Source organism: Ammodytes marinus (assembly GCF_949987685.1).
Source record: "Ammodytes marinus genome assembly, chromosome: 23".
Classification (NCBI taxonomy): Eukaryota; Metazoa; Chordata; class Actinopteri; order Uranoscopiformes; family Ammodytidae; genus Ammodytes; species Ammodytes marinus.
In genome coordinates this window covers 8,434,929-8,506,012 of record NC_137227.1, presented here as the reverse complement: position 1 = coordinate 8,506,012, position 71,084 = coordinate 8,434,929, and the positions used below count along the sequence as shown (strand labels likewise).

Genomic DNA, 71,084 nt, shown 5'->3' with positions numbered 1-71,084 from the left:
TTTGTTTTTTATGTGAAAATGATCTATCAAGATGAGTTGATTGACAGCGGCGGCCATAATCGGAAAAAAAGGAGTTTGTTGGACTTTTTCTCTTTGCCGGTTAATGGAGGACTATATTGTCGCAGGGGCCGTCAAGTGCCAAAACACAACGGCGGAAAAAAGAAGAAAGAAAAGAAAAAAAGACTTAAGCTGCGACAGCACCTCAGAAGCAAACCTTCGGTGTCCCACGTCTGGACATTTTGCTTTGTTTTTGTTTTGAAATGTAAAACCCCAGCCTCCCATTGTTTTCTTTTGCAGGTTCTTTTGGACTGTGACATATCTCGCCTCCTAACAGTCTGCTTGTGTGTGACTCTTGGAGATTAAGGTCATTTCGAAAAGACTTGCGTAGGCTTGAACCTTGAAATTCCCCCCCCCACCACTTTGATCCAGAACGAGGGGGGAAAAACATCAACAAACGCCTAATGTCTGCCACACATGTGCGTCAACGTAGCAGCTCCAGATTGTGCTCATGTGTTTGTCTGCCTGCCTGCCCCTGAGAAAGTTCACACACTCTCTATGTTCTGGTCACGTGACTTTCGGGAGGCCTAGCCTAGAGTGTAACAATTGCAGCTTAATTATGAGCAGATTGAGGATCTGTGGTTGGAGTAGCAGCTACTAATGCAGAAGTGGGGGAGGGAAAAAAAGCAAAACAATTGGAATTCAAACCAGATTCAACACATTAAATCCAATGCAGACTTGCAGGCAAACTCATGATGAGTCGAAAAATGTATGTTGGGGGTAAACACAAATGCTTACAGGTACTTATGGTTTTAGACCAGAACATGCACAAACACAGACTGGCTTGTTATCACTCTGCCATTCTGAGCATCTTGGTGAGTTTGATTGAATTTTTTTTATTTTTCTGGAAAATCTCCCGTCTTGATTGCCCGTGGCATGTCCGCTCCATGGTCCACAGCCCAAGCTTAATAAATTTAGCTCATGGGGGTTCAAGAGTTTAAAGTGGCTGTATGATTTAATCCACTGCGTTTGTTAAAGCGAGTTTTAGGGGATGTTCATAAAATGTGCAAGAGAGCACTGCTGCCTGTTCAAAAAATGTTTTATCTCTCGTTCCGTTCTGAATGGGAGTGTATTGTCAGATTCTTGCCATTGATGTAGACGGTTTTACTTCTGTTGCTATTGAAAAAAAAAATCAAACGACAAAATGGCTTATGGTTTCTTTTGTTTGAGTGTTTATTTTTATTTTTATTAGTTTTGAGTTTTGTTAGTTGGGAATGATTGTAAAAGGATCTTTAAAACATTTCTGAAACAGTCTCACTTTTCCTCTGATGATCATAAATGTGTTTTAAATAGCATAATGTATAATCACTTGAAAAAAAATTAAATCTTTTATTTTCCTTAGAAAGAGATTTTCATATCTAGGCTACATAAGAGCGGGGCTTGCCAACATGGAGGCCACCATTTTGCACTGCCACAATTCTACAGTAGCACAGAATGGACAAACGTGCTGGCCATATGCATTTTTAAAGTGGGTGTACTGGGGAAATGCACCTGTTGGAAGACGAAGAAGAAGTACTATAGAATAAATAACTATATTCATCTTTACTTCATCACTTGATATGATATTGTGGAGAGACTTGAGGCAGTGGTGGATGATGCCACCTAGTAACTATAGCTTCTTGTCCTTGAAGGCCACTGTACTGTAGCTTCTGTAATTATTCGAAAGGGAGGGATTATCCAGGCAGCGGTTGCATTCTAGAACTTTCCTCACTAGATGCCACTAAATATTCAGATATTACACACTGCACCTTTAACAGAAACTGTGTAGGAATACTACTAGTTCCTGGGAGCACCTTTTAACGAGTGACGGGCTTAAGGGAAAAAATACAGCCGCTACGACGCCACGATTTACGGGCTGAGGCAAGTGTGAGCATCTGTGTGGGAGGCCGCAGAGGCAGGCGGATTCTTGCTCCTCACAGACATACACACTCAAACACACACATACACACTCAAACACACACACACACACACACACACACACACAGATGTCACACCAACACGGAAAAGAAAACAAGCCCGATTGTGAGTCACACAGTCACCACTCCCATTGATAATATCATTTTCCCCTCACAATGTTGACGTGTTGCCAGCTGGGTTGATTCCTGGATTTTGCTAGTGCTTTGGAGCGACGTGGTGTTTGCCGGCAAACCTCAAAGATCTCCCTCTCTTCTCACCTGTCAACACTTTGTTTAATTAAACAAGTTTTCAGTTTTTTTGTCCAGGGGCTCAATCAGTGCTTCTTTCTCTTCTTATTGTTAACATGTATATGGGATCTTGTATCGCCCCCATGCACAGATGGCCAAGTAACTCAACCCAGACGATGGCACCAAAGGAATGGATAGAAATGAGCACACACACACACACACACACACACACACACACACACACAGATCGGGCTTGCACCTGCATCACCTCCCACTCCCCTCTCCGAAATGAATGAAAATGAGGTTGTGCAGACAAAAAATAAAAGCTGAGTGGCACCTGTATGAAACCAGAAGAAGCCCTAACACCCACACCTGAAACTCACACTCTCCGTACGAATCATGTTCCCTTCTCAGCCTGTGCTCACTTAACATCTTTAACAGTGTAATTCCCGAGGGGATTTGGAGCCCTACTTCAGATTGTGTCAACAGGGATGATATTCCCCCTCCTCCCATAATGCACTTGCTCAAGCTGTGCTTCGACTTCAGTGCAAAGTTTTGTGAATGAATGAACTGAAAAAAGCCAAATAACAGTTAAGCTTTTAAGGTGGAGTCTGGAGAACGCTTGTCAAAATCGGTGAAACTCTCCTCACAATCTGCCACCTGCTGTAGGCTACTGTGTGTGGGCTGAACAAAAAAGTCTAGTGTTAAATGAATACACAGTGTAGGCTCTGTAAACCGCTATGTACACAAAGTGTATATAAACATAGGGGGCACAATGCAGCTAGCAATGCACATTTACAGAGCCTAGGCTTTGTATTTTTTTCAGCACACAAACAGTAGACTACAGACAGGTAGCAGATCTCTAGATATTCATTGATTCTAACTAAAAGTGATTTGGACAACAAGCATTCTCCAGAAATTGCTGACTCCACCTTTAAGTCTATAGTGAGACACATTCAAATCTCCAGTGATGACTTTTACAGGAGCAAAGGCACAGCTGCCAGCGTGTTGTCTTGGTGACAGGCTGCAATGTGATGGCCGCCTCGCTGTCGTGGTGGTGGCAACATCATCAGTCAAGAAGAGTGAGAGAAAAGGAGAGAGGGAGGAGGAGGTGGAGAGAGGCTGGATAGGAGCCAAGGCAAAGAGGACAGCGAGTTCAATAGAAGAGAGGTGCCCTGGATAGAGGCCAACAGGTGGAGCGCTTGTGTCTGAGTGTGGGCGGTGTGTATCATCTCCTCATTGTGTGTGTGTGTGTGTGTGTGTGTGTGTGTGTGTGTGATACTGTATCTATTCCAGCCTCAGCGTAAACACACCTATACGCACCTACTGGCAGCAATAGACTCAATACCCTTAAAAATTGTTTGCACACTGACTGCACGGACGATCATTGGGAAATATCTCCGTGACCTAATCCAATACATGAAAACCACCAGGGTCTGTTTAGTGTAGCTGGAACTTTTAATCATATCACGAGATCTTCATCTGCAGATGGGAGTTTGTCCGGTTTGCATGTGAAGTTCTTAAATTGGCCAGAAAGAAAGAAAATCTGCTGATGAAGATATGTGATGTGGTGGAAAGCTCCAGGACAGCTATTAGGAGAAATACGCTTTGAACCTCAGCTAGACTTTAATAAGACAGCAGTGTTTCCCGGCAAGAAATAATGATGAATGGATGAAAGATAAAAAACAAGTTCTGTTACGCAATACAGGCCTTATGTTTGTTTATTGTACTTGACTTTTCTTAAAGGTGCACTATACAGTTTCGGGGGGGAGGGTATAATTTGCACAGTCTGCAGTAAGTTTCCAAAACATATTTTCTCTAGATAAAAACTCTCAGTATAGAATAATTCTAGCATAATTTCTTTTATCAAAACCAAATTATTTTGCCGTAAATCACAACAGTGAAACAGTAACTCTTCAGGTAACTTTCTAACTTCAAACAGTGTTACAGGGCTCACATTTTCCTGTGATGAAAGTTGGTTTTATTCAGTTATTCAGAATATACCTTAGAAAATGTTCAATTCTCTGACACACCCAAAGTTATACAGGTTTTAAAATATCCCTTTTCTGTCATAAAATACCGCTCTTAAAGTAGTAGAGGGAGAATGAACTTGTTGAACTGCTGAACACTCTGTTGCAGGCATACACATTATTTCCCCCAGGATACTGTTATTGCTGAGTTGGTAAGCCTCGTAACGAATAGACGATGAGCTCAGCAACAGTCACACTCGTAAAATGATCAAGTTTTTTAAACATCTTAGGGACTGTATGAAAATGATTGGGTTGCTGTTAAGTTGTCTTTTCCGCGCAGCTATTAATCTAAGCTTTAAACTATATTGCACAGGAAGGCTGAAATCAAGCAAAAATGTATGGAACAAATAAAAACTATTTACGACCCTACTACTTTTTTTTTTATTTTTTTTTTGGAAACCCTGTCCACTTTAAAAAAAATGTCTACAGTCCCTATGTGGAAGGTTGATTTTAAAGGTTAAAGGCAATGCAAGTTTATTTATATAACACAATTCAGACACAAGGCAATTCAAAGTGCTTGACAGGGGCGTAAAATACATCACAATTGGAAATTAGAAATTGCATTGAATAAAAAGTCAAAACAAAGAAATAGTAAAAAAAAAAATGTAGGAATCATTAGACAGCAGTTCAATATTATGAAAGTATTGCCTGAACTTTAAGGCCTCATACTTCAGCAGCATTTGAGATGACCTGCACAAAGGCAACTGTAAAAGTGACAACATAGATAACATGGACAATTACATAGATAACACTTATCTGTGTCAAGCAGTGTCAAGCTGTGTTTCTTTATTTTAGAGGGAGATCATTAACAGGGACCAATTCCAACATGTATCCAACCTGTGAAGGGATATCGGCCAAAGAAGTGTCCAGTTAAAAGTAGGCCTATACTGTATGTACAATATGTATGCCCTGGCTTCTTTGATATGATCTAAGAGTGCTATTTCATTCCGTTCACATCACTGGTCCCCTGGCCTTAGGGAGCATGTGTACACTATTCCATTGCATGTTGGCGACAATACAGGAAGTCTTCCTCTTTATGACTTCCTTTCGGGAAGTTCACTGGATGCAGGACACGGAAATGGCTACTTGATCCAATGGCAAAATGTGGGAATGTTAATGTAGGCGCTGGTCCATGCTCCATGCTAAATTGCTTCCTTCCCATCATTCACACAAGTAGCATATATAGTCTGGGGCTTGGCAGTTGAGTTAGGCTACGGAAAGTATGTTACAGTGAACGTGATATAGGAGCATATTTTTTCGTCTGAGGGGTTTTCCCTTTGGCTTCTTTCCATAATACACTATACACAAGTAATGCTACAGGTGTTCCAGCTTAGGTCCTACCTGCTGTATGTTGACAGAGGCAATAAAGCCCTGGATTACAGTCCGTACACTACAAGCTGCCTCAGTAAATCCTAACAACTCTCCCTATTTATCCCCCTCCTTCCAACACACAGACACACACACACAGACACACACACACACACACACACACACACACACACACACACACACACACACACACACACACACACACACACACACACACACACACACACACACACACACACACACACACACACACACACACACACACACACACACACACACACACACACACACACACACACACACACACCTCCCCAGTCCTTTCATCATATAGGTTTTAGGTCAAAGTTAAACCCTGTAGACTCCATACAGTTAGTTTAAACACACGGTCAAGCCATGTGTATCGGATGGCTGGGCGCTTGGCATGTGAGGTAATCTGATCCGTAACTGCCACCACGGCCGACGCAAACATTTTCTAATGTATTTCCAGCTCTCCCTTTTTTCCTCACCGCCCCCTCTTTCACAGTGTACTTAGCCAAACAAAAAGCCTTTCTCTGTCCTTTCCCCTCCCTCCTTCTACCCCTCCTCACCCTTTCTCTCGTTCTCTCTCTCTCTCTCACCTCTTAGGAGAATGTTTTTGCCATGATCATTATGGATTTGTCTCCATTCTAACAGGCTGCTTGCATGCGATATTAGCTCTGTCACTCCTGTAGCTGTTGGCTGCTATGAGAATATAGTTAAAACTGTAAGACAAAATTGCCCCATGGAGTGAGTGAGGGAAAAAGGGAGGTGGGGAAAAGGAGGAGGGTGATGAGGGGCGTTTTGGGGGAGCGGAGGAGGGAGTGTGGGGGGGACTGTGAGGCCTCTGTACTTTATTTTCCTTGAAAGCTCACTGAAAACCGCCGACACATGGTACAGAATTCCCCTTCACAGTAGGTGGGGGGGAGGGCCCCTATTCTGCAAGAGAACACCACACTGTCTGTTATAAACACACACACACACACACACACACACACACACACACACACACACACACACATACACACACACAGGGAGGACTATTATGGGTGAGTACACACACTTGGGAAAAAGGAGGGGAGTGTGTGAACCAGACGCCCGAGACACTGCTTCACAAAAAGGCATTGCATTGCACAGAGAGAGAGAGAGAGATTGAGAGAACTTTGAAGGAGCCGACAGGGGCCAACGCCTTGACATGCCAGCAGCAACACGGGAAAAAAAAACTTCAGAACATCTGATCACCTAAATACCTCTCAGCTCTATGGGAAAGTGGATGGGCCCACTTTCCACGGGTGTTGGTATGGTGGTGGAACTTTGATTGGCAGGTCCCTTAAACACCCCACACACACACACCCTCTCCTCACTGTGGGGCCCCTTTGAGCTGGTTGGGGCAAGGACAAGAGCGTGGAGCTGGTATTTAGGTGGAGCTGGCTGACTGGGGAAACTAGCGAATGGGTCATGTGGTGTGAATGGACCCATTGGAAGCCCTTAAACATGGGCTCATAGCAGCGTGGACCCAATGCCCCTGAAACTTTGAGCTTGGTTGGCTGATTGATTGATGAGGGTGCAGGCTAGAACATCTATTTGGCTCTTGAATTGTACGTTTTTTTCATATTTTTACCAACATCTCCAGAGAACATTCTGCATCCTATATTTAGTCACTTTTAACTTGTTTTTTTTTGTTGTTGTAAAATCTCCAACAGGGTACAAAAGCATGAGAACTACTACAACAGACAGCGCATGAGGTCACCAGTGTGTTAATAAGATGGATGAGTAACGCCATCTAGTGGAACGAGCGTGCTTCTGCTCTGGCTGTAAATACAGACTAGGCCACTATAGGTGTAATCCATTGCCTGTTCAATTGCCCACTAACAATATTAGATGAGATCATAGCATCATCATTTGTGTGATTGCAACAAACAAACAAGTCCCATTATAGTCTGCACTTCATGTATGGCTTTTAAATCATGGAACAAACCACTAAATGACTTGTTTTCTTCAATTACGCTCAGTGTACTTATTAATGGCTTGGCAAACTCATAGAAAGACCTTACAAAAAGGGGAAGAACAAGTTTTTCCATCTCGTAGAGTGTGAACCCAGAGACCAGTGAGCTAGAAGGAGGAGATGGAAAAATCTGTGTCAGCACGCTCAATAACCGCTGCCTGCCTGGTGGAAAATGAGGACACAAGAGATGGGAATACAATCAATTTATAAAAAGCCTCAAATATGACCTTACTTAGCCCCCCCTCCCCCCTCCTCTTCATACTTGGCATTGCATTATGCAAATTATTTGTCAAATGAGGCAAAAGTTATGCTCAGCAATTCTCATTTGACCCGTATTGATTTTCGGATTTTCCACTCACTATGAGGTTTTTTTGTTTCTCCCACGATATGAGAGTACTAGAGGTCAAAGTTGGAGGATGCAGTTATTTAAAGACAAAAAAAAGGCTGAGTTACCAGAAACCATTATCAGTACTGAGTATTTTGAAACTATTCCCAGCATTTCTTGTAATCTGTTTGGCATGGCGGATGAGTGGTTTTTACCTCAATTAATGAAACAATGGCAATGCCAGAAAGCCAAAGCAATCACAGAAAACTCTTTCAAAAGCCAATTTATTTATACAAATCGGTAGTGTGCCTTGAGCTGGTCCATAATGAATTTGAAGGAAAGTAAATGGCTGCAACTATAAATTAATATGCTGGTAAGTTTCTTTCTTTATAATAAAATAAGTGTCCATTATAGTTTCTCATAGTGCATTGTTATGTCTTACATGTCTTGTTTTGTCCAACGAAACCTATTCCTGTGAATTAATTACAACCAAGTCTACAAAATGTAGCATAATGTTTTTGACAGAATTGTGTTCTAAGCATCTGTTAGAAAATGCCAAATAGTCAAACTTCTATAAAAAAATATCCATTTATTAAGTAATTTGGCTAAAGAGCTATTGTTTGCCCATGCAAGAATAAAATATAACAATTACTTTTCCAACTTTTATTGCAAAAGTTCCAAACACATAGGCACATTTCTCTCAATTTTCAAGTGTGGGACCGTTTCATTGACTTGAAAGAGACGTTCCCAGTTGATATTCGTAGATAATCTAGTTCTAACAAATCCTCTGTGAGTCCCTGACTGTTTGTGGTATCAGTTGACAAAACATCAGACACATCAAAATCCCCGCTTCCACTGCCTTCGTTGCCCAGGAAAAAATCTAACGTTTCAGCGTTTTCATTTCGAACACCCAACAAATTCTCCTCAACAACAATGAAATCTTCTCCCTGGTCTTGAGAAGTTCTGATCGCATCGTCTATGCTGTTCACAGCACCCTCTTCTTTTTGCTTGGTCGCAGCTGTGGCGTTTGAGGTAAAAACCTTATCAGCCCGTGTGTGGGGTGTCTGTGTCCTACCTCTGACACTGCTGAACGAAGCACTTCCAAGAATTTTAGCATTCTGAAGTCTAGTAGGCCACTTGGGCAGCCGGACTATAGCTGTATTCCCAGTCGCCTTGATCAGAGAGGTGGATTCACTTAGCAGTTTTCCATGAGTCTGTTTTCCTTTCACACGTCGGCCTCTCACTTTGCTGCTGAAGATGGGTATCTTGATCAGGTTCGCCTTCTCTGAAACAGTTTTGGTGTTGTTGGGCGTTCTTGCTTCGGATTTTGGGATCGATTTGACTCTGAGGTCTGCCGCTGACCTGAGGAAATCTGAGGAGATTCTGTGACTCGATGATGTAGTTGTAGTTGCTGTAGTTGGCTTTTGTTCTTTGTATGTCACATGTGTTTTGTTCAAATTGTTTCCAGTAGTTCTGCTTTGGAAAGGAGGATATCCCCGAGGATTGTAGATTTTGTGGCTCTTTTTGTACTTGCCAGGTGTAAAAATGGTGTCTGAATTAGTGCTCCCTGGCGCTGCCTTTAAAAGTGGTTTAATGTCTCCTTCACTGCTCTGCTCATTCGGACTCATTGTGGATGAGACATGGTGGCTGCTAACCGGCTCGTTAAGGCCTGTTTTATTGTAGCCCTTAATCCCACTGCTGCTTTTGGGTTGCCAGATTTGCGAACCTCCAAGTCTTAAAGCCTCAAAATCCAACTGCTGGATTCTGGCTGGCTTGTCTGATTCACTAACTAAAGTTTTGGCTCCCTCAGGTGGTGGAGTGCCAGATCCTTTGAGAGCATGTTGTCTTCTGTAGATGCTGAACCGTGTGCGGTGCTGGCTGCTGTCCACACCGGCATCATCCCTTTCCGGCAGCAGAGGTCGCACGGCACTAAAGCCTGATGTCAATGACTTTGGGCTAGTCACTTCTTTGATATCCATAGCTCCAGGAGTGGGTGTTCCCTCAAGTTTTCCTGGTGCAGTAGTGGAAGTAGATAATCCTCTCCGGCCAAAGCTATACTTGGGTGTCAAAAAGGGGTGTCTATATGGCATTCTAAACTTTCCTTTGTCGAAGCTGTATCTTCGGGAGTTGGTCCTTTCATTAGACCCACTGGAGGGGGGAATAGATGGCTCCTGAATTGCTCTCAACATTTGCGGATTTTCTAATCCTCCGAAGCCATAGATGCTTGTTCTGTTTTGTCCAGGTTTGTTAGTCTCCATTGATCCACTAATGGCATTTCCCAGGTGGCTTACTACAGATTTATCGCCGCCTGTCATGTAACTGCTGAAATGTGCATTAAGTCCAGGGGCAAAACTTTCCATGGTGTCAGCCGTCCCTGGAGCAGGATGTACAGAATTCTGAGCGAGTGTGGCTGCTGTGGTGTGTTGATATCGGGCTACAATAGCATTATGATGCAGGGGGTTTGCTTTATCTGACAGACGTTGCACTGTCTGAGTCTGGTCTCTCCTCTGCAACTGTTGAAATTGTTTGAAATGTGAAGAAACCCTGCCATAAACTTGAGCACCAGAGGGCCTTTGCTGATAAGGGTGTCTGTCAAAAGCATGGTCTCCCTCAACAGTGACCTTATCACCGGTCTCATGTCCGACAACAGAGGTCTGAGAGTCCTTGATCGGATACGACTGGACCTGTGTGTGTTTCGGTGTCTTACTAGTACTACTTCTCACCGATTGCCACCCCTGGGAGGAATCTGTGAAGGGTGATGTCAGCTTTTCTGGGCTGGGGTCACTTTTCATAGAAGAGGCGTCTAAGCTATTGCTGATGGATGGTGCACGAGGGGTAGGTTGAGTTGCAAGGACGAGAAATTTGCTTGATTGAATCCCGCTAGATGTCCTCCTCACCCAGGGTGCTGCAAGTTCATTTCTCTCTTTATAGCCACTGTGTTGATGACCTCTTGGAGGTCGCAGTGAAGTGCTCAAATATCTACCGTTCTGGGGTGAAAAAGGAGAGGAGTCAGCTACCATTGGTGAGTCATTTGATTTCTGAGCATCTGTGGGAAGACTAGCTGATTTCCTAATAATCGTTGCAGGGTATGAATCATATGAATTCCCAGGTCTTGGGTGGTAATTTACTCTGGATTGGATTGTCTCAAAGCTGGTTCCTCCGCGCCGAGTGTGGCTGGTGAAAATGGGGGTTGCGGGCCTCACCTCACTCTTCGCTCCAGTCATTCCAGCTAGGGACTGTCTGTTATCTGGACTGTTTTGATTGTAACCAAAGCTACGGCTTGTAAACCGCAGAGGGTTTGATTGACGGTCAATGATTGACGAGGCTTCCCTGTAACTCCCGCTCGTCTCAGTTTCACCATTAGTTCCAGTTGGGAATCCAGTTTTGGTTGACAGCAGACCACTATTGAGGGGGCGGTGTTGACCAAATGGAGTATACGGTCGTCTCACAACGATGTACTTCACTCCATTGTCCACTTTGGTTTTAATGGGACTGGCTAAAAGTAGAAAACAAATGGGGACATTAGGAAAACAACATTCTAATGCTGTTATACAGGCAAATAATTTACATTACATTTTAAAGATACCAGAAGGAAAATGGTTTAAATTATTATTCTATCTTCATAATAGTGTTAATTTGTTAAAGGTGGATTCAGCGATTCTGTAGAACACTGCACAGCCTAGGCTCTGTAAACTGGTATGTAAACAAAGGGTATATAAACAAAGGCTGCCACCATAGCTGACAACATACCAGTTTACAGAACCTAGGCTTAGGAATGACAGTTGTTTGAGCGCACACACAAGTATAGACAGGTAGCGGATCGTGAGGACATATTCCCGGTAAAGGGTTTTTACTGGGAGTTTTTTTCTCAGCCGAGCTAAGGGTATCATATATCATATTGTATGAAATGTAAAGCCCACTGAGACAAATGTATTTGTGATTTTGGGCTATACAAATAAAACTGATTTGATTCACTGATTTTGACAAAACGAGCATTTTCCAGGATTGCTGACTCCACCTTTGAGGGTCTTACATTTATTACATTACTTTCATGTTGTATGCTCATTGTATACCCTCATTTCACTTGAAATATGTCTTTAAAAAAATCGTCATCCTCAAGAATAAATACATTTCCAAAATGTGTTTACATCTAGTTGCTATAAATCACACTGCCTTTTCTTTACAGTGCCAAGTTCAATCATGCCAGATAAATGACCTGCTCTGCTATTGTTAAAACAATCCACTGCAGCTTTAAGGATACAAATATGTCACTCTCATTCTAAACCAATCAGTGTGCCTCATGACAATGTTTTCCAGAGAGCTGTTAAGAAAACCAGTAGCTCAGTGAAAGTGCCTACGTTGCAGTATTGGTGTGGCAGATACTAGTGTGATGAAGTGATAGTGCGCTCACCTCTTGTGGCATGTAAACAAATGATAAGCGACATGACAGAAAAGGCACATTGGAGTCTGAAAAAGGAAGAGAGAAAAAAACAGTAGGCTTGTAGTAATTTCTGGGAATCACAAAGCCTGGATGCCTTTTGATATGGTCTGAAAAAGCCTGTAACATGTGATATTTACCTTGAGTTAACAGTAGACCTGTCTAACATGATGAACAGCTTCTTCCCAAGTTTGTGTTTGACCAAAACAAATGGCTTAGAATAAGTTGCAGTAGTGTTGTCAATCCAAGGGTTTAACTTGTCAAACATACCAGGCATTGAGCATTGACACTCATGTTGCTGCTGGTGAGTCTTGATTGGTGGCAATGCTGTTCACCTGGCATCAAGGACACCACTTCCTGGAGCCATTTTTGTTGTGCCAATTTCAGGTAGAATACTGATCCATGTATTTTACCACAGTTTTGAGTTACTTTTACTTTTAGTAAACGATTCTAGAGAGTCCTTGTCAAAATCACTTTTTTTCTAAATCAGTGATGAATATCATCTTATTCCACTACCTGACCGTACTGTGTGTGCTGAAACAAATCCAGTGTTAATACACAGCCTTTAGGCTCTGTAAATGGAGACGTTGCCAGTAGCTATGTTGCCCCCCCCCCCCCCAGTGTTTATATACCATGTACAGAATCTAGGCTGTATATAAAATGTTGTATAAACTTTTTCTTTCAGCACACACAAAGTACAGACAGGTAGTGGATTGTTAAGACAAAAGGTGATTTTGTCAACAAGCGTGTTTTCTAGAATAGCTGGCATCCACATGTATATGTACATATTTGTGCACACGCAAGGCCAAAACTTTGTTTTCATTTTATTTTATGCAATGTAAGCACACTGACTCAAACATAATGCAGCCACAGAATGCTTCAAAGTGAGTTGAAACCAAAGCTCATTTATTTTTCTTTAAATAATATGTAACAAATATATAAAAATAAAAACATTAATTTGAAATAAATATCTTCTTTAAAAAGAACCCCAAAAAAAAGTAATAAAAAAGAAAAAGAATAAATATCACATACATTAGTGCATTCATAGGCCTTACAGGCCTTACACATTCACAAGTTTTCTATTTTCTCCCCATCATTTGAGCGCAACAGTCATAGTGGGTCATCATTTATCAGTCAGTAAGCCGCAAAGCTAACTTTAATTATGGTGAACTGTGTCTTGCCAGCAGGGTTTCATCATCATCATCAAGTCCATGTTGTGTATCACATTATCCAGGGTATCTGAAGCTGCAGACTCATTAAAACATGTAGCAGGACATCAGGGCGAAGTCCCTCAAGTCATCATTGGTCATACAGTCTGTTAAAGGAAAAAAGGACAAGTTACAACAGCTGATTCATCCAATTGGGCCTATTAGTAAAATAACGCTTTATGTCAAATGTTAGGTAAGCTACTTATTTTGAATACTAAAAATATAAGACAAAGACTTGTTCTATGCCTATTCCACTCTAGACTAGGCCTACTTCCATAATGATTATGAGATGTGGCACAAAAAGCTGATAACACAAAGCTGTATGGACTTGTATGGCAACAAAAGACAAGAACTGTCTTCACCACTACCAAACAATATTCTAAAATATGTTTATTTTAAGACATCCCTATGGTGTAATTTAAAGTTACTTTCAACCAACAACATGAAAACTAGGCCTATACTACTTCTCGTGAGCACCAATCCGCCGTCTAGGCTACTTACTTTCTCTGCGCCTCTGCCTCGAGCTCTTGCCGTTAATCATCCGCCAGAGTTTCGACCACTTTCCGCCTCTGCTGCCCGCGGAGGAGTGTCTCTCCTCGGCCGGAGTCCCGGGGAGCGTCGCCTCCTCGGTTTCGCCTTGAACGTGACTCTCTTCCTCCTCTTCTTCTCGGTCGAGGACTCCCACAGTTATCAGCCGCTCCAGGACGAACTCGTCCACCCTGAGCTCGGCTCTCATGTTGCCCTCTCCGGTGATAGAGGTGGTCTGTCGGCACAGCGGGCAGTCGATTACTCTCTCGTCTCCCGGGCATGCCTCACCGTCTTCGGGTCTCAGCCGTGGTCGCAAGAGGGCCAACAGGCAGCTCTCACAGAAGCTGTGTTTACAATGGAGCTCGCGAGGACACCGCCGACCTGCGTTGTAGCTCCAGTAACAAATTCCGCACTCGAGCTCTGAACACATCTGGATTTGTGGTGCGTGTGCTGTGTCTGGGTGAGTGAAGAAAAAGTTTGAATAAATGAAATCGTGACATGCCAGGACTTATAGCTCCTGGAGGACGTGCGTAGGATAAGTAGGAGGGACAGACAAGGTTGATTTGAGCCAAATAAATGAGTCACCAAAATTCTGAACTCAAAATAATCCCATTAATGTGATGTCACCAACAATGACACACGACACGCCCCCTCATCTGTACACAGTCACGTCTGGTGCGGGCAAGTTCAAGCAGAACAACAACAACGTAGCCTAGGTTACTCAATTGATTAATCATTAACTATTGGATTTCATCAGAAAATGTATTTTTAAAATGCCCCTTTAAGCTATATAGGCTAATCTATCTGGACTTTGTATGAAGTCCTACCCCACTGACACAAGTGTGCAAGCAGACTTGAGTTTTTTTTTTGTGTGTGTGTGTGTGTGTGTGTGTGTGTGTGTGTGTGTGTGTGTGTGTGTGTGTGTGTGTGTGTGTGTGTGTGTGTGTGTGTTATGGTTGTGATGTGACGTCAGCTCTTCTTCCCCATGGTAATCCCCAAACAACCCTCCTCCCCGTCAGTTGTTTCAGGCAGAAGTCCTTTCATGGTGATTTCCGCTGGGACCTTAGCCAAGAATCACAAACTCTTTCTTTCTTTCTCTCTCTCTCTCTCTCTCTCTCTCTCTCTCTCTCTCTCTCTCTCTCTCTCTCTCTCTCTCTCTCTCTCTCTCTCTAGTTGTACAGGCTTTTGTTGTTGTTTTATGTCGGCCTTCCCGCTTTTGCCTCCAGCATTGGCCTTACTGTAAGAGTGTTTGTTAAGGCAAAACATATCTTTTCATCCTGAATGACAGTAGAAGAAAACATTTTCCCGACAATAAGGACAATATTTTATAAAGGAAAATGTCTCCACTTCCAAGAAAACTATTTGACCCCCCTTGTTGACAAGGTCTGGTCTGATTGTGGGGTTTTCGGAATTATTATAAATGAGTTATATGTTCTTTTAGTCTCCTTGGTGTGAAGAGAAGGGATAGTAAAACAATGTGGGAATATGGTAGGCAATTTTTGGTCTATTTGCTGCCAGTCAAGTTATAAAGTCAATGTTATTTGATATAGCTCAGTATCACAAACAATTTGTTTCTGTGGGGTTTTACCATCTCTATCCATAGGCCGTACATTCGGATAAGGAAGGACTCCCCGCAATATCCTTTAATCGGGAAAAGGTGGAAAATAAATCTCAGGGAGAGAGACGGATGTGGGATCCTTCTTTGACAGACATGCACCAACAAGAAATCTTTGAAGAATGTTTTTGTGTCAACATGATACTGTGTAGATTGTGAAAGAAATTCAGACCCTGATATCTTGAGCGATAGAGGGTCTGGCCACGATCAATAGTAATTTCCAACTCAAGGGGCGGCTCCTACTCGTGCATTTCATATGCCACTGCACGCAGTTGGATAGTACTACAACCAATCAGAGCGATGCACAAGGTGACGTAATAAGCTGTTAAATTCAACTTTTGCCATGGTCGGTCGGCAAAACAGAACATTCCACTTACTTGCTAATGAAAGATTTGAGTGACGTCTTCCAAATCATAAAGGGTCGAGGCCAAAGCAGTCTCAAACTCAAACAACATATCCACAGACATCTTTGATGTTTCCTATCACGGCTTCGACGGCGCATGTACGTCACTGTCTGTCGTCATCCGGTTACGTCCTCCCCAGAGCACCATACAAAGGGCTCTGGCCTGCCCATATTAGATAGAACCAATTGAAACGTGAGTCCGGATTTCTGGACTTTTTGAAAAAGCTTCAATGGAGAGTGTCCAGACCAACAGGCGCAGCAAATTTAATTTGCCAGCGCCTAGTGGCAGGTTTGGAAATGCCAGGCTAGCTACGATGCACAATTAACCAAAAACACCTTCAGTGTTCATACTGACGTTTGACTATGCTTTTGAGGATCGACCCTTTAAATAGCTCTGTTTTGACTTTCAATCCTAAAGTGTTTAATTTCAAGACTACTGTAAATACAAGACTTAAGACCAGTTGATTGGGGACAGCTTGTGCAAATGAGACCAAAACTATGTCCCCATTGTAATGTTAATTTTGAGGTAAGGTTTAATTCCTGGTTTTGGTCATTGGTATAGAATACATCTCCACAAAATGAAAGTAATTCTACATAAAGTCCCCTAAAGAAACCTCAGTCCTTGTGTGTGTGCTAACTCCAAATCTCCCAAATGTAAGCATCTCAATATACTAACTAGCAACATTTAGAAAACGACTCAAACATTTAGTTAAATCTGATGCTTTATTAAACATTCTCCAAAAGAACATGTGAAGCCTTCATAACCCTTTTTTTTTTTACTTTTTACAAGTTGTGTACATGACTCAATTCAAGTCCTTTAAGGTCTGTAAACAAAATATTTACCCTCAAACACAAGTTGAGAGACTCCTATCATGTCATTTTCTGTTGTGTGTGTGTGTGTGTGTGTGTGTGTGTGTGTGTGTGTGTGTGTGTGTGTGTGTGTGTGTGTGTGTGTGTGTGTTTGTTTGTGTGTGTGTGTGTGTGTGTGTGTGTGTGTGTGTGTCCTGGTTGCCTTAACATCACCAAGGGGTTTAATTACTTCCACAGGGCAGCCTCACGGGACCAGACTGAGAGACGAGGACCAGAGCAATCAGGTGAGTTGGAGTGAGGGGTGAACAATTCAAACAGTACAGGTTGACAGAGGAGGATCTGCAACCGCATGAGGGGTGTGGATGGTGAGGAGAGGGGAAGTACCGGGGTCGGAGATTTGCAGCATCATAGTGTGCTCTGATCAAAGGGGCTGTGCGTTGGGTAAGTGGCTCTCTCTCTCTTATCTGCTTCTGTGTAATAATAGGTTGCTTGCCAGTTTCTCTCTGTGTAATCTCACTGAACCCTGCGGCCTTCCTCAACATAAGAGGGCTCATTTATTTGTACAGGGTCTTTCTCTGTCACAACAAACTGTATAGCCTACTGTGATTTTGGTAAATCAAAATGTTTATGTGGTCTATGAAAATAGCTCTTCAACCTCCTATTTTGTGCTCTAATTATCTTTATTTATTGTCTGCTTGTGAGGTTCTTAGGCTATGTGTTGCCATGCATCAGGCCCCATCTGCTTAGCAACAACTCCCGCCCCATGAGTGAACTCCGGTTGGCATGTTGTCCCATGTGAGCAAGCACACAGGGACAAATAAACAAGTGTCAGTAGAGCAAAGCAAACATGCTTTTATGCCTATAATTTGAACTTTTTTGGAAATACACTTATTTGCTGTGTGCAAACACGAAAGTGGTATCGATCTTGTCAACTAAACCTTGGCAAGAAATTCAGTAATTGTGGAACTATTCCTTCAACTGAACACATTTTTTATGGTTGCAAAAGGGTCACTTGTTTTTAGCCGAGATGTTCAATTTAAAAGCTCAATTTTATCATTCGATCCTATCATCCTTTCCCATGATGCAACTTGATGTGTTTTGTTAGTCCCGTCCTGCCAACTAGTGCTCCCATCTTTTACGCTCCATTCCGTGCGAGCTTACTTAACAATTGCCATATTTTTCCTCATACTTAAGAAAGCTTCTCCGGGGCCACCAGAGATTTTACTTTTTTCAGACTGAATAATACTCTCCAAAGTCAGTCCAGTGCCCTTTAAATGACTTAAACTAACTAAGTGGAAAACAATTGATATGCCCACATGCATGTGCAGATTTCTTCCTTTAACAGGTCTTCTTTTTTTTCTTCTTTTAATTTCCTGTCTTCCTGGACCTGCTGTGAGCGTGCAGAACAACACACACTACATGGAGATGAGTAGGTTAGACGGTGGTTGAATGCTATGACTCATATACTGAGGAATCTGTTCATAAAAACTTAGATGAAACAAAGCTGTGTCCCAGGGGGAGCAGTTCCCGGCATTTAAAACCACATGATGCTGGATTCCACTTAGCCAAACAGAGGTGAACTTGAAGTTGTTTTTCTCTTTACAGATTCTACCATTCTCTGAAAGTCATCCATAAATTTCATCTTGCTCCCCTGTGAGCTCCCAATCCAACTCCATCCTCTCACCCTTCCTCCCACCATGATGGGGGATGCTGTCCCAGCTCCCCATGGACAGGTGGACCCTGCTGCTGCTGCTACATCACCCTGGCCCTGCCCTACCCCTGGGGGGGAGCCCATGGATGTGGAATGTCCCATCTGCTACCAGGAGTACAACCAGTACAACAAATGCCCCCGGATGCTGGAGTGTCTCCATGTCTTTTGTACCGAGTGCCTGCAGAGGATCCAGCCATGCCCCCAGGAGGAGCCCTCAGACCCCTGCAGCCCACCACCAGCCATCCCCTGCCCCCTGTGCCGTCACCTCACCCCTCTGGAGCAGCCCGGGGACGCCCTCTATTTACCCTGCAACTCCCGCATCCTGTCCAGGCTGCCCCCCACCGTGGCCTTCCGCCTGCTGCCCGGCACCATGAGCACTCGCCTGGCCACGGTCACACAGAGGGTGGTGGTGTCTCTGGAGGGGGGCCTCCACAGCAGCAGGGACACCCACCGCCTCATCATCCTGCCCACCGTCAGCCTGCAGGTGCAGCAGATGCACCCTGGCCGGCCGTACGGGGCGGCGCCCGGCCTGGTGACGGAGGATGAGGTCATTCAGCAGAGCAGGAGGACACTGTTCTGTGTCCAGATGCTGGCGGTGGTCTTCTGGGTGATGTTCGTGATCACCTGCGTCGTCGCCGTGGTGTTTGGGCCTCATTTCTTAAACAAGAAACATTAAAAAAACAAACGGTGGGGCGCCCTTAGCTCAGTTGGTAGGGCGTCCCCCCCCGGGCCGGGCCCAGCAGCAGACCCGTGTTCGATTCCCGCCCGCGGTCGTTCTCTGCATGTCACTCCCCTCTCTGCCCCATTTCACCTCTGTCTCTCTGCACTATCAATAAAGTATAAAAATGCCCAAAAAAAATCTTGCAAAAAAAAAGCAAACAGAATTTATTTTCTTTTGACGACAAATATAGCTGGTGATATAAAATCTTGATATAGGCAGAGCGACTCCTACGAATTAAGAGATATAAACCGTTGTTTAGGGCCCTTGGTCTCTTGAGGCCAACTAGAAAATACATTTCAAATGAACACAGGACAATAATGGAATAGCATTTTTACTTTCAAAACAAAAACTGACAATGAGCATTTGCAGCCATTTTCATCAATACATAATGAGAAATGTGTAAGCTGAGAGACAGAGAAATGGACATTTTAGGTGAACTGTCCCCTACCAAAGTGGTCTGAGGATTGCGGTAATATGAAGTTGGACTAAATGAAGAAACAAGACAAGACCGAAAGTAAAATCAAACTGGGAGAATACTCTTCACAAGGTATTCCTGGACAGTTGTTTATTGCTCTGACAGTGAAATCTATGACATCTGGAGGTGGCTTTGACCATGTTTACTTGTCTTCACATTGCAGCAGCATTACTATGTTATGTCCTTACGTGCTGCATGGTAGATGTTTCAACCAGTTTGGAATTTACTGTGTCATTACAAATGATTAGATTTTACAATGTCCTCAGACGAAATCACAAGGGATAGCACTAATGGATTAACTAGTCTGCACATGCTAATTTGGACATTATGTGAGGGACGGGCCCTCAAGCCAAATCCAGTTTAGGGCCCCCAAAAATCTAGTCCGTCGATATAGGCTACAGGAATGCACTGTAAAAAAAGTAGGTTCACACATGCAATCAAAGATTTGTTTTTCATCAATCCCCATTCACCAAACTGTGCATTTGTTGCCTTTCTATAGTCACAGACTGATGATGATCGCCCTCTAGTGGTTAATTTAGAAATTGATAGGGAGGTCACAAATGAATAAAAGGATTATAAAACCAGATGTGCTGTCGTCTCCAAGGTTTCGTAAATGTTTCTCTCTGTGCCTGTTTGATAATGTCATTATACAGTTAAAGCATGTCCTGCCGAATACATAAATTGAATAAAGCAGGCCTGTACATTGTATCTATGTATCTGTCTGTCTGTCTGTCTGTCTGTCTGTCTGTCTGTCTGTCTGTCTATCTATCTATCTATCTATCTATCTATCTATCTATCTATCTATCTCTTTTATTTAAACATTTTCGATGTCTGTTTTGTGTTATGGTCTGCACAGTTTGCTACACCAATTTCTGTTTATCTAGTCTAATTTAGCTTTTTTGTACTATGTATTATTGCACTGATATAAATAAATAAATAAATAATAGAAAGGTTAAAATATCAACACTGTAATGGTTTGACTGAAAACAAATTATTTTACTTCTAATGAATACAATTTGAAAAGGGAAGCCTGAGGCATTTTTTTATCGTAACATTTTTCTCATGAGGATTTTCCTGCTCGAACTCTGTATTAAATCTATTAAGTAAAAAACTTAAAACAGATGCATTCAACCACCAGAATACAATCTATTAATGTTATAGCAGTGGTTGGAGAATTACTCTGATCCTGTAGGCTACTTTAGTAGAAATACTAATACTACGCTGCTTGTAATAATACTCAACCCTTAAGTAAAAATACGCAAGCCCAATTTAGTTTTTTATCACTATCAAAGTGATACTTATGCAGTAAAATTGTCCCTGTCAGTGTTTTACTATTATATGATGTTTTTGCATTAATGTAGCCTATTGTTTGTTTGGCTACTGCATTAGCATTCATGTTCAAAGCTCCATCTGATTGGAATAATTTGCCTGTCAACATTTGATCTGTATCATCCATATCATCTCTCAACTGTCCCATAGGCCTATATTTAGCCTACCTCTCTATCAATATATCTAAGCCTATGCAATATTTTGTTTCTCATTATGTGTGTGTGTGTGTGTGTGTGTGTGTGTGTGTGTGTGTGTGTGTGTGTGTGTGTGTGTGTGTGTGTGTCCTTGTGTGTGTCATTGTGTGTCAACAAATAAGTTCCAAATATGTTTTTATTGTAGGCTATGTTGAGGACCCCTTAGGTTGGGTGGTTGGTAGATTTGGCTAAACTACGTAAAAAGTAGGGGGCTACGTGTTGACGTCACACGCCGCGTTGGCTCGCAGAAAGTGGTGAAAAAGTTTTCAGAGCCCCCCCCCCTCCCCTTTATGTTTTTGTTGGGGGAAAAGTTGATGGTAGTTTGGTCGTGTGAATGTAGCGTACCCGTCGTTTTTCCGCCCCTCGGTAACAGGGGGAATGCGAGTTTTCCCCCTTTTTCGTGTAAAGTCGGAGAGCGAGCTTTTCGAGCGGCGTTCGCGGAGCGTTACGTCCTCTGGCTTGAGCCGAAAAAAAAATCTCAGTGGCCATCATCGTTTCACCTCTGCCGTCTCGTTAGCCACCGCCGAGCTAAGCTAACTCCCCAACAAAATTAACGCTACCTCGCCTCATAGTGTGTGTGTTTTCTTGTGGTTACTGCCAGTTTTGGGAAGAAGAGTAGAGAAAGAGGAAAAAAAAGCAACCGTAGAGATGGCGGAAACCAAAATAATTTATCACATCGACGAAGAGGAGACGCCGTATTTGGTGAAGATTCCCATCGCTGCCGAAAATATCACTTTGCTGGATTTTAAACAGGTCTTGAACAAGCCAAATTACAAATTCTTCTTCAAGTCTATGGACCAGGACTTCGGGTGAGTTGCAGTGATTTTTTTCTTTCTTTTCTGCTCCTTTCTTTTGCAGAGATCAGCTTTGTGGTATGCATGCAGAACGAGCGCTGATAAAGTCTGATGAAAGTTGTAAGACATAGTAAAGATTGCCTACACGACACAGGCACGTTGCGACAAAAGTTGCAAAACTATCCCAACAATAATGTAACATTTATTCCTGAGTGAAAGAGCAACTTTAGAATAGCCTACTTGGTTAAGTGAAATAAAAAACTGCAATCTTTAATGCCTGTTTTCGTGTCATGCAGTTCAATCTTGTGACATAATGTAGCCTACCTCGCAATAATTTACGATAGAACTGAAGATAAACTTGAATGAAGCCTGCCAGTCAGCCAACCAACACATCCCTATTTAGAAACTTGCAACGTTCTAATGACCCGTGATGGACAGACATCCCAAGTGGTTCTATAAATACTAAAGGTATGTAGGCTGGAGGAATTTCTCAGAAAACATCATTACAATGGGCAAAGGCATTCCCTTTTCTTTTCCCTAATCCTCCTCCCTCCCTCCCTCCTTCTTCAATCCATCATCTTGTGAAATCCTCCTGGCCCTTTTTCTTTAGGGGGGCTGCTGAAGCCAGGGTTTTGTCTCCCCCTCTTTAACACTTGGGCCATGCCATTCCATCCTTTCATTCCCTTTGGCTTCCTCTCCCCCCTTTCTCCCAACAACCTCTAGAAAAAGAGCTGTCTCCTCTCCTCTATCAATTAATCTTATTTTTCTCCTTCCCCTGTGTGGTTGGCTGTGCATTTCCCCGCAAAAGGAATGCATGATGTTGTTTGTGGTTTATTCGCCCAGTGAGCGACCCTTTAGGGCTTGTGTGTTAAATGCATTGTAGAGTGTGTAGATGGGTATTAACACTGGGCCATTTGCCTCTTTCCCTTCTCTGGATGGTAGCAGCGGCGCCTGTGCCAAACGGAGCTACAATATCAAACTCCAAAATGAAATGCATGAATGGCTGGCAGGATGAGAGACACCCCCCTGGGATTCACATCATTTGAATATTAATATCCACAGCATCAATAACTCACTTGTAAAGATAATCCTTTGGGGCGGGGGAGCTGTGGAAAACGTAACTTTTTTGTTGTTGAAATGACAAGTTGATTAATAGGAAAGGTAATCCACAAAAATGTGTCCTTGCCATTTTAATCATTTTAGCATAAATAAATGTGGTTTTCCAATGGTATGCGCCGCTTTCATATCCCTGTTAATGATGTTTGGTCATTCTCTGTTTTACAATGTTATGATGACACTTCATGCCCTGGGAACTATGACATTTCTGCCATATTGTGTTGGTTTTTACACCACAAACATATCGAACAATCATTTCTGTCCATAAAAACGGCCTCTCTAAAGCCTATATTGAATTGTATTAAGTCAACCTTTAGCCAAAGTTCTTGTGTAAATGAATTAAATTGAGTGGGCGTCCACTGTAATATTGTAATATTCTTTAGTGATGCAACTCATGATAATTACTCTCTAATTATTAATCTACAAATCAGATTTATAAATATAAATATTATAGACAGTAGGCACAATTGTTATTATAATACAATACAGTTCAACATCACTACAAACTGCTGCTGCCTACACAATGAATCAACACATCTCTAATGTTTGGACATTTCTTACATTCATGAAGGTTGGATTTATTGCAGGTCTGTTGGATTAGTTTTAGAAACCTTGGCCCAATAAACTGGCAAATGTGTGTGTAAAACTAGTAGTTACCATGTAAAGCCATTATCTGCTACTTCTGTCTGCACAGTAAATATCTCTAGAGCCCTTCCCTTTTACACCCTAATGGCCTCCATTGATTATTTCAACTCCCACCAGCCTTACCACAATCACCAGTGTCATTTCCAAGTTAGGCTGTCAAATTAAGAGCTTGTCCCCTTGTGCAGGCGGACAGGCTGTGATTACATTAAAACACTGTGTGCTTGTAAGTGAGCACACAATGTTTGGCTTTTTCCAAAGGCAAAAAAAAAGAAAGTGTTCATATATAAAAAATAAAAAAAACCCACGCCAACCTCTCAAGGGAACTCTTTCAAAGTGAATAGTTAACTTTTGTTAACTTTAAAGATACTGGCAATCACACTCTCTCTCATTTGAATACCTCCAAGTGAGTTCAGATGAAACATTTCAAACATAGCTCTCACAGCCAGCTGTCCAATCAAAGCAGGGGCAGTTTTTTTTTTTTTTTTTCTTCTCTTCTTTCCCCCCAAACACTATTACACACTCACTCCATTCCGGGCCCAGGAGAGGAGAGTGTGTAATATAGCGTGTGTTTTCATTTGCCCTGGTCTGAGGCCAGCTGTCCAACCATAGAGCTGTGTGTGTGGCGCTGGTGGAAGGTGGTGGTGGTGGGGGGGAGGGTCCATGGATCAGAGGAAGGCCAGGGCCCGGCACTGCAAACCTGGGGTTGGACAGAGGCCATGAGCTGGGTGTCTGGGGGGGGATGACCATGGTTATTAAATATTCTTCTGCTAATGGAGCTGTAGAAGTAAGATTCATTGTAAGGGAAGGAGATGCCGGTCTCCGGGTTGAAGGAATTTGATGGCAGGCAAGGGACTGAAAAAAAAAAAAAGTTAGGGGTGGAAAACTTTAGGTTGTGTAGCAGCCAATCGTGTAATAACAGGCAGATAACGTAAGAATTGTTCCGTTTTTTTAAAGTAGTAAAAGATGCTAATGTGGTAACTTGCCAATAACGTAATAAAATCTACTAACTTTTTACCCGTAATGTAATGACTTATTGCATCATTGGCTGGTTGCAATAGTAAGGGTGTCATGGTACTTCATTATAGCCTATCAATCAATTTGAATATAGTTATTACATTATCGACTCAAATTTATTCATTTTTTAAAAGATTTAGATTTTTTTTTACATTATGGGCAAAAACATTAATGTCAAGTTACTACATAATTTTCTTTTTATTCCATTAAAAACTGAAACATTATGACCCTATGTGACGTCATAATTCAGTGTTGTTTGTGCGTTGTTGGAGGGGTTTAAGAGTGTCCGTGAAGCGACTGTCGGCCGCGGGTCTCTTGTTTGTTGGAAGGGGCCGAGGAATGAAGAAAATTACACTGAGGAGAAGAATGTGGCATCTGTTCATCTGGTGTCTGGACGCAGCGAGGAAAAGGGGAGTTACATTAATCACAATACAGAGAGAAAAAATAGTTTGTCAACTTGCATTCAGTAGCCACACACCACACCACACCTCACCACACACACATACACACACAACCCTCAAACAGCCTTTTAAGGGCCTGTCCCAAAGTGAGAACTGGCCAAAATGTCCTCACTTTCCAAAAATGCCCTCATTCTTAGGGTCTAAATCTCAAATTGGGTCTCACAAAAATAGTTGTAAACACAAACACACACACATCTCTCTCAAAAGCAACAACATCTTCCTACAACAACAGTTCCCCACCAGTGCCCACAACAATCTGGGGCCGCGTGCTAACAGTCGCCCACAAAAACCAGCTCTCAACAGCTGCTTACCAAAGCCCAGCGGAGCCTGACCGAGCCTCGCGGATTGGAAACGGATGGAGCTGGAAAAAGCAAACTCCTATGTGTGCCCCAGCCCCTGTCCCAGTTCAACTACTGTAATAACATGGCGGAGGGGGGCTGCTCTGTGTGTGTGTGGGTGGGGAGTGGGGGGTTACACAGCTGAAGTCTAGTGTTTGACAAACATGGGTGTAGGACTAAGGATCAGGGAAGACCAGCCGGGCGGATGTGTTACCTTTTTGTAAGCAGTGGTGGCCATGTGTGTTGTTACTGAGGGGCTTATTGTGGTTGTGTATTTGATTTTCATGCCTATTCAATCCATCAGGTTGGGTCATTTTCAAGGAGGCACTAAAGCGATAGGAGTGTCTATGTGTGTTTATGTTCATTTATGTGGCTGAAAGCGTCTATCACTTACTAGAAGACACACATTTAGGTTGGTTTTTCTGTTTATTTGATACATGCATGGCCATTGTTGTGCTAACTCACAGCTTAATAGTGCGTGTGTGGTATTTTGGTAATAAGATTACATCAGAGTGTAATTCCAGTGACATTATTGTGCTTTCATTGCGAGTGGATTTTATTTTGAAGACGCAAAAAGAAATTTGTCTTATTTTTTCATGTCCCTTTCTACTTCTTCTCCATCACAATTATACGGCTGTTTGTTTTTTACCAGTTACTTCACAAATTAAGATTTTTTTTAAACAAAAGAGGAGCTCTTAAAATGTTTTTTTTTTCCAATTACATTATCCAACGTTTTATACAAGTAGAGCTGAAAGGATTAATCTATGAATCAATTAGCTGTTAACATTTCAGTTAACTCTAAATAATCATTAGTTGCAGTCCTAAACATAGTAGTTTCAAATTAGCTGCCCCGCCCCGCCCTCAACTTCCTACAAGATTTAAATCCCGCTGTACATCAGTTGGTTTGAGTAATAATAATCTTAAGAATTAGAAGTGCCAGGGGCAAGATTTTTCCACATTGAGTACTTGAGTTAGCCTGGAAATCCAAACAAGCCGCTGGCAAATTCAAATTTGGAGTTGATGAATAGTTAGGTAAATGTAAGTAGCAGACCGGGCTCGATGATGAAGGATCACCCTTTGAATAACCATCAGATCAAATAGAAATAATTAATACATATGACAGCCATCCTTTTTGATGTGAATTCAGCATTTTCTTTCTGTTGAAACCATTTTTTAAAGTTGAATGTAATTCACAGCTGTTATGATGATGTGGTATAAGCTCAAGTTTTGCCCGGGCGGATCATAAAACACCTGGTAACACATGTAAAAGGAATACGGCAAGCGAACGAGAGCAGCTTGTCCAAACATCTTTTTAGAGCTGAGCCAATGCATTTGATTTAGTTGAGCCATGCTGCTGTTGTTGTAGCTGAAAGTATTTTACTGTAATGTGCCAGTTGTGTAAACCATTTAACTCCCTCTCTGCAGTGTCAACTTTTTTTCTCCATGACTTGGACTAAACTCTTGGTGTTGTGTTCAGGCGTCATTCCCTTTATAGATGAAACATACTGTGTGCAATGTTATGGACCATGTATACATGTATAGCTCCTTAGCCTCACTGTGTCTCTACTTTTTCCAGGGTGGTGAAGGAAGAGATTTCAGACGACAGCGCCAAGTTGCCGTGTTTCAATGGCAGAGTGGTGTCATGGGTAAGCAATATGTTTTTTACATAAAAATGTGAGTTATCGTGGGGTGCCCATGGTGTAGTGGTTAGAGCTTGTGTCCCCCCCCCCCCCATAGAGGCTCTGTCCTCTTCACAGCAGACCCGGGTTAGAATCCAGCCCGGGTCGTTCTCTGCATGTCATTCCCCTCTCTACACCATTTCATCTCTGCCTATCCTAAACTGTCTAATAAGAAAAATATTTTAGAAATGAATAAAAAGTAAATTATCCAAATCACACTGGGGTGACCTTTTCTCTAAAATCTCTTCAGTAAATCCCCTACCAAAAGCTTCTGTGAAAATGGCAAGCCCTTGTTTGTATCTCAAAAGTCAGTCGACTCCATAGGCCAGAGTCTGAGTCAGAAAGCACTTTCCCTCTGCCTGTGCATTCCTCCAGACTTCCCGCTCCCTCTAACGAGCGGCAGTAAAATTAAGAAATTAAATCTCTAATTTGAGTCATGAGCTTTGCATGATTGTCTTATCATATTGCAGCATAATGGACTCTTTTGACTAGTTTTGACTTAAAAGTGTGTGTTTGGTCAATATCTTGGAAGGAGTAGAGATACTTGAACCAGTCAAACTGTCCAGCCAGGTACAACAGGAGTAGACAGGCTAAAAAGATCTTTTAAAAAACACCAGACTATAAAAGTGTTTGTCTTTGCAACCATGAAATGTTCACCCGTTATCTGTTACATTTAAAGATATTTTACAAAGGAAAATAAGTATAAGGGCACACTCGCACTAGGCCATCTGTACCATGTGCAGGTATGCTTGCCCACTAAAGTCTAGTTGGTTTTAAACAGTGTGAGTGCGCTGTACCGTACTCGAGCACTGCTGCACTACAGTTTTTTACATATATTATTAGATAGGCTAATAATAGGATTGGCTTGTGAGCCTACTGTGCCGACGCAAATTGTGACAATTTTTAGGCATATTAATCAGCAGCTGGTCCACCTCTATATCAGACGGACCACCTTAAGATCAGGTTAGTTTCATTTATGCTCATCACAAGGACTAAACATGGGGCTGACGAAGGGCATCTGGGCCTAGTGTAAGTGTGCCCTAATGCCTCAACGCTCGGTTTGTTTTGGCCTGCTTTCATTTGTATTTCCATTGTCAACAGATGGGTAGGGTCCTAAAATAAGCGAGCTGAGCCGCTCCTATTTCCGGTACTCCTCCGTTGGGGTACCAAGCCGTCTGAAAATGTGCCGAAAGGGTGGAGCTACACACTGGCATCCGTTGATTGGCTGGAAGAATAATTTCCGCATGACCGCCGTGTGTAGTCACCTCGGCAAGAGTGAAGAGTCTTAAATTTAGGGAACAATCTCTGTGTGCAGCTCTATGTTTATTGTGTGGAGTTTTTCCTCTTCATTGAATTAATCAGCCGGCTACACTGTGTCCTGCTGCTACGATATCACCATAGTTAGCGTTTGATCTCTGTGCATTTACCGTTGATACGCTCACAGTTCGGGGGGACTTTAAATATTGGAATGGCTGGTTGGTAGATACAGATACTCTGCCCGACTGACCCTGACTGGCGGCGGCTAACGTCTTCCAGCCTAAAACCCCGACCCGCTCGGTGGAAACCAGGCATAAGAGCCAAGTTGGGTACACATTTCCTAAAGTCCTTTCTTTACATACATTGCATAAATTGTCCTTCCATCCATTCTCATTGGTTACTGTGAAATCAATACATTTTTAGGGAGAGTCTTCCCCAAATATGTTTTAATATTATGCCCATCCATTTTTTTTTTGTCTCCTTGGGATTTTTCCTTCTTTTATTACATTTTTGCAGGCAACCAGCCAATACTTTTCTTAAATTAAGATTCCTAAAATAAGTAGCATAACTGTAGAGGAAGTAAAACTGTAGCTTGAATTTTTATACATGATTTAGGCACAGGGCATGTTTCTTGGGACTCACGTCGAGCCTGTATGTTCAGTGTTGTTGTGTAAGCCAATTGAAAATCCTCTTGTCACTGCATTGGTGTCATAGGGCTGCTGATACACTACAAAATCCAACAAGTGGTTGCATCTGTGCATTGCAGCCATGTTGAGCCAAAAGCTTTTAGTTTTCTGAGCAGATTGTGATGAAAACCAAATGTTTCTGTCGTGGAGTTAATGGATCTTCAAGCGTTGGGAGCTGTTAGCGCTTACAGTGCAGTGGGTTGCCAGGTCCATCCATACTCTTCCCCCCCCCTCCCAACAGGTTACATGTGAATAGAGACAAAACATGGGGATGGGGCCATGATAAGCAGGTCTGAAGCCCGAAAGCATCTGTTAAGAGCGTAAGAGAGAGAGGGGAAGGCTTAAAAAGAGGGGGAACAAAAGGGACTGATATGTGATCCACAGGCCCAGGCCGATGGAGGGATCCCAGTAGACCAGTGTTTCACAACCATTAGTGGGGAGGGAGGAGCAGGGAGGGACGAGTCCAAGGGGCCCGACAACGTCACTCCTTACAGGCTGACACAGGGGAATGCAACGCTTGAACTTGAGCACCAAACATTAAAAAAACTACGGAATTAAGTGTTGAAAATGCATGTATTTTGACATTAATAGTCTTATATTTTGTTCTGATGGTGAGACAGGTCGGGTGAAATAGGGTTAATGTTTTGACTTGTAGATATCATTATGAAACGTTTCTAGTTGATTACCTACATTAAAACAATTATCCAACTTTTGTGGAAATTTGCATCTCCTAAAGAAAGTAAAATCTAGATGTTGGATAAAGCCAGAGTTAACATCTTTATTTCAGTTTTGCAACATTTTAGTTTCCAAAAGGGTTCTGGATAGAGCCTGTATTCATTTTATAATTAAAAAATACTCTATAAGGGCCTATATGTTTTTAAGAAGAATATGTATCATAAATCAGACAATAAACATAGTGCGAAGAATGATACTGGAAAGTTTAGTTGATCTAAATGCTTGAAAAGTAGAGATTTGTGGTTGATTGAGTATTGAAGAAAACAATTAATTTTGAGATAATGGCCATTAAAGATGGTGTACAGGAGAAATATACAGACGCAAACAAAGTTTAGTCAAATAAACAACTAATTGTATTTTTTGGACCTTTTTAATTTACACTAGTCTGGAACAAGACATGTTATGGAAGCAAAATAGACACAATAACAATGTTTCTGCCTGCAGTTTCTCACCTAAACTCCATCTTATTCCCTTCCTGTGTGGGTTTCAATGGTTCGGGTAATCGGATGCTGTATGGCATTCATCCTAATTTGTGTGTGTGTGTGTGTGTGTGTGTGTGTGTGTGTGTGTGTGTGTGTGTGTGTGTGTGTGTGTGTGTGTGTGTGTGTGTGTGTGTGTGTGTGTGTGTGTGTGTGTGTGTGTGTGTGTGTGTGTGTGTGTGTGTGTGTGTGTGTGTGTGTGTGTGTGTGTGTGTGTGTGTGTGTGTGTGTGTGTGTGTGTGTGTGTGCGCGCGCGAGCCCACTCTTGTTGTATAATGAAGAGAGACAGGTTAAGTGTAGGATAGCGTTTCAGTATGCCCTTGAGAGACGTCTATCTGAAAAGAGTAGAGTGTTTGTGTGTCACAGTAATTGACATCTTATCCTGTTTTTCCTTCCTCTGACCACCACCTCCTCCTCCTTTCATTCATCTCATTTTCTCACCCTCTTCTCTCTCTCTCTCTGCCTCATTTGTTTTTGGGCTAATCTCTCTCTCCACTGGTTTCCATCTCTCTTTCTCAGTTGGTATCTTCAGACACTCCAGCAGCAGCAGAGCCCCCAGTGGCTGTGGTTCCCCCCGTGGAGAGCAGCACCAGCCAGCCTTCCCCCCCTCCTCCCCCTCTCCCTCCCCCACCGGCAGAGAGGACCGGGGGCATAGGGGACTCCAGGCCGCCCTCCTTCCAGTGAGCAATTTCATATTCTCTCAAGTCAAAAAGATCCATTTCCCCTGCACTTTAAAACTCCACACACACACACACACACCTACCTCTTTTGGCCCCGTGGCCTGAAATGTAGATTACTGTATCTTATCCTGAATATCTCATACACTCCCCCAGTGTCAAGTTACAACAAGAATAGCAACAATACACTACAGCGTTTCAACCCGATCTTAGTTGGGGGCCGCCCTTGTTTATTAACTTGACTTTTATATCTCCTATTTCTGGCTTGCACTTTTACATTTTAACAAGATAAAGGAGAACAACATGTCAAATAGTGTCTACAGTAAATTACTTTCTGCCCACTTCAATGCAATAAGCTCTAAACACAACATTAACTGATTAACTAGAAAATCCCGCAGAGATTTTTTTAAAGTACAGCCCCCCCCCTTATTTCTCATGTGGGTAAACGTTTTAGCAGTTGCCGGTTTACACTTCCAGTGGACACACAGCGACTTCAGCATTTCGTTAGGAATTAGGTTTCTGGCAATAGTCCAATATTCACTCTTTGTTTATTCTCTTTAGCAGCTAACCGCTCCACTATGTTGACAAGCTAGCCGCTAACTCTGTCTGCCAGCTGTAGTGTTTGCTACAAGTGCTGGGAATCCAAAGCGTATAGAAGGTTTATCAAAGCATTTGCATTGACATGACACCACAGAGCCTCGAATCTGCACCAACACAGAAACATTGCAGAAAGCAAAATGGAAACCTCTTCATTGTCAAACTATCCCTTTTCACATTCCGCACAGCGACTTTTAATGCAGAAATAGTGATTACGGCAGCTTTTACGGAGTGAGAAACCACAAGGAAGTGGTCATTTAGAATAAATCCTAAAACATTTACCACTGTCTGTAGCAGCATCCATGTTGCCCCTACTAAAACGTAAAGGAACCCGTCGCTGTAATTTGAATAAGGCCCGAAGTCTCCAAAACAAACTTAACTATCTATAATTTTAAGAGCTTCTTTTCCCTAGCTCTTTAGGTCCTGTGGGGAAACATGTTGTCTGGAGCTCTTAAAGTTTGGGTTTAGGGGTCAGAGGGAGTTCACACCCTCAGTGACAGCAGTCTGCTCTGGTTGGGTTTCTTATGTTTGGACCCTGGCTCTGTCTGTGGCTGAAGGCGGGTGGGCCTGATGTTTTTTTTTTGTTTTATAGAATCCAGTTTCAAATCAAACAATGTCTTTATAACTTTGGTTAAATGTGCGGTTTTTACAGCCGGCGGGGGGAATTAACCGCGTTTTGCCCCTTTTCTTTCCATGCTGTATCTGGACATGGATCAACACCGTCACTAGCTCACACTGGAAAAAATGAAACGTAATTCAAATTGTAGGCTCTGTGTGTGTGTGTGTGTGTGTGAGTGTGAGTGTGAGAGTGTGAGTGTGTGTGTGTGTGGAGAAGGATCTCTGTCATTTTGCTTTTATCATGAACCAGCAGACTTTCCCTGTCTGTCTCTACCTGTGTAATCAGCACATTTGATAGTGATAATTTGATAGTGTGTGGGCTCACCCGGGCCTTTGCTTGTTGCCGCTTGCCTATTGGCCCGTTACCAGCTGTGGATGAGATGGATTGGTCCTGCTGATTCTGGCTTCTTCACTTGATGCTTTCAGTGATGCACGACTGTGACCAACAGTAACTATGCGGATACCTTAGAGCAATGTATCGGCTGATGAATTTCCCTGCAGCTGTTTTTTGGTATCTCGGTCATGTGGGCCAATAATGAACAAATAATGTAGGAACGGTGTCGCCATTACATAGTATTTCTACCAGCACATTTTTTACATTACAAAACGTCCCACTTAGAATGCATCTTTAATTTAATCATCTAAAATATCAATATTAGAATCAGTATGGCTTTACCGTAGTCTGCGTAATTAGTTGTAATTATTGGACTGTAATAGAAATCACTAGGAGGTGCTCTATTCATCAATTCTCCATATGGACACAACTGGATTACATTTTTATAAATCTTACTTTAGCTTATTTCTTTTTTATTTATTCCCCCCTACAACAGCCGGATTACCATTCATACAGTAGACTGAGTGTGTAACTGACATCCAACAAACAACTGTCAAGTGTCCAGCACTGTATTTAGGGTCACTTCAGACGTGCTAGAGAAATGTCAAGTATGTCACAGTGCAGTCAGTAAGTAAGTGTTAGGGTCATTGAAAACCATGTGTGATAATCTCTGCAGAGTGGATACATTTTTTAATGCTATGCGTCCTCTCCTGTCCTCCCATTTAGTGCTGCCATCTTCCCAATAATGCTGCTGCATTGCTATAGATTTTATTTTTTATTTATTTATTTTTTCTATACAAACTGAAACAATATAAAAGGAGTGCAATGCTTAACCTGTACACTGGACTAACTTTTAAGTCATATCATAAATATATTACTGTTAATACCATACAGTATCCCCAAAGGCTCCAGAGTAAATCACATTGGCCAAAATGTGTTCCAACGAAGCTGTCTGAGTGAAATTGTTTTGCTCTATGGTTGTTTTAATGCTCCTTTTGTCTTGCAGTCCCAATGCGACGGGCAGCGTGGAGACCCTGGACGAGCAGACAGAGACTGAGTCTGTGGTTTCCTTCAGGAGAGAGAGACCTCGACACAGAGAGGGCATCGAGACACACGGTGAGACCAAGCACATCAACTATTGTTATTTGTATTGTTATTCCCATGTTCAGTATTCTATTTAGTCTACATTTGATTTAATTTCATTTAGCTTTCTGAATGTACTGTATATTCTACTTCTCTCTTATCACCACTGTGTCCTTCCTTGCACTACTTTTGTGTTTATTTGTGTCTCTGGTGTTGCGCTCTTCACTTCTTTCTATATTGTTTTGTTGCGAGGAGCCCCGGGGACTTTCATTGCCAATAACTTGCTGCTGTGATTGTTAATGTGCATATGACAAATACAACATCTTGGATCATGAATCGCAGCACTGATGATGCTATTTAAAAAAATAAATAAATGAAAATGTGCCATCAAGATTTGTCTCGGCTCCCCAACAACTTAAAAAAACTGAAAAGGATTGTGATAGAATCAAAGGAATGTCGAGAAGCGAGGAATGTTGGTCATATTTAGAGGGAAAAGGCATTGTTTTTTCTTCCTCTGACTTGTGCCAACATGTAAAAAATTGACTCTGGATATCTTTCTGTCTTTTCCTCCGGGGGGGTTGTTATTGTGCGTTGGTGGTGGTGGTGGTAACCCAGCAGGGCCGCGTATGAACGGCCAGAGTCGCCTGGAGCGCCACCTAGCGGGCTACGAGAGCTCCAGCACCATCATGAGCAGTGAGCTGGAGACCACCAGCTTCTGTGACTCTGAAGATGACGACACCATGAGCAGGTGAGGGGGTTGGACTGACGAGCCAGAACCCAAAAGTGAAAAAAAAAAACTAACTCAACATTAAATACAACTGACCTATCATAAATCATCCAAATCCCTCTGTTGCATTCGACAAAATTTGATAAAAATACCTTTCCCCTTTTACTTCCTTGTGTTTCCTCGTGGTCTTCCTTGTGTTTGTTTTGAGCAGCCATTGTCAAAAAAAAAGAGAAAAGAAACAATATATACGGATTTCATTCTCAAATGCTATATATTTACTCTTCAAAATGTTCACCGCTTTATAATATTAAAAGGGCATGACTGGGTAAAAAAAAAAAAAAAAAAAACTCCCCTGTGTGCCCCATTTCCTCCCATGTCTCTCCACACTGTCTAATAAAAAGCAAAAAAAAAAAACGCCCAAATCTTTAAAAAAAAAAAAAAACATTTTAAATACATACGTTTCAGTTGATGAACAAGTGTTTCTCCTCTGACCCTTTCGCCTGTTGTTGCCCCTGTGAACTCGTAGGTTCAGCAGTGCCACAGAGCAGAGCACAGCGTCTAGACTTCTGAAACGCCACCGCAGACGCAGGAAACAGCGCCCCCCACGCCTGGAGAGGGTATGTACAATGGAGTCATCGTTTGTACTGCACATGATCTAACACCTATTCAAGTATTCAAGTGGCTGCTTTCTGTTGTTCTTCACTGAATCAAGTGTTCATCCATCCATCCATCCATCCTTGTCTCTCTCTTTGTGCTTTTATCGTAGAGTGTTCTACTGCTTTTGCTTTTCATATTGTAATTGGTTGTCTTGTATTTTTATGTGTACTAATTCTAATTGGCCTGTGTACCCTGTGAAGCCCTTTTTAAATGCTTGTATTAAAATGTGCTATATAAAAAAAGTAAAAAAAAAATAATAATCTTGTTAACGTTAAGAATAGAGAGCCACTGAAATGGTTTGCTTTACTAATAAGTATTGTTTTAAGTCTTTGTAGGGAAATCTCATATGGTCGTTAATTTTATTTTATTTTTTTACTCCAGGCATCGTCCTTCAGCAGTGTGACAGACTCCACCATGTCTCTGAACATCATCACCGTCACACTCAACATGGGTCTGTAAACTCCTCATATTTTTCCCTCCTGTCAACATCAGTGTTTTCTTTGAAGTGCTGAGGGGGATATTAAACTTAATCAATCTGTACTACGACATAGACTCTCATGTCTAAAGGCCTTTGTTTACCGGACACATCGCGAATAATTGGGAAGGTGAATTGCGTCTGACTATCGGGAGCGATGTCTTTAGAAAATTCGAAAATTGAGAAATAAAAGTTGCTGATATGGAAGCTTGTATTGACTCTATATAAGTTCGATAATTCTTATTAACGCGTGAATTGAACGTGTCCGCTGTGCAACGGTCTTAATATTGCATTGCACATTTTTCTTTCTCCGTGTGCTTCCCCTTTTAACACTTTTTCTGATTTCTCAACCACACAGAGAAGTACAACTTCCTGGGCATCAGCATCGTGGGCCAGAGCAACGAGCGAGGCGATGGAGGAATCTACATCGGCTCCATCATGAAGGGAGGAGCTGTGGCCGCAGACGGACGCATTGAACCTGGGGACATGCTGCTGCAGGTCAGGGACTATCAGCAACACATGCTTAAAACCAAAAGGCGTTACTTTTTCCTATTTAAATGAAGAAATACTAGTGTAGCAGACATTCTGAGGCCCATTTCAGGATCTTTCTCCATATTTTTACACTAAAACTGCATGAATACTGAATCAAATTGATTCAGATGAGGTTTTTAGGTATCCTGTTGATTGTTTTGTTCTTTTTTTATTAATCAATTGCTGAATCCTTACAGCTGTACTTTAATGTGTCGGCCTTGTCTAAAATAGTTATTTTTTCTTTGCAGGTGAATGACATCAACTTTGAAAACATGAGTAACGACGATGCTGTGCGGGTGCTGAGGGAGATTGTGCACAAGCCAGGGTGAGTTGCTGTTTTTCTCATTTGGGATCATTTTAAGAATGAATGAAGTCGTGTCCGCAAACAAAAGACCAGCAATAGTTAAGATGCTTTCATATTCCAGGCCCATCATCCTGACGGTGGCTAAGTGCTGGGACCCGTCTCCTCAGGGCTACTTCACTCTGCCTCGCAGTAAGTACAGGACTGACTGACAGACACACACATGCTCACCCCTTGTGGTGTTTGGCTGTAAATGGATTTAAATAGCATTAAATGTATTATTCCCAAAATAAGGCATTTTAAGTACTGCATTTCCTTACAAAGGTCTTATATTATTTGATTGCCCTTTTGTCGAATAAAATAAATACTGAACATCGGAGACATGTTTTCCAGGTATGGCCATGTAGAGTGGTCGTTATGTGACGAATGCGCACTTTTGGATTTTGTTATTAGGAGTGTTTGCACACTTTACAAAGCTATTGTTATATTAATTTGCGTATTATAATGTTCTTTATTAGAAGTACCTTAAAATGCCTACCGATTTTCCATTATAGCCTACCTACTATTGCCATTCAATTTCATTTGAAGGTGCATTAAAACTGTATTGAAAAGTCTTCAAATTTGGCTTAGAGATTGTAGTAACCGTGTCCTTCTATCCCTCTGTGTGCAGACGAACCGATCCGCCCCATAGACCCAGCGGCCTGGGTCAGCCATTCTGTGGCTATGACCGGAGCTTACCCCGCCTTCCCCGGCAGCTCCTCCCTCAGCACCATCACCTCCTCCTCCTCTGTCACCGAGACTGAACGTATGTGCTGCCATTCACCTCTCCTCTCACACCCACACCAGACTCTCTTCAAACTTTGTTTTTTAAGATGTTGCCTAGTTCCCTTTGCCAGTTTGTCAAGATGAAACGGCCTGCATGTTTTTTTGTTGTTGTAAAGTATCTTTTTTGGATGGACGTCTCCTTCCATCTTTCTCTCCATAAGACCTTGGCACAAAGTCATCTCCCACATCTGTCTTTCTCCTCTTGTCGCTGGTGTGATGTGATACATGTCTGCTGTCTGCTGCTTTGATCTGCTCTTCAAAGTTCTTCTAGTTATGACCCGGTTCACATTTCACCTCTCTGTCTGTCTGTCTGTCTGTCTCTGTCTGTCTGTCTGTCTGTCTGTCTGTCTGTCTGCACACTTCTTCCGCTTCAGCTTGCTTAAAAATGTTATTGTGTCGGGGCTCAGTCCTCTTCACAGCAGACCCGGGGCTAGGGTTGTCCTCTGCACGCCATTCCCCTCTCTCTCTACCCCATTTCATCTCTGTCCCTCCACACTGACAATACATTTAGAAAAATGCTAAAAAAAAAATCTTAAATTAAAACAACCTTTTTCCAGGTTTCGATGACTTCAACCTATCACTGCACTCTGACATGGCATCGGTTGCCAAGGCGATGGCGTCCCCAGAGTCGGGATTGGAGGTCAGGGATCGCATGTGGCTTAAGATCACCATCCCCAACGCTTTCCTCGGTAAGGCGCAAAACATGGAGACGAAGGCCAAAAAGAGAGTGTGAGAGAGAGAGAGTGTGTGTGTGTGTGTGTGTGTGTGCCTGCCTCACAGGACTTTACAGGGCAGCCATTATGTTCTCAGAATTAAAACCGTGTGACTAGTAGGAGGAGGGAAAAAGCAAACCAAACTCTGAATTAAGAACTTGAGTGTTGTGCCTGTCTTGACTGTACACATCTGTTAAATTGGAATCACCTGCAACTGAATCTCATGGAGTAAACCATGTCAGATACGTTTTGTGCTTTTTGAAATGAGAAAGTTTTATTTTTCCAATTTCTGAATTCAACGTGTGTTTCATCACAATACAGCAGCTCACACAGGCCATCACGCATTCAGCGTTGACCTGTAGTTATTGCTACTTTGAAATTATGATACTTTCATTGTTAAGTTGTTTTTGTGAGATCTGAAATTGTTACTTAATTTGCTCTGCTAAGTTCATTCCTGCCTTTACCACAAAACTGTTCGCCTGTTTGTGCGATATTTCTTGCATTTTTAACGTGCACAAACACATTTAAAGTATTTAATTTTTTATCGTGTTTTAGATTCAAATCTCAAACCTAATCTTATGCTGTTCAGTCCTTTTTTTTAAATGTTTTATACTACAGGTGCATCTCCTGAAAATTAGAATATCGTCTATTCAGAAAGTGAAACTTCCATATATTCTAGATTCATTACACAAAGTGAAATATGTCCGTTCTTTCTTTTGTTTTAATAGTGATGATTACTGCTTACCTCAAAGTATTAGACAATGAATAAAACCAATCAAAAAAATGATTTATAATACAGTAATGTCGACTTTCTTTAAAGTATGTTTATTCTAGATTCATATTAATGTATGTGTTATGAATCTAGACTATTTGAAAATTTCACTTATTGAAATAAATTACAGAAAGAAATGAACTTTTCATTGATATCATTTTTTTTATTTAGATGCACTTGTACATGTTAAGAAAGCATACCATTTATTTCACTTTTGTTACGTATCCTGGGCATGAAAATGGATCTATATGGGAGGAATGAAGTTGTGTCTTTTTCCTGCGTCCCACCCCCCCCCCCCCACAGGCTCAGACGTAGTGGAGTGGCTCTTCCATCACATCGAGGGCTTCCAGGACCGGCGTGAAGCCAGAAAGTACGCCAGCAACCTGCTCAAGGCCGGCTTCATCCGACACACCGTCAATAAGATCACCTTCTCTGAACAGTGCTACTACGTCTTTGGAGACCTGAGCGACTGTGAGAACTGTGAGTTGACTGGACAAGATCACTCGCACCAAAAAGACACATTTGGATCAGTCTGTAGGAATGTTGCGCTTAATCACATTTACAGCTTTTGGCAGACACACTAGTGGGCTGCAGAAGTGAAACATGTGACTTTACAGTTATGGATTCCTTTTTAAAAGTGCACTATGTAGTTTCAGAGGAGGGGGATTTGTTTACTACAGAGCCTGCAGTTTACAAAATATATCTTCTCTACATGTAATTACTGTGGCAACTGAAACCAAAGGTATGACTAGAACATTTTTGTAAACCAAACTGTGGGCCCTGCTGCTGTAAACAAGAACAGGCAAACTGTATGTTTTAAGGTAGCTTTCTTTCTTCAAACAGTGTTTCAGGAATATAAGTTTGGTTGTTCAGTTATGAGAATATAACTTAGAAAATGTTCACTTCTCTGACACACACAAAGCTACATAGTGCATCTTTTTAATGTCCTAATCCGCAGAAAGCCCTTGATTACAAACAGAACGAAACGACAAACTGCCTTCAATCTGTGCTATACAAAGACCAAACAAATGATTGTGATCGGCTTGTTTTAGCCTTATCTTAATTCCACACAACATTTCATTAATGCACGCGCCCTGCCTTTGTTGCCCTCCCCACACCCAGACATGGCCAACCTGTCCCTGAATGACAACGATGGGTCTAGCGGGGCGTCGGACCAGGACACGCTGGCTCCACTGCCTCTCCCTGGAGCCTCCCCCTGGCCCATGATGCACACCTTCCCCTACCAACCCTACCCCACACACGCCTTCTCCAGCCAGCCGCCTCCCTACCACGAGCTCACCAGCTACAGCTACGCCCCGGGCAGCACCGGCAGCCAGCACAGTGAAGGTAACAAACACTCACTCAGACACTAACTACTGTATGAATCAGGTGTTTATCTGACCATTTTCCAAAGCACATTTAAATATTTTTTTTTGGGTTGATTGATCTAATTAAATCTTCTTTAGTCGTTGCGGTACTAGTGTAAGAAATTACAGTACTCATGCAGTTTTTAACTTTTAATTTTTTTTAGAAGGACATTTTTTGTATCTTAACCCTTCCATGCTCCTTTAAAATAATCACACTTTTACACCTTCGACACACTTGTGTGTCCATGAGAAATGAGCCTATAAAAATGATATAAAGTAATATTTTTGTTAAAAAAAAATTACATTTTATTTTAAACCAGCATCTGAACTAAACATACATATAAAATATTAATGTATTTTTTTGTTAATTAACCCTTTAATTGACATGATTTGACAATCAAAACCCCCTTTTTATCGGTTGAAATATGCAAAATATGATTTATTTTCAAAAAACGTTATGTAAACTAGACTATTTCTGGTTTGGTTATTGCAGGCTAGTGTGTGTGAAAGATTAGCAGCAACATTTATCAATTTGTATTTTCTATTTTTTTGCAGTGCCATATTTCATAAAATACTCACACTTTTACACCTTCGACACACTTGTGTGTCCATGAGAAATGAGCCTATAAAAATGATATAAAGTAATATTTTTGTTAAAAAAAAATTACATTTTATTTTAAACCAGCATCAGAACTAAACATACATATAAAATATGAATGTATTTTTTTGTTAATTTACCCTTTAATTGACATGATTTGACAATCAAAACCCCCTTTTTATCGGTTGAAATGTGCAAAATATGTTTTATTTTCAAAAAACGTTATGCAAACTAGACTATTTCTGGTATGGTTATTGCAGGCTAGCGTGTGTGAAAGATTAGCAGCAACATTTATCAATTTGCATTTTCTATTTTTTTGCAGTGCCATTTTTCATAAAATACTCACACTTTTACACCTTCGACACACTTGTGTGTCCATGAGAAATGAGCCTATAAAAATGATATAAAGTAATATTTTTGTTAAAAAAAAATTACATTTTATTTTAAACCAGCATCAGAACTAAACATACATATAAAATATGAATGTATTTTTTTGTTAATTTACCCTTTAATTGACATGATTTGACAATCAAAACCCCCTTTTTATCGGTTGAAATGTGCAAAATATGTTTTATTTTCAAAAAACGTTATGCAAACTAGACTATTTCTGGTATGGTTATTGCAGGCTAGCGTGTGTGAAAGATTAGCAGCAACATTTATCAATTTGCATTTTCTATTTTTTTGCAGTGCCATTTTTCATAAAATACTCACACTTTTACACCTTCGACACACTTGTGTGTCCATGAGAAATGAGCCTATAAAAATGATATAGAGTAATGTTTTTATTTAAAAAAAATTTTATTTTATTTTAAACCAGCATCAGAACTAAACATACATATACAATATTAATGTATTTTTTTGATAATTAACCCTTTAATTGACATGATTTGACAATCAAAACCCCCTTTTTATCGGTTGAAATATGCAAAATATGATTTATTTTCAAAAAACGTTATGCAAACTAGACTATTTCTGGTTTGGTTATTGCAGGCTAGTGTGTGTGAAAGATTAGCAGCAACATTTATCAATTTGCATTTTCTATTTTTTTGCAGTGCCATTTTTCATAAAATACTCACACTTTTACACCTTCGACACACTTGTGTGTCCATGAGAAATGAGCCTATAAAAATTATATAAAGTAATATTTTTGTTAAAAAAAAATTACATTTTATTTTAAACCAGCATCAGAACTAAACATGCATATAAAATATGAATGTATTTTTTGTTAATTAACCCTTTAATTGACATGATTTGACAATCAAACCCCCCTTTTTATCGGTTGAAATATGCAAAATATGATTTATTTTCAAAAAACGTTATGTAAACTAGACTATTTCTGGTTTGGTTATTGCAGGCTAGTGTGTGTGAAAGATTAGCAGCAACATTTATCAATTTGCATTTTCTATTTTTTTGCAGTGCCATTTTTCATAAAATACTCACACTTTTACACCTTCGACACACTTGTGTGTCCATGAGAAATGAGCCTATAAAAATGAAATCATTAGATTTTTTTATTAAATTATTTTACATTTTATTGAACCAGCATCAGAACTTATCACACATATAAAAATATAATTGAGTCAGTCATGCCTTTCAGGCCCTCCAGCACGACCCTCCTTCCCTGGTTCCGCTCTGCGGGCTCACCAGCTGTTCGGCCGGGGTAGACAGACACCCTCCATGCGTATGCAGTTTTCACATCGCATGATGTGACCCACATTTTCAGCCCATATCTGGCCGGCTTCTTTGGCATATACTGCCGGAACTGGCAGCGCCCCCTGTACGGTACCAACTGCTCGTCGACGCAGACATCTTTATCTGGGTTGAACATCAGGGGGAGCCTGGCCGTCCAGAGATCCCACATTTCCCTTACTGCAGCCAGCTTGCCGTTTCCCCTGCGCCGCGGTCTAGAAAGTCTGTCATCGAAACGGATGATTGTTGCCAGCCTCTCAAATGTCTTCACGGACATTGTCGCCCTGAAAATTTGCCTGCCAGTCTCATGCTCCCAAAGGCTGCGGGTCGCTTCTCCCCGAGAGCGGTAAACACCGGCCAGCAGGAGGAGACCGATGTAGCTCCGCACGGTGATGTCATCAACATCCTTCCTGTCCCGGACCGTCCTGTTCCCGTGCAGGTTTGTATAAGCAGTGATCAGCGCCGTCATCTCGGGTGTAAAAAACAAATAAAGGTGTCTACGAGCTCATTGACGCGGGCCACAGCATAGCGGGTTGGTCCTGGAGTGAGTCCGGTTTCTGCAGGGAAGTACCGGAGCGTCTGGGCGTTTGACGGTGCCCAGTGGATGAGGCCGTTCTTGGACCCCCATAGCTGGTCCGGAAGAGCCTCCTCTTCCCCTGAATCGGATGCTTCACTGGAGCTGGCGGAGGATGTGTCAGGGTCCGGATGGTAGTCCAAGTCTGCGTCCTCATCCGCCGTATCCGTATCGGAGTCCGATGTGCAATCTGCCTCCTCGGGCTCTTCGTCCGTCTCCATGACCATAAGCCGCGCTTCCTCGGTACAGTATAGTCTCTCCATGATGCCAGGTAAGAAATCAGAAGCTTTTCTCCTCTCTACTAATGTAGAGAGGAGCATTGTGCACCTGTCTAAACAAAGTCTGCGTATATTCTGATTTTCACGGCGGCATTAACTTTCATGATCTGGGAAAGGACCTGAGTTTCATTTATATCAAAGTTGTGCAAGGGCCAGGGGTAGATGTCTGTTTTAAGTAGTTTGTAACAAAAAAAAATGTGGTGCTTTGAACTTTTGCATGAAAAATGCACATGAATGGAATGGTATGGATAAAGGCCATTTGAAAGCACCTGCGCTTCAACCCATTCGCTCATACAGTAATAAAGTGTGCACGCTGAAGACCCGCGCGCGTGCACATACACAAACTTTGATGTGCATTCATTCCCACACACACCTACTCGCACACTAACACAAGAATAATGCCCTAAAACTTGTGTAACGAGAGTAGGAGAAGGATAGAGTGCGAGCGCCCTATTTCGCAAAAAAACGTTTTTTTCTCCATTTGCCACATATAGTAAAAATGACGTCATCTCCAAAGAAATGCCTCGGAGCACACACTTGAAGCCCCAGGCCTCGATTGAAGTGGAAAAATTAGACATTGCATGTTTTATACTTGTTATTCAAGCAGGATCAAAAATAGAGATTTCAACGGATTTGAATGGGTTTCAATGGGACACACTTTTGTGCTTAGGTGTAAAGGTGTGAGTATTTGCAGTAGGGGTGTTTACAAAAGGCAGAACATAAAGTATTCATGAAAAAAATTGAGAAAACCCTAAAATGCACAAGCTGGCCAAATTATACACAATATAAGCAACAAATGAAAAAGATATGCTAGAAATTAAAATCCCAAAACACACAAGTGTGTCTAGGTGTGATTGAAGGTTAATGCAGTTGTAAGCGGGGGACTGATTTGACAAGTTGTCCTTGTCACATCTTGTAAATAAATAAAAAACACTTCATGGGAATAGTGGAATCTGGTGTTTTTAGAGAGAAAAGAAATACAGATATCTCAGGCTGGTTCTTTGATGGTAAAAAATTCATGTGAGACCTACAACTTTATGGAAGTGCAGTAAAGAACCAAATTCATGTCCTCACTTGCCTGTCCAGCCTCCCTCCTAGCTTCTGTAACTCATTCAGCATTTCTACTATCGGTCTTTCATCTAGAAATTAAGCATTTTTCTGAAGTTTACTTTCATGTTGTCAGACAAATCGGCTCCACTGCTATTCTTGCTATTAGAAAGTAACACCTTTGTGATTTTAAACAATTAGTTTATCTTAGTTAAACAATCTCTCTAGTTCATTTTTTTCTCAACCAGTTGTCATACCCCCCCTGTCAAAAACCCGTTAACATTGTTCACTCCTCTGGTTATTACAGCCATGTCTGACTTTACTGCAATCCCTCTTCTCATGAGGTTCATAGCAAATGGTGGCCATTAAAAGGCCAAAAAAGAATTTAAAAAAATGAAACAAAACAAGGATATTAGACTATTTTCCATGTAAAATTAAACCACTAGACACACATACAGCAGAGAGAGGGTCTGTTGAGGGACAGGTTTTTTAGTCATTAGCTTTCTTTTAAATGTTAATTCCTCACAAGTAGAAACTCATGCAATGGAAAGTGGTGACAGTAAGGTAGCATATTAATGATACAGAATCCACAGCTTTAATGCTGGTTTACTTTCCCTTAAGGTATTTCCATATTAACTAAAAGCCTTGTGTGTCTACTGTCTACCCCCCAGGGAGCAGAAGCAGCGGTTCCAACAGGAGCGAGGGTGAGCGCCGTCGCAGCACTAAAGGCCCAGGCAGCACTGTGGGCGGAGGGGAGAAGTCTCCGGCCGGAGAGGGAGGGGGCGGGGTCGACTCCCGCTCGCCCAGCGGCAGCGAATCAGAATACTCCACCCGCAGCAGCCTTAGACGGGGCCACGGCTCGGCCCCCAGCGAGCACAGCCACGCCTCCTCGCAGCGCTCGCACCACCACCGCATGCCCCAGCCCCCTCCCCACATGTCCCCCTACCCGCCGGGCATCCTGCCTTACAACCCCATGATGGTCATGATGGTCCCACAGCACCCCCACATGGCCGCTGCCCATGCTCTCCCCCACGCGCAGCAGATGCAACAGGCCTCCATGCACCCCGCGCTGCCCCAGCTCCCCTCATCCACTCCAGGGGGGCCTCCCGGAGCACCGCCTACCCGGGACCTGGGCCAGGTTCCCCCAGAGCTGACCGCCTCCCGCCAGTCCTTCCACCTGGCCATGGGAAACCCCAGCGAGTTCTTTGTGGATGTCATGTAGCTTTCTCTTTCACGGGCGTTGAGTTGAACATCCGTGTGAAGTTAGTGTTACGGTTCCCACTTTGTTTTGACGAGGATCTTGGTGGTAGCTTTTGTTGAGCTCACAAGGGCCTATTGGATTGAGGGCACTTGTTACAAAATGTTGGTGAGAACAGGGTTTTAACATTAACAAAGAAGATAAGACAAAATGAAAACACTATTGCTCTGACTATATGTCTACAAAATCTCCCATTCAAATCCACTACACAACACACATTTTTTTCAATCCTTAATCCAAAAAGACCAGTTGAATATTCTTATTGCAGTAGAGAGCTTGTTTTTCCTTCTCAAAAAAGCAATCTCTCAGTGGATTATTTTGAGTGCCTTTCAGAGCTGCTCAGCACTCTGTTTATTTGCAATCCTCAAAAGAGAACTATGATATTTTATTAGAGTAAAACGCCCTCCAAAACTAGCGACTGACGTCAGAGCTATCCATCCAGGAAGCGCACAGTTTAACACTAAAGGAGGGGGAGGGGAGGGGAGGCAGGTACACTGTGTACTTGAAAAGGATACAATCCTGTTAACATGTGGATCATCGTGCTGGAGTTTATGGAGTTCCTTACTCTTTTCATATTCACACTCCAGGTACATAGAATCACTCATCATGTGCCAGCATTGTTTGACAATGAACTTCTCTGTAAATATTATCTACTACTCCTATGTAAATGCAACAACACAGAACAGCAAAGCTCTAATGTGAAAAGAAAATAGGTCCAAAAAAATGTCTGGTGAACTTTGTGTTTTAGTAATCACTGTCTAGGCCTAGTCGTCAAATAACTCTTATTGTGAGGAGTTCTTCTCGGTATGGGACTGTAGAGGCTTAATGGTACTAATAGGTGAAACGACCAGATGCTGAAAGCGGTACTTTTTAGATCATGAAGTGTATTTCTAAAGTGACTGTGATCCAAAAGCCCTAGCTCCCCATGCTTATTTTTATGTTACTGACTCGCATTATTCACCCATTTCATTGTTTTGTATGAGTGACTATATAAATCATGTATAACCGAACTATTAAGGTGCTAAATGAAGATTCAACATTTCAAAAAGAAAAAAAAAGAAAAAAAAGACTGACCGTATCACATTGTTTGATTTCATATCGCCACCTTTTGGTTTGTTTATTTGAGAATAAATTTGATACTAAAGTACTGTTCAGACTTAATTATTTCAAAGGGGGATTCAAAAGCAAGTTTGTGAACTTCAACTGTCACACACACAAGGGGTTCCTTGATGCTTTGACTCAGACTGACTTCACATTGCTGGAGATGTCTGGAGTTTGGTTAGCATAACATTGGGATGTAGTTGTACAATTAGTACAATTTATTATTATTTCATGCAAGCACCAACGGTCATTCCCAGATGTATGAACTATATCGTCATATGGAGGTATCAGTGGGGGGGAAATATCTTGGTACATTTACTCATGTTTTTCTATGTGAGGTACACTCATAAATATGTCACCACATAAGTGTTTATTTTATTTTATATACGTTTTTCTATGTTATGCTTCTTTGTATTGCTACATCTACATTTCATAGGGAACTTTTGCACTTTTTACTACATTTATTAACAGCTATGGATACTAGTAACTTTTTACAATGAGATTTAACACACAAAACATGATCAGCTTATCAAATGACTATGAACAAATGAACTGAAAGTAAATCTAGCTCTCCCCCTCTAACTTTAAATTACTTTTTTACATGTCAATGCAGCATTGATAATAACTCAATAATGGAATAACTAAAAGTGGCCATATTGTACAATATTGCACTGTGCCTTCAAAGAGTTTATAACAGTGTTTATGTAGGCTAATTACATTGAGCTAGCAAAATTATATGTAGTTTTGGAAAGGTTTGTGCAATGTTTTCAGGTTTTGGAAATTCGAGACTTTGCTTTTAATATCTCACTGGCATAACACTTGAATACAAAAGTCAAATAAGTCTATGTAAACAAATTACAGTACACAGTATATATTAGATACTTACTTCGTCCTAGATGGGAAATAGGCTAGTATTCCTGCAGTAGGAACTATATTTTAAATAGGTTATATAATAAAAAATAAAATCTGCCTTTTTACCATATTTTTTATTTTATTTTTATTCATAGTCATTATGTTAACTGGTGTATTTATTTTAATTATATTTATTTACATATCTTGTATTCATTATACAATCATAGATAGTAGAGTACAATGCAGTCTCGGATAGCCTAGTAAAACTTCAAATCCCATGAAGCACTGCGGGGAGACAGACCGCACATCCGGCGAACGAGGCTTCGGAGGGGACAATTCAGGTTAAGCGCAGAGAGTATCATTCGTAAGAACAGTCGGCCACTGGACGGACGCAGGGGACGTGTCATATCATATCTTGTTCAGGTGTGTACTCTTAATTGGTTTCCTTGATATAATTTATGAGGTATCCATATATTTAACTGCATTTCCTGCTTTTTTGTGCGGGGAATCAAACGCAAATCAGAATCTGCCAAGTTACAAAACAAACTGACGTCGTTACGTAGCCGTAAGCTACCTGCTAGCTGAAACGGATAGCTTGGCATTGTTTCTGACTGTGTTTGACAATTGTTTGTATTTCTAGTAACATTTTTGTATTTTTTGTTTACTAGAACTAAATAAAATCATGCTGCTTCGTAAAGTGAGCCAGTCATCCGCTCTGTGCGGCAGTATTCTCCGCATTCCCCCTCTGCTGTCCGGGTAGGTCACGTTTTAAGCTATTATTCAAAATGTTCTTGCATATTCATACTCTTTTTAAAATAACCTATCATTTCTATTCTGGGATACAGAGGTCAGCGTCATGCCGGGGCTGTGGTTGCTGTGTCGAACGCCCGTCTCTACGCAAGTCAAGCCGCAGAGGTACGAAGACATAAGCAAATAATACATCAGATATATTTTTCTATAACAGATAGCCCCTTTGCCAATACATTTTGATGCATGCTGTGGTTCTGTGATATTCTTGGAGTCTGTGTATTGTCCTTGATGCAGGGTCTGGCTTTCATAACATAGACAGCCCCTCCCGCTGGAAGTGGGGGAAAGTTCATTGGTCACATGGTACATTTATAAAGGTGACAGTGACACCATGGATGTGGGTGACGTGCAGTTATTCAGGGAAGAGTTCAGGTGGTAATAGATATGTTCCACTGTCTTGGTATGAGATGACACGTCTGTGCTTCAGTAGTTTAATTTATGATATAGTTTATAATGATAAACTATTACAACTGTATTTGTAAAGCATATATACAAGAAATGCAGCTCAAGTTGGATAGCTACATAGAAATCCGAGTGCTTTACATTTAAATAGAAATGCCATTGAATATTCAACCATGAAAATAAGTTGGAAAATGAAACGCACTTGATAAAGCAAGCTAAAATAATAAAAACCGCATGGATTTTAACAGTAAAATAAGGGTAATATTTTCAAATGCAATCAAATTTAATATGTGGAAGTAGATGAATGTAAATGAGTAAAACGATTTCAAAAACTGTAGATGATACAGTTAATGAGTAATGAGTTGTCAGTGGCTTCCATTTGTTTGTTGCATTGCTTTGATTCAGAATATCAGCTTCAGCTTTGCCTCTGTTTACCTTTTTATGGTGTTTTCTGCATAATAGTGCATTACTTTCGGGAGGAATGTCACGCCCTAAGTTGCTGTCCTCTCACCTAGTTTCCTTCTATCTTTATCTAAGTTACCTCACCTCATCAATCAGCCTTACAGTGGGACACACAATTCAATAAATGTTGGGGAAACATTGTAGAGTTTTCCCTGGGCTTTCCTCCAGGGGGTTTAGGTGCAGTCTGGGTAATTATTCGAATAAAAACTAAAACTAAAAACTATGTATTAAAGACAGCGATATGCATTTAAGTTTGGGTGTTGCATCAATACGATTAGATCTTTGGCTGATGAATCGATATTTCTATCTATATTGATGTATCGTTACATACATCCCTTTTGAAATACTTATGTGTTTATTTTGAGAATGCAACCAAAAGGACGTACAGGAGAGTGAGATTTGTTTCCATTTATTTCACCTGCAAATATGGCAGCTCTCCAAATATCATACTTTACCCATCACAGAGGTTCTGTTTGTTTTGTGTTTATTTGAGAACAAATTAGGGTCGACCGATATGGATTTGAGTGCCGATTTCGATTATTTTCAGAGAAAAATTACGATAACGATTAAATGGTCCGTTTTTTTTTACACCCAAAACATATTGAAAAAATTTACTTTTTTGAACCCTTAAATATATATAAATACTTGTTACTGTCGATAGGTGTACAGGAACTTTTTATTTATTGAAATACGCATTATCTAAAAAAAAGAAAGTGTTACAAATGTGTCTAAAGTGACACAACGCATTTTTAAACTCGGACATTAAGCATTTTATGTAACTGCACCCAACCCTCTGGAACTCCCTCCCTCCAAACATCAGCATCTCAGACTAAATAAACTCATTCAAAAGTCAAGTCAAAACTCACCTCTTTAAGAAAGCATAATTACACCTGACTCCATACCAAACCTTATCTTTAATTTGTCTGTATTTTCTTTTTCTATAAGTATGATTTTCTATATGTATAATGTTAAGTGTCTTTGCATGACCTCCAATAAAGCACTATATACATTCTATCAATTACTAATTAACAGTCAAAAGATGACCAACTAGAACAAATATTTGTAAGCTACATTTTTTCTCAGGGCTTGTTATTCCCCTGCTAGCTTAGGGCTCATTCTGTTTGTTTTTTTCATCAGGCGGTGTTGGACAAGACGGCGGTCGGTAGTGACACTGCTCCCAAAGTGGAAAAGAAGACGGCTGCTGCTGTTGTAAGCTAATGTTAACTATTACTGATGAATAGGTTAATTATATATGAGCCCATGTTGTTATTTTCCTTTTTTACATTTTCTTTTGAACGGCTTCAAACAGCATTTTAGTGGTATAACTTGTTTGTTTGTTTGCATCAACCTTATCGACTAGTTCACACATCTAAGAATAAAGGGTCCTAAACCAAACATGTGGATTCACTCTCAAGTTTGACTTCATTTTCCACAGGAATCCAAATCCTTTGCTGTCAACATTTTCAGAGGGCAGATCCAGACCGCTCAAGTGTTTCCCTTTCCCTCAGGTAATATCAGATTCAGGACATATTCTTACTATCAGTTTTTTTTTCATAAATATAATCTCTGTAGAACTCAAATGAATGACTCCTTGATCACTTTTATCTGTGCCATAGTCATGAACGAGGAGCAGGAGCAGTTTCTCCGGGAGCTTGTGGATCCCGTCCACAAATTCTTCCTGGTAAATTCAAACCTAGTTCCAAATACTGTTAATTTTTTTTCTACATACTACAGCATATAAAATTAATCTAGTTAGCATGCAGTAGGCACACAATTGGGACATACCTTTACTTATCTGTTTCATCATAACATTGCGTCTTGATCTTGCCTCTTGCTTTTATATCCATCACATCCTTGGTTGTTTTCATATGGAGGCTCCGTCTATGTGATGTCACTTCCAGTGAACACTGGATTGTGGCTCAGAATTGCCCAAAATAGCATGCTGATTTCAACACAAAGAAATCTCCACCGGATGTAATAGATATCAGGGTATTTTTAGGCATACTTAATCTGTTCACAAGAATTGGGACAGCCTAAATCTTTTTTTCTCCTATACTAAATAGCAGGGAAGTATGGGGATTGGAACATAGGGCTATTTTGAGCTGTTGGATATTTCTGTCCGACCCCCCCCCCCCCCCCCCCCACCGTTAATCCCCCCCTCTGTGTTCCTGCTTTCAGGAGGTGAATGACCCGGCTGCCAACGACGCCCTTGAGAAGGTAGAGGACCACACCATGCAGGGGCTGAAGGAGATGGGGGCCTTTGGTCTGCAGGTGCCCTGTGACTTGGGCGGCCTGGGTCTCTCCAACACACAGGTGCGTTGGCGTCACATTTAGTCTGGAAAGATTTGTAGATTAGGGGATTACATTGAGTCTAATGCAATAACCAGGGTTCCCACCGTCATGAAATTACTGGAAAAGTTATGAAATTTGAAAAAAAAAAAAAAAAAAAAAATGTACAGGTCTGGAAAGGGTTTGGAATTAACTGATTGTTTAGAAAAAGTTTAGAATTTACACTGAATTTCACTAGTGTTAAAACATTGTCTTATTCAAATAGTTCCTTTTTGATTTACCATAGTTTCAAATCTTGTATATTTGCTTATCCACAAGAATGCCGTGTGTGTGTGTGTGTGTGTGTGTGTTTAATAATCATTAATGGCTTTTTAAATGACAAATATAACACATGGCTTAAGGGAAATGCAGTGAAGAGATTCATTACAGAGCCAAAGGCATGCAAAACAGGCCTCAGTAAGGTTATGAAAATTGGGCAAAGTTTAAAAAAATATATAAAATGTGATGTTAACCTTATCTAACGTCTCCCACCCCCCCTCTTCCATTCCAGTATGCCCGGTTAGTGGAGATCGTAGGCAGTCATGACCTGGGCGTGGGCATCACTCTGGGCGCCCACCAGTCCATTGGCTTTAAGGGCATTCTGCTCTTTGGGAACAAAGCTCAGAAGGAGAAGTACCTGCCTAAACTGGCCACAGGTGAGAAGAAGCTAGCTCTGTACACAACAGCAAACATGATCGTTATAGGATAAAGCTGGTCGTTTTTAATCCCCTTTTTCTTCAGGTTCCTACTTGAGATCTTAGTCTGTAAATATGGGATGTGATTATATATACTCGCTGGGCATTGTATTTTTTAAGCAAAATTTACTCAGATGGCTGTAAATGAAGTTTAACTACACAGATAATACTAGCAAGTACAATTTATTTGTTTATTTTGGTTATTTTATTTTTTGTTAGTTTGATCTTTGGATTCATATTAATGTCGCGATTTAAGGTGACAACATGTTTTCATTGTATTAAGATGCAACGTACTGCAATGAATGAAGGAAGCACATAGAATAGAACTGTTGAATCTGTGTCCCTCCCCAGGTGAGACCTTAGCAGCCTTCTGCCTGACTGAACCAGCCAGTGGGTCTGACGCTGCTTCCATCAAGACCACCGCCATCCAGTCGGAATGCGGAACATACTTCACTCTCAACGGAGGAAAGATCTGGATCAGGTCAGAGACACACACTCAAGGAGAATACATTATCAAAAGTTATTTTTTTTAATGGTTTTTACTTCCCCACAAGGAGGCAGCATTGTACAACATCACGACTAGAAAGCGCTGGTGTCTTTTGCTTAATACTGTTCTAAAGCTCTGTTTTTGGTCCCTCAGCAACGGAGGTCTGGCTGAGATCTTCACTGTGTTCGCCAAGACCCCCATGAAGGACCCCAAGACCGGGGAGATGAAGGACAAGATCACTGCCTTCATCGTGGAGAGGAGCTTTGGAGGAGTGACACAGTGAGCACAGTTTTTTATTTTTTATTTTTTTTTCACATTATTCACTGATTATCACTGAGCTATGTCTCTTTACCGTTCACAGGGGTCTTAAACACATTTAAAAAAGTATTGATTTAATTAAGAAAGACCTTAAAAGTATTGAACTTCCCTTACAAGGGACTTATATTTTTCCCTTTTTAAATGACTTGGAGAGGGGTCAAATAAATTAGCACTTCTTGATTTTGATATCAAAAGTATACTCATACAACACTAAGCTATTGTTACAATATATCAATGTGAGTATATTTTCTGGGAGTTTATAATAAATGTTTTTAGTAAAAGTCCGTCAATTTCCATTCATATTCCTTACTACTTTTAGCAGTATGTCTTGATATTTGGCGTTTTTTTTAGATTTCATTGTATGTGGGCATTAAAAAAGTCTTAAATTTAACTTCCAATGCAATCACTAATCACCCACTTTTGCCCCCCCCCCCCCCCCCCCAACCAGCGGCCCCCCAGAGAAGAAGATGGGCATCAAGGCGTCCAACACCGCAGAGGTTTACTTTGACAACGTGCGCGTGCCTGCAGACTGTGTGCTGGACAGCGTGGGCGCCGGCTTCAAGGTGGCAATGAACATCCTGAACAACGGGCGCTTTGGCATGGCGGCCGCTCTCTCTGGAACCATGAAGGCAGCCATCACCCAAGCTGTGAGTCAGACACACCCCTGCAGACAGTGTAGACACTACATCTAAATCTAAAAATCTAAAAAAAAAAATATATTCCCATCTTCTGTGATTCTGAATCGATTCCTAATTTGCAAAGAATAGATAAAACAAATTAAATACAAAAATAAAGTTGCTACAAGGAACTTTCAGTTTTTATTTTATTTTAGCGGCCCCTTTGGACAAAAGCGGTAGTGTTTTTACCACACGTAGAAAATGTATTATTATTTATGATCATCGGAGGGAAAATTAGACTGTTTCAAAAATATTTTAAAAGTTTCTCGTAGCTACTTAAAATCTTCTTCTTTCTTTTTTAAATATATGTATTTTGCTGCCGCCTGTAATGTTGACTTCCCTTAAAGTCACATGCATTACAAGCTTCACATTAAAATAGACATAAACGAATCGTGGGATTCCAAAAGATTCACTAATAGCTACCAGCTGCCCCACTCTGAGTGTTGTTGTGTTTCCCATATGCTACTTCTTTTTCTGCATTGTCTTCTAACTCTGTATTGCATTGTCTGTGGGTTGGTGGGAAATTCCCCTTCTAGGTAGTTCAGCTTGCCTTTATTCTGTTATGCAACTTCCTGCTGAGGTTACGGGCCTTATACATTCAAACGTGCTCTGCTCACGTTTGTTGTCTCCCCCCCCCCCCGCCCTCCCCAAACGTTCACATTTTAGACTGTTTATGTAAACAAATAAGGGTTTTAGCCTTTCAGCAACCACCTACCTTGAATAAGGTAAATAAGCCCTTTCAATTTAAATGAACTCTTGAGCATTCATCTTGTAGCACTGCCACTGTTGCACAAGCAGAAGTAGTTTATAGTACCCAACGGTACTGTCTCGTGGACTGCTGCATTCATTTGCATCATCAGAAACATATCATCCAGATGTTTTCTTTTAACCTTTTTCGGGGGGATGAGAACACTGCAAACCTGGCAACACGCACATTCTGGTGTTGTGCAATAATCAGTCCTGTCATTATCTGTTTGCAAAGTGTAGCTAAAAGAATACAACATATTAAAGCATATAATGGGGGAATCTCCTTTTTAAATTTGACTTAAAAAAAGCTTTATATATTTGTTTTATCTGCTAAGTGGGTGCAGTTAAATGGAGTGCAAAGAAGAATGCAGCATAAATATAAAAACATTAGAATTTCAAACATTAAGGTATAACACTACACACCTCTTCCTGTCAGTGGAGTCATGTCCTTTTTTTGGCTTGCAGTGCGACTGTTTTTTCTTGCGCTATACTCCTTCCCCCTTAGCCAGCAGTGCCATACTTCCTCTTTATGCACTAAAACTAGACAGTGACAACCCTTTATCAGGGGCCCCAAAAAAGTCTTAAATGTATGAGGAACTTGGATTCATAATTTAACCCCCATCTATGTCTGTTTGGTGCTGTTCCAAAATACTGCTCGGTCTGCAACTATGAGTTTGATTATAATTCATTTGACATGGACATCACCATTACATTTGATTTGACCATCCAGATGCTTCAAGTGTCTTAGCATACATGCTAGTTCACAACACTGGAAAGCTTTTGAAAGAAAACGATTAAAAACGTGAAGAAAAATGTACTTGCGTTTTTCTCCAACCCACGTTGCAATAAGTAGAAAAGGATAAACAAGTTAAGTAATATATATAGTAAATACATTCTAAATGGTGCAAAAAGTAAGTCTAGACCAAATAGTATAGCAAAGTAAAGAAATTGAGATGTGCAATATGAAGAACATTACTTATAATATGTGCAATACAGTAAACTGAATAAATTGAAAAAATATATGTGTGATGGGTGACCGTTGTATTTCATCTCTTTTCATCAGGTGGACCATGCGGCCAACAGGACCCAGTTTGGGAGCAAGATCCACACCTACGGAGCCATCCAGGAGAAGGTGGCTCACATGACCATGCTGCAGTACGTCACAGAGGTCAGACAACAACAGACCTTTGTATTCCCCCTTCCTGTGCCTCTCATGCAGTGTTTTTTTATGACAGGATGCTGCTGAATCATGCTTTAAGAAAAAAAATTCCAGTCAGTATTCAGTATTGAGTATCTGCTTTTGTTTCCTGTTTTACCGTAAAACTGCTGTGCGGCAGCGTTATCTACAAATCTCTCAACAAATCTAGCTTCTGTTAAAGCCACAGAGAAGATTAGGCTTATGTTTGCATTCTGTGGCAAATTTAGTTAAATAATGTATTTTTGCTTTCATTTATGGCAATTAATAAAAATTTATATTTAGTTTTTATCTTTTATGTAAAACGGGAAAGCAAAAGTAAAGGCAAATAGGCTGCCAGAACACTTTTCACTCTGTTGATTATATTGTACACCACTGCTGGAACTTAACCAGATGTCCTGAATGAATACTGACTGAAGTCCCTCTGTGTTTTCCCAGTCGATGGCCTACATGATCAGCGGCAACATGGACAGTGGATCCACTGATTATCACATCGAGGCTGCCATCAGCAAGATCTTTGCCTCTGTAAGAACTCACAACACAACTGATTCATGGGCTAAACACGCAAACAACAGGGGCTAAGAATTCCCATAATGCATGGCTGACATGTGCATAAATGCCTCTTACACCAAATGTCACATTCTTTTGTTTTTACTTTGTAAATGTATCGTCATGTTTTTCTTTTTACTCAAGGATGTGTTTTTGTAAAAAAAAAAAAAAAATCTTTCATAATATTTTCAGTTGTTCCTTTTTCTGTTAGTCAGTTAGGAGACTGGAAGTAGTGATGGAGGAAGTTCTCTGTTCGTCTTTGTTTTTTTTGAAGATGGCATTTTGAATTTGTGTCGTTTTTTTTTTACAGGAAGCCGCGTGGACAGTGACTGACGAGTGTATTCAGGTCATGGGAGGCATGGGCTTCATGAAGGTGAGTGCTCTCTGGCCACATCCTGTTTCTGCACAGGGGAAAGAAAAATAGATCTAAGATGGATTTAGTTTGTATTTGCAGCTGCTAGGGTTTCAAACACAAAAAGGTTAAGAGACAAAAACAAATTGTGTGTCTTAAAGCTGGGGTGGAGGATTTGGGGAGAAAATGGCAGTTGGGATAGAGATTCAAATACCTCAACCCCTCCACTTGTTCTCTTTGGTCCCTCCCCTATGGTCCCTCCCTAACACGCTCTACACCAACAAAGTCGTGCCAAAGTGAATGGACAGTCCCAACAGCCAATAAGAACAGAGAATTGGAACCTCGCTCTGATTGGTCAAAGTGTACAGCTCGTGTTAACTTTGACCAATCAGAAATGATATACCCCAGCTTTAAATGAGGAATGTTACATGTGTTTTAGGTGGGTCACTTAAAGTCAGTGAGTGGCACTTATCAACTTAGACTACCATTTGTCAACATGCTGTGTGTTGAACTCTGGGTCAAACCCAAAACGTGAAGACTGCTACAATTTACAACAATAATACAATAAAGCAACACACACAGAGCATCAATTTAAGGGGATTTCCTTTTTGTTTCCTTTTTTATCATCACATACACAATGCCACTGCGGTATTTTGAGTCACATTGTTTCTGCATACGAAAACGCTCACACTCTTGATACCACTATTGAGGGGTTTCTTTGTGTGGAAAAAAAAATTCAATCAAGAAGTTAACGTGAAGATATGAGGGGGCAAAGAGAAGGCTGTGTAAACATAAAGGTTGTCTCTGCTTAAAACAAACAAGTGCAAATTGTACTTACACAGGGGGTGGATTAAATAGCTTTGTTGATTTTGAATGCATATGTTGTAACATGCTCCTGTGTTGTAATAGTACATAATACAGGTTTTTTCTGTGTACTTCAAGTGTGAAATTATTAATCGTGTATGAACCGTCTAACCAAAGAGGGGGGGGGGGGGGGACACTGGTACAACAGACTTCGATGAGCTCTGCTGATAGGAGGCGTTTTGACTCACATTATCCACACAGCCTGACATATGAACAGTGGCTTTCACATGCACAATTCAAAAAAACACAGAAATGAATTGTACACCACTGCCGTCTTTATTCCTGTTTGCAGCTGGCGTTTTCACTACCTTATTTAGAGCTTGTGCGAGAAGCCCCGATCAAAATATCTCCTAAGGTGTAAACTTTGATAAATAACACAGCGTATGCCTCTTGTTCAATGCAAAATCTGGTGATGTACAGACGAGTGGCCTAAACAAAGATCTCAGGCTGAATTCAAGAGTACATTTCAGAGCAGAGTATGTTCTCAGAACATGAATTGAGGGGCTTTCTTAATAGTAAAGGATGGTTTGATGTGTTTACTGGGGCTCTATTCCGAATAGGATTTCATTTAAAAAAAGTTTTCAATTTGGTTTTCACCAAGATCATCTCTATGTTTCTTTTCTCTCCCAGGGCTCTGGAATTGAGAGGGTGATGAGGGATCTGAGAATTTTCCGGATCTTTGAAGGCACCAACGACATCCTGAGGCTGTTTGTGGCCCTCAATGGCTTCCAGGTAGAAACCAAAGGAGCTTTTTTTCTTGTATTTTAGTGTGACTGTGCAGATCTGATCTGGGGTCTGTGTGGAAAATTACAGCCGTTCTCATAGAGATAAAGCAATTTCTGCTTGCGGTCTCACAGTCCAGCTCTACTTCCTCTGTGTAACATCTTGTAGGCTTAAAAAAAGAAGCAACTTCCTTTTATGGCATATTTCATACAATAATCCTTTAATGTCTTCAAAATCCCTTATTTTCCCACCCTGGACTAACAGTTGTCCTTGGTGACTCACACAGGGGGGGCAGAGTGACTCTCTCATTAACCTGTGGTGAAGGCTCAAATTCCTCACCTCGGATCCTGTCGCGAGAAACAAAATCACATTGCATTTAAGTTTACTAGTGTCACGTTTATGACGGGTCAAGCAGCACCCACCGCACTAAAGAAAAGCAGCTCAACGTTTTTCTCTAAAATCCACGCTTCATTAATTTATTTATTTGTTTAACTACAACTCTATTCAGTGGCGTTCCATTCATCTGATGCAACTCAAGAACATGGTTTGAAAGTACTTATTGGTTAAGAGTCTGCACATTTCTTTATCACTGACATTTAATATTATCTCATTCCTGTTTCTTTTGTGTGTAAAATTGGACACCTGGCACACTGTTTGAAGTGAGAAAGCTTCCTGAATAGTTACTGTTTAACTGTTGTTGCTTACAGCAGCAGGGCCCACAGTTTGGTTTACAAACATATTCTAGTCCTATTTGACTCAAGGTGGCTCAAAATAATTGTTTTGATTGATGAAGTATTCAATTGAAAAGTATTACATGAACATTTACATTTTGTTATTTAACTGCAACAAATCCCCCTCTCTTGAAACTGCATAGTGCACCTTTTAAGCTGTGTCCAACTCCTGTCACTCGTAGCAAAAGGCTCATTGATGAATAAGGTTTTAAGGTCCCCAATAATCAGAACTGTTGCTAAAGCACGCTCTTCCCTCCAGAACGCTGGTGTCCAGCTGAAGAGCCTGCAGAAGGCCCTCAAGAGCCCCCTGAGCAACGCTGGTCTGCTGGCTGAAGAACTCACCAAGAGAGCCAAGAGGTTTGAGTCTCAATATACTCTGTCTGTCTGTCTGTATGTCTGGGGCAAAGGATGAAATGAACTGCCATAGACTTCCCTTTTGTGATGCACAACACACCATGGATGCAATTCATTGATTTAAAGGTGCAGTGTGTAGAATTTGTTGGCCTTTTTCAGAACAGACTTGGTAGAAATGGAACATACTTTTAATAAGAATGTTTGAATTAGTGTATAATCGCTTAAAATAAAAGTAGTTTCTTTTATTTATTCATCATGAGCCGTTTTATATCTACATTGCAGCAGGTCAGCCTACATGGAGGCTACCATGTTGCACTGCCATGTTTCTACAGTAACACAGAATTGACAACTTATGTATACATGTATTCTTTATGTCAGGGCTTTGCCAACTTACACACACACACACGCCCTCCGCCACAGTTGCAATTTCCTGCACTCTTTCTTTTCAAAGCGATTAGTGCAATTTCCATCGCACAGCCGCTGTTGTGTTTGAGCGATGTCTCCACGCCGACAAAATACATTATTTTGTGTGTGTCTGAATCCCATTTGTCCCAACACATTCAGTACATTTAGCACTTGATTTCCTGAAAGCCCTGAACCTCCCAATAAACCCATCTGCATCAGTTGCTTATCTGTTTTCATGCTGCAGACGTTCTGGGTTATTTCTGCTCCTATTCACCACAGGACAAGTGTAGAAACTGTTGTTTTTTCTACTTCCTCAGCCATGTTGATGTAACCACTGCTGTCTCTTCTTCTCTTGTCTTCTTGTAGGAAGGCCGGCCTGGGCTCAGGTCTGACACTGCAGGGAACTGTGCACCCCGAGCTGGCACAGAGCGGCGAACTGGTGTGTTACAACCTGCAATCAATACACCTGTGTGTGTGTGTGTGTGTGTGTGTGTTCATTTCACTTCAATTCATTCTTTCTCTCTTTTTATAATTCATTTCTAGATCCTTAAAGCCATTGAACAATTTGGAGTGGTCGTTGAGGATCTACTGATCAAACATGGCAAGAAAATCATCGGTAAGTGTGTGAGTGTGTGTGTTCTCATATTTCAACTGATGTACATAACAGAGAAACATAATTATTTGTCCTATTGAGGACTTTTAAGCTGACTGCAGTGCTGTTCTTTTATCAGCTGGTATGTGTTGTGGTCATTTGTTGTAATGCATTGAGCTTGAGTGGACTGTTTTCCTGTTTTCAGATGAACAGTTTGTTCTGAAGAGAGTGGCAGACAGTGCTATTGACCTGTACGCTTGTGTGGTGGTCCTGTCCAGGTACGCACACACTCAAACAGCACAATAAATATTAACTTTGTCAAAGTCCCCTGTTGCAGTCACTCAGTCCCCACACACATTCTCTTTGGCGGCCTTTTTATTCCACACACACACACTCCTACACAGCCTAATCTAAAGGGTTTCCCCTCCCTTTCTGCAGGGCTTCTCGCGCTCTGAGTCAAGGCTCCCCTTCAGCTCAGCATGAGAAGATGCTGTGTGAGACCTGGTGTATGGAGGTAAGAGCACTAACACACTGACACACATTTCCTCAATGCATAGGGAAGACTTAAAAGGATAACAATAATATTGTCAGACATTCACTTCTAATTTTTATTATCTTATCAATTTAAATGAGAAATCACTCTGATAAAAACATGCTTTGACAGATATGAAGAAAAAGAAGAGACACATACTGTATTAATCCCCTGGGGAAATGACATTTTAACTCTGTTTTAGTGTTACACACACACACACACACACACACACACACACACACACACACACTCCAAGCAGTTTAGGGGTTCTGGCCTAAACTGCTCAAGGGTCACCCCAGGAGGTGGACTCTCCAGCTATCAGTCCACACTCCAATATTGCTCTGTACTGGAGTCCTGTCTTTAACCCAAGTCTTTAACAGACTGAGCTACTGTCACCCAGTGGTATTGCTTACATCCATTGAGGAAAATGCAGATTTTTTTTTTTTTTTAATCCCCCTTCCACTGCAAATTTTTCTACGTTAACGGAATCATGTTTGACTTTAAAACACTGATCCCATGCTCTCCCTCCCTCGGTCACTCAGGCAAACGATCGGATTATGCGGGACTTGAAATCCCTGCGCTCCAGTGAGTCCAGACAGCTCTTCAAGAACCTGAGGGCCATCTCTACAGTGGTGGTGGAGAACGGTGGAGTGATGGCTCCTCATCCACTGGGCTTCTAAACTCACCAACACACACACAGTCATGTCTCTTTAGTTGTATTCTCCCTCAAATTTCCCATCTCTAACCAGCTTTATAGGTCAATGTCACCACAGACTATTTATCACCGTTGTTACCTCATCACACATTGGTGAGCTCTCATGTACTGGGTACCGTGTGAAGCTAACTTAGGGCTGAAGGATTGAATCATTTTAAACAACAGAAATCACTATTTGAAACGTATTGTTTCACTCTTGAACCCGGTTTTTTTTAGCACATATTTATTTGGGTCTCTAGAGGCCTATAGAATTCAGGTTGGAGGTTTCGGATTGAGCTGGAGTTTGAATATTTGTGAAATAAATATTAATTTAGATTGGTCAGTAAAGTAAGACAGCAAAGTGGAAGTAATCCTGCTAATCATTGAGCTCTATAATACCTGCATGACTGAGTTATCTAATGTGTTCATTGAGTCCATTGATTTTTTCACATTTTTTAATCTGTTGAAACATTAAGGTATGGTTTTATTTTTGAAAATGCAACTTTGTACACTTATCTGCATTGTGTTCAACTGTATATAGGGGTGTGGTGTTTCATGTACTTGAATGCCTTTTTCTTGCATGTTAATTAATAAGCTCACACAGTGCTCATCACAGACACATGTAACGTTTAGGAGCAAAAACAAACCCGTTTGCCTTACAAAGCCGGTCCACAGATGCTGTTCGAGGTCCTTGTGGTGACTGGACTCGAACAATAATAATAATAATAATAAACTTTTTTTGATAAGAGCTTTCACGTTTTCGAAAAATATGTATATTAAAGAAATGCAGTTCAACCTCGCTCATGGCTGTTTACGAATGTCCATCACAATAATTTTCTCAGCCGAAAGTAGCAGGCATCGTACTGTAAACTGTAACTTTAGAAGATTATTCTCCAGTCTACAAACCTGGCTCTTTTAAGATATCATTTCTTGTATGATTTTAATCTGTTAAATCAAATTGTTTTAAAGCATTTAAAGTACTTTAATCAGTACAGCACGTTCTTGCCTCTGCATTAACTTGTGTGGCGGCAAACAAGTACTTCCTGTGCATTGTGCTGATTCAATAGAGGATATAATCAAATGCCTTTTTTCTGTTTGTTTAATAGCTTGTGAAAGTGTCAGACAATTGTCTCACCTGTTCAGGTGGAGTCAGTGATTGTGCAGAGCTGTTTGATGGAGTGAAGCTCATATGGGATTTATAAATAAAGGACTTATTATGTATGTCTGTCTGTCCATCCATTTATTTGTCTTGGCTTTTCATATCAGTTGAATTTGTTTGTGCAAAGGCCTTAAACATTTTTTTAAGACGTTTTTTTCCCTGAATGCAGTAGGCTACAACTTCTGTAAAGTCTAGAGTTCAATTGAGAAATGTATTCAAACTGTATAGAAGGTGTTTTTTTTCTGTTTTTTGTAAAAGCTTTTCTAACCTAAAAGAAAAAAAAGCTGAGCAAAAATTCAATAAAAATACCCCATCAAAGCCATCCTTCCCCCGCCAAACTCACTTCCTATTTCTGTCGAATTTTAGGCAGCTCTGCTTTCGCTTCTGCAGCACTTCCAGGACAAACACTGTGCACTTTTCTTGTGAATACCGGTAAGTTCTTTGCCAGCCGTTAAATGCTGGTGCAGGAAGCAGGAACCAGGGTAAAAGTGACTGACTTGAGGGTCGGCGGCGCTGTGTGGGCGCGAGACTGAAACATGACGAGCCGTGTACCAGAGCTTCACGAGCGCTGCGGTTAAAGTGTGGAGAATTTCCCTCGGGCGTGCGAGCCTGCGTCTGACTCTTTTAAAAGAGAAACCACCGAGCACAACGTTAACTGTGCTACAGGTCGACACTTTCCCCTATATAGTATCTGCTTCTCACTGATGATTTTTTTTAAATAATTATTTTTCAGTTCACAATTCCGCCAAACATTGGCTTAGTTCCCCATAAATGTGAACTTTTTTGGAGCTTATAGCCTACTTCACCAGTGGGAATATGAAGGTGTATTGAACTCTGAGATCCTATGTAGTATAAATGTGCAAAATGTTTAGAAATCGGTTCATCCAAGAGTTGGGCAAACTGTAGGGTTAAACAGTTAAAACACTCTTTCTGCCTTTTCTCAGGCTAGGATGAACCGATTACATTTTTTTTGCACATTTATACTACATAGGATATCAGAGTTCAATACACCTTCATATTCCCACTGGTGAAGTAGGCCTTTAACCTTTGTGTGGTGTTCGGGTCAAATTGACCCGTTTTATCTTTATTTAAAGAAAAATTATACAAGAATACATTTTTTCAACCTGAAACTCCTTAGCTTATTTTCTGTGAAGAATGTGTTTAATAAAAAAATTAATGGAGAGTGCATAGTAGTACCACCACACATTTATGTCCCTAATAAGGTATTCGGACCCGATTACAGTCAAATATAGGCCTACACACAGACACACAGAAACATGCCTGAAAAGATATACAAAAACACACACTCACAGAACCCCAACAACTAAAACCAGACCTTCCATTGTTAAATGTGATCTAGCAAAGATGAATTGCAAAGATTAATCACAAATGTTATATTGTTTGGAGTTAATATAAAGGTCATATATGTAAAGGAATTTTATGTTTTTTTTCATGTAGTGCTTTTAAGACACCAAAAATGTCCTGGGTCAATTTGACCCGAACAGTACCAGAGGGTCTAAAAAGTGAACATAATACAATGGTTGAGTTTATTTCTGAGAATTGGCTTTATGAAAAAAATAGATACAATAATCACTTTGTTAGCAGTGTAGCAGTTTTATTTAATTACCACAGAAGGAGAATATGCCAATCACAAGGCCTTCTCTTGTATTATTCTCTCTCTCATTTACTTAGGCTTCATCATGTTGAAATATGAAAAAATAGCTTTTAGTGGAAAATAACAAATGACATTGGATAATATTAAATTAATTCTCCAAATCAACAAGGTGATGATGTAATCTAACAGAAGATTGGACCAAATGTTCGTAGCACAATCCTATTACTTCTTGTCTTGATAGGCTGCTCAAATCAACAATGCCCACGTCTAATATTTAAAGGTGCTGTAAGCGGAATGGTTCTTTTAGCTAACTTCCTGTCAGTTACTGGCTGCAGTTAGCGGTCCCCTCGCTTGTCCCTACATCACCACATTAATGCACTGCGGTCTTCAAGCAGTGAGTTATCTAGCATCATCTCAGATCCATAAGTGTGATAAAAACATGATAAAAACCATCAAAACAGACATTGGGAAGGATTTTTACCTGCTCTGCCATTGTAGGCGCATAAACATTCACCCATCTGTCGCTCTGGCGTGCACCGGCAGTGAGACCATGAGTGAGACGGGTGTCGGTTTGTAGCGTTCTCTCTTGTGATTGAATAATAATTTCGGGATCCCCGAAAAGTTTATTAGCCGATTACATGCAACGCAGCTGACTGAGAAATCGGCTTTATGAAACGCGCACATTATGAAAGTGATCACTGTATGAATAAAGAGCGATTTAACATTTATATAAACATAAATAAACCGTTTACTTCACCTTTAACTTGACGGATATCAAAGTGGTATCAATCTTCTCTGCAGTCATTTCAGTTTTAATATCCACAAGGTTGAGAACGCATGGAAACTACATTCACGAGCTGATGTGTTTTAAATAGACCGTTTTGAATCCAAACGATGCGGTATCGATTGGAACCTATAGATGTCAGGGAAGCTTGAGACGCTTTAATCCACAATCATGTCCACTTCTTCTTCTTCTTGAACCATAGGCCTACTGTCTCTCCTTCTGTGGGCCACTGAGCAGCTCCTGCGTGTGCTCCCCTGAAAAAAGGCCCAACCTGGAGCCTCATAAACACACCAACGTCCAAGGCGGCTCCATTTTAGTTCCTCTTCAGGCCTGAGCCGAGACCACTGAGGCAAAATAAGTTAAGTTAGTGAATTGTACAGAGGGCACATTGAAATTGGTCTTTTCTCATATCCCCTCTCAAGTTTTCCACTTCGAAGGGGGTCAGAGCGCAGGATCAGCCATATAGTACAGCCCCCCCTGGAGCAGTGTTTAGGGTTAAGTGTCTTGCTCAAGGACACAATGGTAGAGACGGGTGGGCACCGTAGATGTAATAGCAGCCACCACTAGTTTTACTACTAACACCCTCCTGTCCAGTGCCGGGAATGGAACCAGTAGAGACCTCATGGTTACTGGGAGGAACCAGACACCTCATGGTTACTGGGAGGAACCAGAGACCTCATGGTTACTGGGAGGAACCAGAGACCTCATGGTTACTGGGAGGACCCCTTTTCCTCTAGGCCGTCCTACCAAATGCTTGTGTGCCATTGACCTTTTCACACATCAGGCGTTGGCCGTATCTCCGCCACATGAGTTCTCCGAGGAACTCCCCATTGACACTGGCCTGGTCTCCTCCTCTGGAACTTGTGAGGCCTCCAGAGAGATGATGGTCTGGCCTGTGAGGGCTCGCTCCCTGATGGAGGGGAAAAGAAAAGAGAGTTCAAATGAAACTGAATAGCTCTATGGTGATCTCACCTGCACCTTTGTGTGGTTTCATGTCTCTCATGCTCAAATATACCAAAACACCTAAAAGGAAAGTTTTTTTTATGATGCGCTGTGGTTTCATCCTCACGTCATGCAACAAATGTAAAAAAAATATATTACTCATTTACTCATTGTAGCAGTAGTAGTAGTAATATTAGACAATATGCAGATGAATTATAGTTTCACATGCTTCTTTCAGTCAAGGGATCTTATCCAGCTATTAATCACCTTTCTTTAGAGAATTCACTTTTTGTGCTTTGCATAGGGAGTATAGCTTCAAATGCATTAAAGAAGTATTCAGGTAGTCAGGTCTGATTGTCAATGGTCAGTTGCACTGTCAGTTGTGGCTCTATAACACATATGAAATGAACACAAGCTCTAAAGGAGACCTTTCGACTACCGTTTTCATCGTATAATTAAGTGATGAAAAGTGTTTTAGTTGAACAATGATCAGGGTTTTTGCAGGTTTCAATAGGCCTACGTTTTATAAGGGTTTTAAGCCTTTTTTTGTCAGTGAATATCTCTTCACAATTCGCTGCCTGTCCATGTGTGCTGAAAAAAAACTAATTTAACTAATATTGAAACAAAGGGAATTTGACAGAAAGTGATTTGACAACAAACAGTCTCCAACATTGCTTTACTGCACCTTTAACTCTCAGCAACAAAGAGAATGGCCATTTTTCACATGATGTCAAACTGTTCCTTTAACATACTATACAGGCTATCTGGATCTGGTCACAACAGTTGTTAGTAGGTTACCACATCCCTTCTATCATCTTGTGGTTGTATACTACAACCTCTTTTCTATACAGTCTATGGCTACAACACATAGGTTTTTGATGAGCTGCTTGTCATGTGAACACAGTGTAGTCAGACTGCTGTAACGGTGCATATGACAATAAATAAATCTGACTTCTGACTTCTGACATTTCAGCTGACCTCAAGTGACAGTTAGCCGCAGGTGTGCAAGTTTTCATCTAGTGGATATATTTCCTCTTTTTTCCATATGCAAATGATACACACATGGCTTACTGCACATAGGTCTATGCAAAATAGCATGTTTTTGGTTAAAGACACCAGTTGACTGATTTTGACAACAAGTAGGCCTATTTTCCAAAATCCGCCTCCACGTTTAATGTCTAATCAGAAAGAGAAATGTTACAGTCTGGCAACCCAAACCTTTCTCTTCTTTTGGATAATTGTCTATAATTTATAATCTCTTCATAATGGGTGGCTCATGATGAGGTAATTCATGCCTTGATTCCTGTAGGCCTATATGTTAGATGAATTGATCCATTGGGACCTACCGTGTTCTTTGGTGGGCGTGTGTCCAGTTGACTTGCACAGTCCAGCCGAGGGCTGTCTTAAAGTATCTGGAGCAGCAGGGGAAACTGTGACCCAACTGCTCCAAAATTTCCTCTTTGCGCAAACCGTAAACAACCGGCGCAACGCACTGCGCCAAGCTGAAGAAAGCGAAGATGACCACGGCCGCAAGCTCTTTGGTCTCCGGCTGGATGAGTGTCCGTTTCTGCAACATCGTCAGCAAGAAGTTGACAAAGTTGGGGAGGAGGTACACCGCCAGCTGGCTGCCGTGAAGGGCAATGGTCCTACAACCGGCCCGGTTGCGTCGGTTCAGCACCCCTAACCGCCGCCCCTCCACCAGTATCCTCACGTAGCTGTACAAGATGAGCATCGTACACAGACCTATGAACAGCACCTTCTGCAGCCCGCCTTTCTTCAGCTGCTCCGGGCCGCACTCCCCACTATAGCCGTTGTCCCCGGTGCCCTGGGAGTCCGGCTGGGGGAGCAGACTGAGGGGGATGATCAGAGCCACGAGCCAGGTCATCACCCCAAGAAGCCAGGGCGCGTGCGCCGCGCCGCACATGGATGTGTAGCGCATCGGGTGGCACACGGCGAAGTAGCGGTCCAGAGCCATGGCCGTGAGCGTGAGGAGGATGTTGGAGGCGCTGCTGATCAACACGGTGATCATGGCCAGGCAGGCGGGGCGCGAGGGCCGGGCGCTCAGGTGGATCTGGTAGTAGAAGACGCTGCTCAGCCCCAGGTAGACGAGCGCCGACAGCAGCAGGTGGAACACCAGCACAAAGCGCGCGTGTCGGCGGAGCTGCTTGACGCGCACAATGGTGGGGTTGATGATGAGGTTGAAGAAGAGCAGCACCAAGAAGGACACCGTGGACACGTAGAAACGCACGCAGGTGAAGCCCCTCGCCTCTGCTGACCACGTGGTGTTGTTCGCTGACATCATTCCTCCACCTGAGACGTGGCTGGACTTATAGGATGAAGATGAGGCTGATGGGAGAGAAAGTTTGTCCGCTGCATGATCCTCTCTCACCGCTGTCTCACTGAAGACTGACTCAGTATGATTCATGACGCTCACTTCTCTTTTTTCTCTCTCCTTCACACACACACACACACACACACACACACACACACACACACACACACACACACACACACACACACACACACACACACACACACACACACACACACACACACACACACACACACACACACACACACACACACACATATAAACACACTGCAGCCTCGGTTCTTTGCTCGTTTGATTACAAATAATAGCCCAATTTAAATTGTCTTTCTTATTGTCCTTAAAACATAAAGACAATTAATTTTGGAACTGCAAAAAAAAAAAACTTTTATAGACCTAATAATAATTGTACACAACTAATGATAATGATAGAATAGATCACCAGTAGACTTTATAATGATAACTATCCGAATACATGATCCATCGTTACATAAAAAGTGATGTAGTCTCATACTGAGACATTTGAAATGTTAATAGTCAAGAAATACAAACATCAACCCCTCCATACTTATTCCTGAGTTCATTACGCCACCCAGTGTTCATGGCAGGTATTACATTAACGAGTAGCCTACACACAGATGAATTATATCTCCATTATTACTTATTGGTGTGTACCATAGTCAGTGTACACACACACACACACACACACACACACACACACACACACACACACTGCAGCCTCGGTTCTTTGCTCGTTTGATTACAAATAATAGCCCAATTTAAATTGTCTTTCTTATTGTCCGTTAAAGGGGTAGTTCAGGATTTTAGACATAATGCCTTATTCCCAAGTTAGCCTTGGTGTTCTTTATCAGTGGAGACAGTTTTCAACACATTTAATTCAGTCCTTCTAGTTGCAGAGTGCGCTCGTGCTAAGCTAGCGCACGGCATCGGGGGGATACCTAGCCTGCTACTAAAACAGTCTTACCCACTCCACAGTACACCCGAGGCCAATCAATTATAACGCCAGACTATCGATGTAAATGTCTGTGTTGATAGAATAATTTTAGAAATAAAACCAACCTCGCATATTGCATTTTGAGGGACTTTATTCCTTGTAGGCTGCGGCAGCGGCGGACTAATACCTAGGTTACAGGCTCTATAATAGTTTGTTTACCTGCTGCTGCCCGTACCTGTACGAGCCGGAATACACTGATGAAGAATTGAGAGGGATGCTCAAAGGGCAGAAAGAGAAAGAGTGTCTGTAGAGACAGCCCCCGCTGGAGCTGCAGCAGAGAACCGGGACAGAATGACGGTAGACTGGTGGCAGTGCAGTTTCAGTTTCTGTCCCACGCTGCTCTGTTTACTTTCTGCTGTAGTGATTCGGTTACACAGCAAAGTAGAAGTCCGCTGCTGCTAAGAAAGTAGTCCCTCAAAATGCGATAATTCATGCGATGCGAGGTTGGTTTTATTTCTAAAATTATTCTATCAACACAGACATTTACATCGATAGTCTGGCGTTATAATTGATTGGCCTCGGGTGTACTGTGGAGTGGGTAAGACTGTTTTAGTAGCAGGCTAGGTATCCCCCCCCCCCATGCCGTGCGCGCACTCTGCAACTAGAAGGACTGAATTAAATGTGTTGAAAACTGTCTCCACTGATAAAGAACACCAAGGCTAACTTGGGAATAAGGCCCTATGTCTAAAATCCTGAACTACCCCTTTAAAACATAAAGACAATTAATTTTGGAACTGCAAAAAATAAAAATAAAAACTTTTATAGACCTAATAATAATTGTACACAACTAATGATAATGATAGAATAGATCACCAGTAGACTTTATAATGATAACTATCCGAATACATGATCCATCGTTACATAAAAAGTGATGTAGTCTCATACTGAGACATTTGAAATGTTAATAGTCAAGAAATACAAACATCAACCCCAACATACTTATTCCTGAGTTCATTACGCCACCCAGTGTTCATGGTAGATATTACATTAACGAGTAGCCTACACACAGATGAATTATAGCTCCATTACTTATTGGTGTGTACCATAGATAGCATAGTCAGTGTGTACACACACACACACACACACACACACACACACACACACACACACACACACACACACACACACACACACACACACACACACACACACACACACACACACTCTCTCTCTCTCTCTCTAGGCGCTATCAATTAAAAACAAAGGGTAGGCTTACTTAAAGAAAGGGGCCCACAGTAGCTTGAAAAATGCCCATTTACAGAGCCTATAGGTTGTGTATTAAACTGGATTTTGTTTTACACACACAATAGGACCTACGGACAGGTAGTGAATCGTGAGGAAATATTCACTGAATTGGAACAAAACGTTATTTTAATAAGCGTTCTCCAAAATCTGACTCCAACCACGTTTTTTCATATGTCCAACATTTTCTAAGTGACTGTTGTTATCCCCTCATCCTCAGTGTCAGTAGCGTGGCACTAATAGTCTGCTAGTGTTGTCTGGCTGTGTGAAACCAGGTGGAGTTGTGTTGACCTCACATGCCCCTCACTATCATCTCAGTTTAATGTCATTTGTCATTATACAAATACTGCGCAAGAAGCACAGGTTTTGGAAGTATTAGTGTTATATTAGCCTAACCCTGTGCGTGATTGACCCACATGAGTTTAAACTGACCCAAAATAGTTTAGTGTGTCTAAGGAATAGTAGTAGC

At 41.3% G+C, this 71,084-nt stretch overlaps 6 protein-coding genes across 7 annotated transcripts in view; 4 read left to right on the top strand and 2 right to left on the bottom strand.

The window, feature by feature from the left end:
* The window catches only part of LOC307269283 (insulin receptor substrate 1-B), a 45,803-nt gene extending 44,622 nt beyond the window's left edge, over window positions 1-1,181 (top strand). Inside the window, exon 4 of the mRNA XM_080052212.1 lies at window positions 1-1,181. This exon is cut by the window's left edge and continues 1,714 nt beyond it. The gene's annotated coding sequence lies outside the window, so the exon portion shown is untranslated.
* A 12,010-nt stretch (window positions 1,182-13,191) lies between these two features.
* LOC307269566 (RING finger protein 227) lies at window positions 13,192-14,543 on the bottom strand. Its single transcript, XM_080052548.1, has 2 exons — window positions 14,053-14,543; window positions 13,192-13,658 (listed from the first exon to the last, which is right to left on the bottom strand). The coding sequence occupies exons 1-2, from the start codon at window positions 14,507-14,509 to the stop codon at window positions 13,600-13,602; spliced, it is 516 nt and encodes a 171-aa protein (XP_079908674.1). The 5' UTR covers window positions 14,510-14,543; the 3' UTR covers window positions 13,192-13,599.
* A 4,064-nt stretch (window positions 14,544-18,607) lies between these two features.
* On the top strand, window positions 18,608-19,294 carry LOC307269460 (uncharacterized protein; the record flags this gene model as incomplete). The annotated part of the gene is made up of 1 exon (XM_080052428.1): window positions 18,608-19,294. The coding sequence occupies one exon, from the start codon at window positions 18,608-18,610 to the stop codon at window positions 19,292-19,294; it is 687 nt and encodes a 228-aa protein (XP_079908554.1).
* Window positions 19,295-21,635: 2,341 nt separating this feature from the next.
* On the top strand, window positions 21,636-46,800 carry dvl2 (dishevelled segment polarity protein 2). 2 transcript variants are annotated; one of them, XM_080052346.1, is made up of 15 exons: window positions 21,636-22,146; window positions 27,282-27,351; window positions 31,061-31,221; window positions 33,774-33,883; window positions 34,469-34,598; window positions 35,104-35,194; window positions 35,616-35,685; window positions 36,068-36,207; window positions 36,489-36,565; window positions 36,666-36,733; window positions 37,212-37,346; window positions 37,924-38,055; window positions 39,155-39,331; window positions 39,974-40,198; window positions 45,076-46,800. In XM_080052346.1, exons 1-15 carry the CDS (start codon window positions 21,986-21,988, stop codon window positions 45,624-45,626), a joined length of 2,298 nt encoding a protein of 765 aa, XP_079908472.1. In that variant the 5' UTR covers window positions 21,636-21,985; the 3' UTR covers window positions 45,627-46,800. The 2 variants fall into 2 exon arrangements, with proteins under 2 accessions (XP_079908472.1, XP_079908471.1); XM_080052345.1 differs by having other exon boundaries at window positions 34,466-34,598.
* A 1,132-nt stretch (window positions 46,801-47,932) lies between these two features.
* acadvl (acyl-CoA dehydrogenase very long chain) lies at window positions 47,933-62,799 on the top strand. Its single transcript, XM_080052035.1, has 21 exons — window positions 47,933-48,038; window positions 48,284-48,371; window positions 48,461-48,530; window positions 50,424-50,495; window positions 50,722-50,794; window positions 50,903-50,967; window positions 51,465-51,599; window positions 52,126-52,270; window positions 52,661-52,790; window positions 52,950-53,075; window positions 53,563-53,761; window positions 55,602-55,706; window positions 56,172-56,258; window positions 56,593-56,655; window positions 58,129-58,230; window positions 59,212-59,309; window positions 60,078-60,150; window positions 60,255-60,327; window positions 60,509-60,581; window positions 60,742-60,817; window positions 61,378-62,799. Exons 2-21 carry the CDS (start codon window positions 48,298-48,300, stop codon window positions 61,513-61,515), a joined length of 1,977 nt encoding a protein of 658 aa, XP_079908161.1. The 5' UTR covers window positions 47,933-48,038; window positions 48,284-48,297; the 3' UTR covers window positions 61,516-62,799.
* A 1,568-nt stretch (window positions 62,800-64,367) lies between these two features.
* On the bottom strand, window positions 64,368-68,345 carry LOC307268941 (uncharacterized protein). The gene is made up of 2 exons (XM_080051753.1): window positions 67,376-68,345; window positions 64,368-65,997 (listed from the first exon to the last, which is right to left on the bottom strand). Exons 1-2 carry the CDS (start codon window positions 68,329-68,331, stop codon window positions 65,868-65,870), a joined length of 1,086 nt encoding a protein of 361 aa, XP_079907879.1. The 5' UTR covers window positions 68,332-68,345; the 3' UTR covers window positions 64,368-65,867.
* Between the last annotated feature and the right edge of the window lie 2,739 nt (window positions 68,346-71,084).

Excerpts from the sequence above, each read along its gene's own strand:
- LOC307269566 (XM_080052548.1), bottom strand. The coding sequence starts at position 14,509 with ATGTGTTCAGAGCTCGAGTGCGGAATTTGTTACTGGAGCTACAACGCA. Across the intron at positions 13,659-14,052 it reads GAGGCAGAGGCGCAGAGAAA|ACTGTATGACCAATGATGAC; the intron begins GTAAGTAGCCTA and ends TTCCTTTAACAG.
- dvl2 (XM_080052345.1), top strand. The coding sequence starts at position 21,986 with ATGGCGGAAACCAAAATAATTTATCACATCGACGAAGAGGAGACGCCG. Across the intron at positions 33,884-34,465 it reads AGAGGGCATCGAGACACACG|CAGGGCCGCGTATGAACGGC; the intron begins GTGAGACCAAGC and ends GTGGTAACCCAG. Across the intron at positions 35,686-36,067 it reads CACCGTCACACTCAACATGG|AGAAGTACAACTTCCTGGGC; the intron begins GTCTGTAAACTC and ends TCAACCACACAG.
- acadvl (XM_080052035.1), top strand. The coding sequence starts at position 48,298 with ATGCTGCTTCGTAAAGTGAGCCAGTCATCCGCTCTGTGCGGCAGTATT. Across the intron at positions 48,372-48,460 it reads ATTCCCCCTCTGCTGTCCGG|AGGTCAGCGTCATGCCGGGG; the intron begins GTAGGTCACGTT and ends TCTGGGATACAG. Across the intron at positions 50,496-50,721 it reads AGAAGACGGCTGCTGCTGTT|GAATCCAAATCCTTTGCTGT; the intron begins GTAAGCTAATGT and ends CATTTTCCACAG.
- LOC307268941 (XM_080051753.1), bottom strand. The coding sequence starts at position 68,331 with ATGATGTCAGCGAACAACACCACGTGGTCAGCAGAGGCGAGGGGCTTC. Across the intron at positions 65,998-67,375 it reads CACGCCCACCAAAGAACACG|GGAGCGAGCCCTCACAGGCC; the intron begins GTAGGTCCCAAT and ends CCCCTCCATCAG.